The sequence below is a fragment of the Cajanus cajan genome, chromosome 3, assembly GCF_000230855.2.
Source record: "Cajanus cajan strain Asha chromosome 3, NIPB_CcT2T_4, whole genome shotgun sequence".
Classification (NCBI taxonomy): domain Eukaryota; kingdom Viridiplantae; phylum Streptophyta; class Magnoliopsida; order Fabales; family Fabaceae; genus Cajanus; species Cajanus cajan.
In genome coordinates this window covers 61,217,894-61,289,982 of record NC_138519.1, presented here as the reverse complement: position 1 = coordinate 61,289,982, position 72,089 = coordinate 61,217,894, and the positions used below count along the sequence as shown (strand labels likewise).

General features: G+C 36.5%; 2 protein-coding genes across 12 annotated transcripts; both read right to left on the bottom strand.

Moving 5' to 3' along the window:
- Positions 1-20,244: 20,244 nt before the first annotated feature.
- On the bottom strand, positions 20,245-49,727 carry LOC109814815 (ERBB-3 BINDING PROTEIN 1-like). 11 transcript variants are annotated; one of them, XM_083071024.1, is made up of 16 exons: positions 49,426-49,652; positions 49,180-49,299; positions 46,536-46,618; positions 46,364-46,420; positions 45,618-45,768; positions 44,794-44,881; positions 30,108-30,201; positions 29,945-30,017; positions 29,745-29,845; positions 28,885-29,264; positions 28,624-28,757; positions 28,396-28,531; positions 28,082-28,231; positions 27,804-27,957; positions 24,766-24,843; positions 20,245-21,218 (listed from the first exon to the last, which is right to left on the bottom strand). In XM_083071024.1, exons 12-15 carry the CDS (start codon positions 28,428-28,430, stop codon positions 24,826-24,828), a joined length of 357 nt encoding a protein of 118 aa, XP_082927150.1. In that variant the 5' UTR covers positions 28,431-28,531; positions 28,624-28,757; positions 28,885-29,264; positions 29,745-29,845; positions 29,945-30,017; positions 30,108-30,201; positions 44,794-44,881; positions 45,618-45,768; positions 46,364-46,420; positions 46,536-46,618; positions 49,180-49,299; positions 49,426-49,652; the 3' UTR covers positions 20,245-21,218; positions 24,766-24,825. The 11 variants fall into 11 exon arrangements, 5 of the variants coding, with proteins under 5 accessions (XP_082927150.1, XP_082927149.1, XP_082927147.1 ...); XR_014432522.1 differs by lacking the exons at positions 20,245-21,218; positions 24,766-24,843 and adding an exon at positions 45,122-45,155 and having other exon boundaries at positions 27,508-27,957; positions 45,674-45,771; positions 49,426-49,664; XR_014432520.1 differs by lacking the exons at positions 20,245-21,218; positions 24,766-24,843 and adding an exon at positions 45,122-45,155 and having other exon boundaries at positions 27,508-27,957; positions 45,674-45,768; positions 49,426-49,663.
- Positions 21,289-24,756, bottom strand: LOC145955816 (uncharacterized). Its single transcript, XM_083071020.1, has one exon. It carries the CDS (start codon positions 24,526-24,528, stop codon positions 21,346-21,348), a length of 3,183 nt encoding a protein of 1,060 aa, XP_082927146.1. The 5' UTR covers positions 24,529-24,756; the 3' UTR covers positions 21,289-21,345.
- Positions 49,728-72,089: the final 22,362 nt, after the last annotated feature.

Below are 72,089 nucleotides of genomic sequence, written 5' to 3'. Positions count from 1 at the left end.
AACCAATGTTGTAGCAGATGCCTTGATTATGATAACCTCTGGTATATCGTTTATGATGATTTAAGGGTTGGATTTGATTGAAGAATTTAGAGACTTATGCTTTGTGTGTGAGATTATCCTTAGGAGCATTGAATTGATAATGTTGAAAGTGACTAGTGAATTAATGGATGAGATTAGAGAAGCCTAGGAGTTAGAGCCTTTCTTAGAGAACCAAGTGGAAAAGATTGGTAGGAGTGTAGATAATTTTTTGAGTAGAATCGATGTTATTTTGAGGTGCAAGAACAAATTTGGGTGCTTAGTAACCTTCAATTAAGAAAGATGATTTTAGAGGAAGGACATTCATTTAGGAGCTACTGAGATGTATCGGGACCTTAGGAGGATGTATCAGAGTGGTGCAGCGGAAGCATGGTGGCCTAAGGTGAAGAGAGGAGTAGAGAAATTGTATGCTCGTGTTTAGTATGCAAGAAGTCTTTTGGAATTTTGTAGCACTTAGACGTCCCATTTTGGAACTGTAATGGTGAGTGGATAGACCTTAATTGTAGGTTTGTCTGAGATACTTAAGAGATCGATTCTATTTGTGTTTTAGTGGATAGACTCGCCAAGTTTACTTGTTTTACCTTTAGATATCCTTTGGTGAAATTGATAGAGTTGTACATCAATAAGGTAGTGAGGTTGCATAAGGATTAGAAAGTAAGAAGAGAGAAGTCTACCATTACAAAATTTCGGGGACGAAATTTCTTAAAGGAGGGGAGTATTGTAACACCCCAATTTTCAAAAAGGTTATTATTATTATTATTATTATTATTATTAGATGGTATTTGGTCATAATTATTTTAATAATTATAGAGGAATATTATTTTGTACGTTTTAAATAATTATTATTTTGGACAATTATTTTGTACGTATTAAATAAGTATTTTTATTAGCATTTTTAAATAAATATTTATATGTTTTAAGAGAAGGTTGATTTTATATGATATTTTGTTATTGAAATTATATTATTATATTTAGGGTCAGAAATATATTATTATTATAGAGAAAAAATATTTTATAATATACATGTATTTATTTTATTTAATTATTTTGAGGAAAATTAGAAGTGGGTTAGAAGAGAAGGAAAATGGGTTGGGTTGACCCAGTCCAATGAATTAATTTTAAGAAAGGAGTCAGGTGGTGTTAACCCTATCTGCCTCATTTGCGTTCTGAAAGGTTAGGAAAAAAAAGAGGAGAAACAAAGAGCTCTAAGGAAGAGTACTCAGGAACGATCTTAGATCACACCAAGACCATTCATCTTCTACTCATCCAGGTACGGGGGAGATGGGTTTCTTCATATGTGAATATAGGGGTGTTCGGGTAGTGAGGGCAATCCCTAAGTCCCTCTAGGAACTCTATTTAAAATTCTGAACGATTATCTGTGCAATCGATGTTCTAAATTCTTAATTCATTTGGAAGAACTTATTTCTTGAATTGTCTTTGAATTCCATTGGGGCTTTCTTGTTAATTCTTTATCCTTAAATTTGATGACTTGAATTTTATGTGTTAAGAAGAGTTTAGATTTTTTTTGTAAAACCAATGGAAACCAATTTTTGAGGCTTGAGATGTGTATGGATTGATTTGGAACGTATGAAGAATATAAATGGAGTTAAACTGAACCAACGGGGTGTAGAAGTAGTGAAAATTGGTAAAAACCTTGTTAGAACTCGTAAAACGCAGGTTTAATTTCACAGAGGGGAGTCTGGGCAGAGATTTGGGCGCTCAGAGCCAGTTTTGGGCGTCGGGCGTCGGGACCCCGACATACATTTGTAATTTTGCGATATCTTTCTGTGTAGTTATCCAAATCGAGTGCCGTTTGTTTTGTTAGAAACTAGACATCTGGGGCTACCATTTAGACACAATAATCGTGTAAAATATTAATATTTGATCAAGTTATATGAGTTGCAATTTGAGCCTTCCAATCTGTGTGCGAACCACAACATCAATTTTTGTGAGCCCTGAATGGTAACCTAAACGACTTTATTAGGATTTGTGTTCTTCATGAAAGTTGTAGATATTGATGTTAGGATTCTAATGGAGTTGGGATCACTTAGAAAGGATATGTATATCTCGAGTTATGGTTAAATTATTAACTGAACGTCATAGATATTGTGATGTGTGTGAAGAATTATGTGAAATTTGTGATCTATGATGTTGATAACTTAATGATAGGTACCTAGCATGTGAGGATGATATTGCATGGATTGTTATTGACATGTGATGATGTTATATAATGGAGATGCATTAATTATGAGTTACGTGGGATGCATGAGTTGCATGAGACTTATAAGTTGCATGTGGTGCTTGAGAAGCCAGACGTGGCTATATTGCATTGGACCCTGGGCCCGGAGAGGGGTTGAGACAGGGGGAACCATGACGAGAGGCATTCCATGCGTGGGCCGTTGGGTGTTTAACTGCGCAGCTCACTGGCCACAGAGGGTTTAACGGTGGGTAGATTGCCTTTGCACGGGCCGCTGGGTGTTTAACCGTGCAACATACCGGCCCTGGGAGGGTGTGAGAACGGTATGCCCACATTGGCAACAACTAAGGGAATTGACGAGGTACGCCCATTGTGCGGAGTGCCAAGTTGAGACTCTTAGGAGAGGAGATGTGTATGAGCATATAGTGAGCATGTGTATGAAAGCTTGTATGATTGAAAAAAAATGATGTTTGGTAATTATATGAGATGTATTTGTTGTTTATATTTAATGATGATATTTTGGGGCACGGTGTGGGGTGGGAATTGGATAGCTCTATGTTCATATATGATGTTATCTATCTCTCACCGTCCTGTTTTTATGTGGTTTTCTTTTAGGTGAAGATGAAGGCACTCATAGTGTTGAGTTCTAAAGGGAAAGGGTTCTGCTCTGATAGGATGTGACATTGGGGCATGAATTTAGGATGCTTTAGTTATGAATTTTTATTTGTCGTTTGAGGAGACTTATTTTTAGGAGTTTTATATTCACCTTATATTTGTAAATTCTGGATCCCTTTCATTTTTCTTTAGAGACCTTGATAATTTTCTTTTAAGAGTAAAACTTTATTATTATTATTATTATTATTTCTATTTATTTCAAGACTTGTGAACCTATGAGTTTTTATTAAAATATGTGGACCCTTCTTGATGTTATATTTATTGAATTATTCTTATTGTTGTTACTTATCTATTATGGGGTAGAAGGGTGTCACAATTAGTGGTATCAGAGCAGGTCGATCCAATCGGCCGTGAGTTATGAGTCTACTATGCTTGTTTGGTAGATGAATGATGGAATATGTTTTGCTTTATGATGAGGATAATGATGATGATGATGATGTTTCCCTTGTGTTGTTAGTGTTGTGCTTACACTTATATTGTTTTCTCAGAATATGGCTGAAAGACATGATATAGCTTAGTTGAGGCTATTCATGATTGCTTATTTGTTTTGATACTTCTTGCTTACGTAAGAAGTAGTGGTTGAGTGGTATCGCTCGTATTGCAAGCATATGTGCCAGTAGTAGTGGACGAAGCCTTGCTAATCAACTAGAAATTATTGGGACCTTAGATTTGGGTGAGACATTGATTTGTCGAGAGTTTACGGTTAATGGAGTTTCTAGAATCTATAGTTGTAGCGATTGAATCCAAGGAGGTTGTATATGAGAATTGGAGTTTTGGTATCCTTGATGAGAGATTGAAATGTTGGTAATTCCCTTGAGTGTTGGTGTTGGCATGTTTACCGTTTATGGTTTAGGTAGCATGTGAGTTTTATTTTCTAAGTCTGTTGTGCTAAATATGTGAGTTGTTTGGTTTAGGATTGTAGTGGGAAGCTTGAATATGAAGTTGAGGTGTGAGTTTGGAAGGGTTGATGTATTTTTGTGGCCTTAGATATATTGATATACTATTGCTGTTTGGTGTAGAGGATATTTTCGCTGCAGTTTTGTTGTGCCATTATGACTACCATATTGACAGATTTAGATTTTATGATCTTCATAAAAGTTGTAGCCTTAGACGTTATCTTTCCAATGGAATTGGAATCAGGTAAAACGGAGGTCTAGAACTCCAGTTATAGCTACTTTGGTGATCAAAGGTCTAGTTGTAAGCGCCGAATATATCTGCCGCGGTTTTTGAAATTTTTAGCTAAAAAGAGGATCTTTTAGAATTTTATGTCTTCATAAGAGTTTTAACTTATTCTCTTAGCTTTCTTTTGAGATAGGTTTGAGATCATTTGGATGAGTATAACTCTCTAGGTATCATTTTCTTTGATCATTGTTGAAGGGATATGTATGGTGTCATGATATTTTTGATTCGTTAGACAATGCAAGGATAAAAATTGATTTTTGTCATGATTCTAAGATGTTAGGTGGATTGAGAGGTTGTTTAAGATTGTATGATGTTATGTGGTAAAGTTGATTCATGCTTTATGGTGTAAACGATGATTGATTCGTATATGCTTAGGGATAGTATATATGAAGATTTTAAAGTAGGTATTCTAATATGATTTGATATGCATGTATGTATATATGAGGATAGATGACTTTATGGATCAATTAGTGGATGTTTGTGTATTAATGAGATTGATCTTAGGATGTGATATCACCATATTAAGAGTTAAGTGTGAAGATATATCCAAGATAAATTTAGGATAGATTATCTAAGTATGATTTTTGACTGTATGAGATGAGTGTTCTAGGCCATGTAATTTTCTTGCGGAGGTATAACGTAGATCTATCTAAGATAGAAGTTGTGCTTAAGTGAGAGATACATGAGTCTATTAGCGAGGTTATGAGTTTCTTGGATTAGCTCATTGTTGTTGGATATTTATTGAGTAACTTTCTAAGATAGCATTACCTTTGAACATATTGAGTAAGAAGAGTGTTATTTTTGTGTGAGATAGTAAGTGTGATAGTAGTTTCCAAATTCTTAAGGAAAGATCGACTAGTGCGCTTGTGTGAGCATTGGCCGATCTTAGTAAGCCTTTTGTGATATATAGTTATGCTTCTAAAGATATGTTTGGGAGGAGTATTGTGACAAGAAGGAAAGGTAGTAGGTTATGATTTTAGGCAATTGAAAATTCATGAGAGGAATTTTCTTATCTATGACCTTGAGTTAGTAGCTTTAATATTTATACTAAGATTTGGAGACATTTTGTATATGATTCCAAGCTTGAAGTATTTTTTGATCGTTAGAGCCTTAATTATCTGTTGACTGAGTAGTTAATTATGTGACTAAAGAGATAGTTTAATTTCTAGAGGACTAATATTTCAAACTTAGTTGTTAATTGAGTAAAGCTATTGTGGTGACCGATGTTTTGTGTAGGAAACCTTTATATTTGTCTTCCCTTATGATTAGAGAGATGAATCCTTTTGGCTCAAATTAGAGATTTAAGTTTGGCTTATAAGGTTACTCTTAGTAGTGTGAGACTAAGTATAACTTGAGTAACGAATGGATTGTTGAAGGAAATTGGAGAAGCACAATTTTGGTGACAAGATATGAGGCTATAGGATAAGGTGATGGATAAGAGTTTGACTTGGGTGTAGATGGAGTGGTGAAATTAGAGATCTGATATGTATACCTAGTGAACTTACGCTTAGGTGCTTAATCTTTAGAGATGATCATAGAAGTAAAACCAATGTTGTAGCAGATGCCTTGATTATGATAACCTCTGGTATATCGTTTATGATGATTTAAGGGTTGGATTTGATTGAAGAATTTAGAGACTTATGCTTTGTGTGTGAGATTATCCTTAGGAGCATTGAATTGATAATGTTGAAAGTGACTAGTGAATTAATGGATGAGATTAGAGAAGCCTAGGAGTTAGAGCCTTTCTTAGAGAACCAAGTGGAAAAGATTGGTAGGAGTGTAGATAATTTTTTGAGTAGAATCGATGTTATTTTGAGGTGCAAGAACAAATTTGGGTGCTTAGTAACCTTCAATTAAGAAAGATGATTTTAGAGGAAGGACATTCATTTAGGAGCTACTGAGATGTATCGGGACCTTAGGAGGATGTATCAGAGTGGTGCAGCGGAAGCATGGTGGCCTAAGGTGAAGAGAGGAGTAGAGAAATTGTATGCTCGTGTTTAGTATGCAAGAAGTCTTTTGGAATTTTGTAGCACTTAGACGTCCCATTTTGGAACTGTAATGGTGAGTGGATAGACCTTAATTGTAGGTTTGTCTGAGATACTTAAGAGATCGATTCTATTTGTGTTTTAGTGGATAGACTCGCCAAGTTTACTTGTTTTACCTTTAGATATCCTTTGGTGAAATTGATAGAGTTGTACATCAATAAGGTAGTGAGGTTGCATAAGGATTAGAAAGTAAGAAGAGAGAAGTCTACCATTACAAAATTTCGGGGACGAAATTTCTTAAAGGAGGGGAGTATTGTAACACCCCAATTTTCAAAAAGGTTATTATTATTATTATTATTATTATTATTAGATGGTATTTGGTCATAATTATTTTAATAATTATAGAGGAATATTATTTTGTACGTTTTAAATAATTATTATTTTGGACAATTATTTTGTACGTATTAAATAAGTATTTTTATTAGCATTTTTAAATAAATATTTATATGTTTTAAGAGAAGGTTGATTTTATATGATATTTTGTTATTGAAATTATATTATTATATTTAGGGTCAGAAATATATTATTATTATAGAGAAAAAATATTTTATAATATACATGTATTTATTTTATTTAATTATTTTGAGGAAAATTAGAAGTGGGTTAGAAGAGAAGGAAAATGGGTTGGGTTGACCCAGTCCAATGAATTAATTTTAAGAAAGGAGTCAGGTGGTGTTAACCCTATCTGCCTCATTTGCGTTCTGAAAGGTTAGGAAAAAAAAGAGGAGAAACAAAGAGCTCTAAGGAAGAGTACTCAGGAACGATCTTAGATCACACCAAGACCATTCATCTTCTACTCATCCAGGTACGGGGGAGATGGGTTTCTTCATATGTGAATATAGGGGTGTTCGGGTAGTGAGGGCAATCCCTAAGTCCCTCTAGGAACTCTATTTAAAATTCTGAACGATTATCTGTGCAATCGATGTTCTAAATTCTTAATTCATTTGGAAGAACTTATTTCTTGAATTGTCTTTGAATTCCATTGGGGCTTTCTTGTTAATTCTTTATCCTTAAATTTGATGACTTGAATTTTATGTGTTAAGAAGAGTTTAGATTTTTTTTGTAAAACCAATGGAAACCAATTTTTGAGGCTTGAGATGTGTATGGATTGATTTGGAACGTATGAAGAATATAAATGGAGTTAAACTGAACCAACGGGGTGTAGAAGTAGTGAAAATTGGTAAAAACCTTGTTAGAACTCGTAAAACGCAGGTTTAATTTCACAGAGGGGAGTCTGGGCAGAGATTTGGGCGCTCAGAGCCAGTTTTGGGCGTCGGGCGTCGGGACCCCGACATACATTTGTAATTTTGCGATATCTTTCTGTGTAGTTATCCAAATCGAGTGCCGTTTGTTTTGTTAGAAACTAGACATCTGGGGCTACCATTTAGACACAATAATCGTGTAAAATATTAATATTTGATCAAGTTATATGAGTTGCAATTTGAGCCTTCCAATCTGTGTGCGAACCACAACATCAATTTTTGTGAGCCCTGAATGGTAACCTAAACGACTTTATTAGGATTTGTGTTCTTCATGAAAGTTGTAGATATTGATGTTAGGATTCTAATGGAGTTGGGATCACTTAGAAAGGATATGTATATCTCGAGTTATGGTTAAATTATTAACTGAACGTCATAGATATTGTGATGTGTGTGAAGAATTATGTGAAATTTGTGATCTATGATGTTGATAACTTAATGATAGGTACCTAGCATGTGAGGATGATATTGCATGGATTGTTATTGACATGTGATGATGTTATATAATGGAGATGCATTAATTATGAGTTACGTGGGATGCATGAGTTGCATGAGACTTATAAGTTGCATGTGGTGCTTGAGAAGCCAGACGTGGCTATATTGCATTGGACCCTGGGCCCGGAGAGGGGTTGAGACAGGGGGAACCATGACGAGAGGCATTCCATGCGTGGGCCGTTGGGTGTTTAACTGCGCAGCTCACTGGCCACAGAGGGTTTAACGGTGGGTAGATTGCCTTTGCACGGGCCGCTGGGTGTTTAACCGTGCAACATACCGGCCCTGGGAGGGTGTGAGAACGGTATGCCCACATTGGCAACAACTAAGGGAATTGACGAGGTACGCCCATTGTGCGGAGTGCCAAGTTGAGACTCTTAGGAGAGGAGATGTGTATGAGCATATAGTGAGCATGTGTATGAAAGCTTGTATGATTGAAAAAAAATGATGTTTGGTAATTATATGAGATGTATTTGTTGTTTATATTTAATGATGATATTTTGGGGCACGGTGTGGGGTGGGAATTGGATAGCTCTATGTTCATATATGATGTTATCTATCTCTCACCGTCCTGTTTTTATGTGGTTTTCTTTTAGGTGAAGATGAAGGCACTCATAGTGTTGAGTTCTAAAGGGAAAGGGTTCTGCTCTGATAGGATGTGACATTGGGGCATGAATTTAGGATGCTTTAGTTATGAATTTTTATTTGTCGTTTGAGGAGACTTATTTTTAGGAGTTTTATATTCACCTTATATTTGTAAATTCTGGATCCCTTTCATTTTTCTTTAGAGACCTTGATAATTTTCTTTTAAGAGTAAAACTTTATTATTATTATTATTATTATTTCTATTTATTTCAAGACTTGTGAACCTATGAGTTTTTATTAAAATATGTGGACCCTTCTTGATGTTATATTTATTGAATTATTCTTATTGTTGTTACTTATCTATTATGGGGTAGAAGGGTGTCACAATTAGTGGTATCAGAGCAGGTCGATCCAATCGGCCGTGAGTTATGAGTCTACTATGCTTGTTTGGTAGATGAATGATGGAATATGTTTTGCTTTATGATGAGGATAATGATGATGATGATGATGTTTCCCTTGTGTTGTTAGTGTTGTGCTTACACTTATATTGTTTTCTCAGAATATGGCTGAAAGACATGATATAGCTTAGTTGAGGCTATTCATGATTGCTTATTTGTTTTGATACTTCTTGCTTACGTAAGAAGTAGTGGTTGAGTGGTATCGCTCGTATTGCAAGCATATGTGCCAGTAGTAGTGGACGAAGCCTTGCTAATCAACTAGAAATTATTGGGACCTTAGATTTGGGTGAGACATTGATTTGTCGAGAGTTTACGGTTAATGGAGTTTCTAGAATCTATAGTTGTAGCGATTGAATCCAAGGAGGTTGTATATGAGAATTGGAGTTTTGGTATCCTTGATGAGAGATTGAAATGTTGGTAATTCCCTTGAGTGTTGGTGTTGGCATGTTTACCGTTTATGGTTTAGGTAGCATGTGAGTTTTATTTTCTAAGTCTGTTGTGCTAAATATGTGAGTTGTTTGGTTTAGGATTGTAGTGGGAAGCTTGAATATGAAGTTGAGGTGTGAGTTTGGAAGGGTTGATGTATTTTTGTGGCCTTAGATATATTGATATACTATTGCTGTTTGGTGTAGAGGATATTTTCGCTGCAGTTTTGTTGTGCCATTATGACTACCATATTGACAGATTTAGATTTTATGATCTTCATAAAAGTTGTAGCCTTAGACGTTATCTTTCCAATGGAATTGGAATCAGGTAAAACGGAGGTCTAGAACTCCAGTTATAGCTACTTTGGTGATCAAAGGTCTAGTTGTAAGCGCCGAATATATCTGCCGCGGTTTTTGAAATTTTTAGCTAAAAAGAGGATCTTTTAGAATTTTATGTCTTCATAAGAGTTTTAACTTATTCTCTTAGCTTTCTTTTGAGATAGGTTTGAGATCATTTGGATGAGTATAACTCTCTAGGTATCATTTTCTTTGATCATTGTTGAAGGGATATGTATGGTGTCATGATATTTTTGATTCGTTAGACAATGCAAGGATAAAAATTGATTTTTGTCATGATTCTAAGATGTTAGGTGGATTGAGAGGTTGTTTAAGATTGTATGATGTTATGTGGTAAAGTTGATTCATGCTTTATGGTGTAAACGATGATTGATTCGTATATGCTTAGGGATAGTATATATGAAGATTTTAAAGTAGGTATTCTAATATGATTTGATATGCATGTATGTATATATGAGGATAGATGACTTTATGGATCAATTAGTGGATGTTTGTGTATTAATGAGATTGATCTTAGGATGTGATATCACCATATTAAGAGTTAAGTGTGAAGATATATCCAAGATAAATTTAGGATAGATTATCTAAGTATGATTTTTGACTGTATGAGATGAGTGTTCTAGGCCATGTAATTTTCTTGCGGAGGTATAACGTAGATCTATCTAAGATAGAAGTTGTGCTTAAGTGAGAGATACATGAGTCTATTAGCGAGGTTATGAGTTTCTTGGATTAGCTCATTGTTGTTGGATATTATTGAGTAACTTTCTAAGATAGCATTACCTTTGAACATATTGAGTAAGAAGAGTGTTATTTTTGTGTGAGATAGTAAGTGTGATAGTAGTTTCCAAATTCTTAAGGAAAGATCGACTAGTGCGCTTGTGTGAGCATTGGCCGATCTTAGTAAGCCTTTTGTGATATATAGTTATGCTTCTAAAGATATGTTTGGGAGGAGTATTGTGACAAGAAGGAAAGGTAGTAGGTTATGATTTTAGGCAATTGAAAATTCATGAGAGGAATTTTCTTATCTATGACCTTGAGTTAGTAGCTTTAATATTTATACTAAGATTTGGAGACATTTTGTATATGATTCCAAGCTTGAAGTATTTTTTGATCGTTAGAGCCTTAATTATCTGTTGACTGAGTAGTTAATTATGTGACTAAAGAGATAGTTTAATTTCTAGAGGACTAATATTTCAAACTTAGTTGTTAATTGAGTAAAGCTATTGTGGTGACCGATGTTTTGTGTAGGAAACCTTTATATTTGTCTTCCCTTATGATTAGAGAGATGAATCCTTTTGGCTCAAATTAGAGATTTAAGTTTGGCTTATAAGGTTACTCTTAGTAGTGTGAGACTAAGTATAACTTGAGTAACGAATGGATTGTTGAAGGAAATTGGAGAAGCACAATTTTGGTGACAAGATATGAGGCTATAGGATAAGGTGATGGATAAGAGTTTGACTTGGGTGTAGATGGAGTGGTGAAATTAGAGATCTGATATGTATACCTAGTGAACTTACGCTTAGGTGCTTAATCTTTAGAGATGATCATAGAAGTAAAACCAATGTTGTAGCAGATGCCTTGATTATGATAACCTCTGGTATATCGTTTATGATGATTTAAGGGTTGGATTTGATTGAAGAATTTAGAGACTTATGCTTTGTGTGTGAGATTATCCTTAGGAGCATTGAATTGATAATGTTGAAAGTGACTAGTGAATTAATGGATGAGATTAGAGAAGCCTAGGAGTTAGAGCCTTTCTTAGAGAACCAAGTGGAAAAGATTGGTAGGAGTGTAGATAATTTTTTGAGTAGAATCGATGTTATTTTGAGGTGCAAGAACAAATTTGGGTGCTTAGTAACCTTCAATTAAGAAAGATGATTTTAGAGGAAGGACATTCATTTAGGAGCTACTGAGATGTATCGGGACCTTAGGAGGATGTATCAGAGTGGTGCAGCGGAAGCATGGTGGCCTAAGGTGAAGAGAGGAGTAGAGAAATTGTATGCTCGTGTTTAGTATGCAAGAAGTCTTTTGGAATTTTGTAGCACTTAGACGTCCCATTTTGGAACTGTAATGGTGAGTGGATAGACCTTAATTGTAGGTTTGTCTGAGATACTTAAGAGATCGATTCTATTTGTGTTTTAGTGGATAGACTCGCCAAGTTTACTTGTTTTACCTTTAGATATCCTTTGGTGAAATTGATAGAGTTGTACATCAATAAGGTAGTGAGGTTGCATAAGGATTAGAAAGTAAGAAGAGAGAAGTCTACCATTACAAAATTTCGGGGACGAAATTTCTTAAAGGAGGGGAGTATTGTAACACCCCAATTTTCAAAAAGGTTATTATTATTATTATTATTATTATTATTAGATGGTATTTGGTCATAATTATTTTAATAATTATAGAGGAATATTATTTTGTACGTTTTAAATAATTATTATTTTGGACAATTATTTTGTACGTATTAAATAAGTATTTTTATTAGCATTTTTAAATAAATATTTATATGTTTTAAGAGAAGGTTGATTTTATATGATATTTTGTTATTGAAATTATATTATTATATTTAGGGTCAGAAATATATTATTATTATAGAGAAAAAATATTTTATAATATACATGTATTTATTTTATTTAATTATTTTGAGGAAAATTAGAAGTGGGTTAGAAGAGAAGGAAAATGGGTTGGGTTGACCCAGTCCAATGAATTAATTTTAAGAAAGGAGTCAGGTGGTGTTAACCCTATCTGCCTCATTTGCGTTCTGAAAGGTTAGAAAAAAAAAGAGGAGAAACAAAGAGCTCTAAGGAAGAGTACTCAGGAACGATCTTAGATCACACCAAGACCATTCATCTTCTACTCATCCAGGTACGGGGGAGATGGGTTTCTTCATATGTGAATATAGGGGTGTTCGGGTAGTGAGGGCAATCCCTAAGTCCCTCTAGGAACTCTATTTAAAATTCTGAACGATTATCTGTGCAATCGATGTTCTAAATTCTTAATTCATTTGGAAGAACTTATTTCTTGAATTGTCTTTGAATTCCATTGGGGCTTTCTTGTTAATTCTTTGTCCTTAAATTTGATGACTTGAATTTTATGTGTTAAGAAGAGTTTAGATTTTTTTTGTAAAACCAATGGAAACCAATTTTTGAGGCTTGAGATGTGTATGGATTGATTTGGAACGTATGAAGAATATAAATGGAGTTAAACTGAACCAACGGGGTGTAGAAGTAGTGAAAATTGGTAAAAACCTTGTTAGAACTCGTAAAACGCAGGTTTAATTTCACAGAGGGGAGTCTGGGCAGAGATTTGGGCGCTCAGAGCCAGTTTTGGGCGTCGGGCGTCGGGACCCCGACATACGTTTGTAATTTTGCGATATCTTTCTGTGTAGTTATCCAAATCGAGTGCCGTTTGTTTTGTTAGAAACTATACATCTGGGGCTACCATTTAGACACAAGAATCGTGTAAAATATTAATATTTGATCAAGTTATGTGAGTTGCAATTTGAGCCTTCCAATCTGTGTGCGAACCACAACATCAATTTTTGTGAGCCCTGAATGGTAACCTAAACGACTTTATTAGGATTTGTGTTCTTCATGAAAGTTGTAGATATTGATGTTAGGATTCTAATGGAGTTGGGATCACTTAGAAAGGATATGTATATCTCGTGTTATGGTTAAATTATTAACTGAATGTCATAAATATTGTGATGTGTGTGAAGAATTATGTGAAATTTGTGATCTATGATGTTGATAACTTAATGATAGGTACCTAGCATGTGAGGATGATATTGCATGGATTGTTATTGACATGTGATGATGATATATAATGGAGATGCATTAATTATGAGTTACGTGGGATGCATGAGTTGCATGAGACTTATGAGTTGCATGTGGTGCTTGAGAAGCCAGACGTGGCTATATTGCATTGGACCCTGGGCCCGGAGAGGGGTTGAGACAGGGGGAACCATGACGGGAGGCATTCCATGCGTGGGTCGTTGGGTGTTTAACTGCGCAGCTCACTGGCCACAGAGGGTTTAACGGTGGGTAGATTGCCTTTGCACGGGCCGCTGGGTGTTTAACCGTGCAACATACCGGCCCTGGGAGGGTGTGAGAACGGTATACCCACATTGGCAACAACTAAGGGAATTGACGAGGTACGCCCATTGTGCGGAGTGCCAAGTTGAGACTCTTAGGAGAGATGTGTATGAGCATATAGTGAGCATGTGTATGAAAGCTTGTATGATTGAAAAAAAATGATGTTTGGTAATTATATGAGATGTATTTGTTGTTTATATTTAATGATGATATTTTGGGGCACGGTGTGGGGTGGGAATTGGATAGCTCTATGTTCATATATGATGTTATCTATCTCTCACCGTCCTGTTTTTATGTGGTTTTCTTTTAGGTGAAGATGAAGGCACTCATATTGTTGAGTTCTAAAGGGAAAGGGTTCTGCTCTGATAGGATGTGACATTGGGGCATGAATTTAGGATGCTTTAGTTATGAATTGTTATTTGTCGTTTGAGGAGACTTATTTTTAGGAGTTTTATATTCACCTTATATTTGTAAATTCTGGATCCCTTTCATTTTTCTTTAGAGACCTTGATAATTTTCTTTTAAGAGTAAAACTTTATTATTATTATTATTATTATTTCTATTTATTTCAAGACTTGTGAACCTGAGTTTTTATTAAAATATGTGGACCCTTCTTGATGTTATATTTATTGAATTATTCTTATTGTTGTTACTTATCTATTATGGGGTAGAAGGGTGTCACAAAAAGAATTTCTCAGAGGTCGAAATTATGCCTAGACCTTTGTACAATACCTCAAATCCGCGCACAAAGGCCCAACTATTTGGGTGAAGCTGAGTAGGGGCCACATTCAACGAATGAAGCACCCCTTTTTCGCAATCGGTCAAGGGCCACCTCACTTTCAGTTTAGAAATCAAAGTGCCATAGCAAAAGGTGAAACGCTCACTAGGAGCCCCCCTAATACACATAGGCTCGTGGTCTACGCAAGGTTCACAAACAATAATATTATCTTCACCACAAACTACATGTTCCATACAAAAACTATCCAAGGCGGCCCAAGAATTTATAGAAGACTCACAGCGGAGCACGTCGTCCCTAGCCCACTTATAGGTTTCTCCATAATTTATCAACGCCATTTTAGCAAATATTTCTAACTTAAGGGGGAAGCAAAATTTCTCTATAAACAGAAACGGCCAAATGGTTCAGATGGGCGTACCTAAAGCCAAAAAACAACCTTTCCCCACTCAACAAAGGCTACCGGAACGCCGTAGACCGCTGCGAACTGCCGGAGTATATAGACGGACAAAGACGCACCACTGGAACAAGACGCCAAAAGAGAGAAATGGGAGGAAAAAAGCAAACGTCTTACACTCCGGGCATGCCTACATTTATAGGCAACAAGAGGTGTATGCGAGAAGCCACACCAAAACGCTGCGTCTCGAGGGAAAGGGTGCGTCAAAACCCAAGCAGCGCGCCCGTGGAACGTTACGCCTTCTGACATTAAAGGACCCTAGGGTTAACCCCCTCCATACATTAATGACACGTGGAGGAGGGCTCAATTAATGCCCTAACAGGGCGGCGTTGCAATAAATGCCTCCCCCACTTTTTCAAGAAGGGGAAAAGATAACATATCAGGGCGACCCAAAAGAGAGGATTGCTAGGGTTCAGCGGGAACGGTTAGTCAAACGCACTCTCCTAGTCGAAGCGAGCTCGGTAGGAATCCGTCCAGGAATATGTCCGACACTTATCTCGGTCATTTCACGAGATGCCTCAAAGGAGTAGGAGCTTTAGCCCTTTCGCCTTATAGGCTCAGGGCTGAAGGGCATGTGGACCGTCCTAATAGGAACATGTCCCACACATGTCTCGGTCGTTTCCCGAGATACCTCGTAGGAGTAGGTGTCTTAGCCCTTTCGCCTTATAGGCTCAGGGTTGAAGGGCATGTGGACCGTCCTGGTCAGAACATGTCCGACACGAGTCTCGGTCATCTCCCGAGATACTTCATAGGAGTAGGCGCTTTAGCCCTTTCGCCTTATAGGCTCAGGGCTGAAGGGCATGTGGACCGTCCTGGTCGGAATCCGACCCGGCTTTTACCTGAGAAAGGCTGAGTATGACCTCGGTCGACCTCATTATGTTCTAATCGGTCTTTACCCGAATTGGCTCATTCCTGGTCAGAATCCGATCTGACCCCTCTACATGGGTGCACTCGGTCAGAATCCGACTTGTGTGCTCCAACTCGGCCAAAATCCGATCTGACCCTCTCACATAGATACTGATCCGATATCAGGGATAAAATCTCATCTTTAATGACAAAATATTCTCTAGATTAGACGGTTGAAGAAATCCCTACATTCTTGGGGCCCAGGAGGCCCGTAAGCAAGAAACTATAAAGCCAAAAACCCTAGAGTTGAGAAGGCAGATTACACTCTTGAATGCTCTGGCTCTAAGGCACGATCTAGGAAAAAACCCTAGTCCACCCTTTAGCCGGAACAAGATCAAAATAAACAAACCCTTAACATTTTGTACCCTAAAAAAATCATATAAGTTACACACACGCACACACCTCTTCACCGTTAAATGTTTAGGAGACACAACTTACCTTTACATTATTCCTGTGACCATTAACTCTAGGAATGAATATGATGACTAGGTCATGTGTAACTATTTGACTATAATAGGGTAGTTTTTAAAACATATTATTAAAGTTATTTTGACAGGATTCTTCACTTTGAGGAATTAAAGAGAAAAGATCACTAGTGAACCCAAAGAAAATTCTTATCATATCATTTAATTTTTATTTAAATATATTTTAGTCCCTTAAATTTAAGATAATTATTTTTTGTGTCTCAAATTTAAAACTGTTATTTTTAGTTTCTGTAATTTTTAAAAATCTTGCTTTAGTCCCTTAAATCACCAATAATATATCTAAAAGTGACAAATTAAGACGGTTATGTTGTGACAGTGACACCCTCTACCCCAACATACATATACAGTAATTATAAAAAAATAGAATTTTTCATCAATAAAAATCAAATTTCCAACCATGTAAGGGTAAAGAGTTCACATTCATAAACTTAATCCAAATAACATGCCAGTAAAATTACAAAGAAATAAAACTGAATTTTCCAAAATAATTTAATAAGAACATTTTAAACAATCCTATCTATGTCCCGATGTCACATGTCCTATAAGAGCAAAACCCAACATAGAAGCCTAAGCTTCATCCCCAACATCCTCAACCTCACGCTGATGATCACCTGTATATCAAACAAGAGAAACAACACAAAAGAAGGGAGTGAGAAACATCTCACTCTGGCTCACGGTGTAGGAACGCACACCGGATAGCCAAACACAAACAATACAGTTACCTCATAGATCAATCAACAACAATAGTTTATTCAATCATCCAAGTCATACAAATAGTAATTTATCATCATTTAATAATAAGGATGCATATGCATGGACACGGACTTCACATTATCATGCATGTGGCGCCAGTAAAACATCACATGGCATATTGCCGCTAGCAATACACGAAGAGTAGTCTAGGAGTACATGCCGGGTCACACCCTCTGCGCACTCTCACTAGAAGGATATACTACCAGAGTCTCGTCGGGATAGCTAAGCCGCGCAAGATACATCCCATGCACACAATGGGCGAGACTGGGACTTCCAAACCGAGCTATCCCCAAGGACTAATCCCCAAAGCTTTTACACTAGGGGGCCTTCTCTGGTGGTGTATTCCATATCGTACCCTTAACACACTTATGCAAATGATGCATGTCAATCATGACTCTATGCATTCTCATATCACATTATCATTTCCCATGGTCATTTCACATCATCACATTTCGTCATAACATTTCATTATCACATTTCATATTATCTCATCATATTCACAAAGCCTCCACAGAGCACTTTAATTTATATCAAAACTCGTTTATTTATAAAATTAAATACATATTTACATTATACATCACACAAGGAACGTAACAGAACATTCAAAAAGCAAAACAGAAAATATTTATATTTTGCCTATTTTCTCATAGGGTTTCCCGTAGAAACCCACAGAGCACTCTAAATCATATCAAAACTTGTTTATTTAATAAATTAGACACACATTTACGCTCAGCAAATATCAAGAAACACAACAGAAAACTCAAAAGGAAAAACAGAAAACATTTATATTTTGCCTGTTTTCTCGTAGGGTTTCCCGTAGAAACTCACATAGCACTCTAAATCATATCAAAACATATTTATTCTCAAAATTAATCACATACTTACACATTACATTCAACAAGGAATACAATAGAGCAATCAGATAGCAAAACAGAAAATATTCATATTTTGCCTGTTTCTCATAGGGTTTCCCATAAGAACCCATAGAAATCTCAAATCATACAATTAATTGCATATAAGAAAAATAATAAGCAAAACAGATACAATTGGGAGAAATCCCTCATACATGAGCATACAAAAATACAACAAACACAGGATTGGGGGCCAATCCCACTACCCAGCATACAATCCCACACCCAGAGCAAGGTTTCTCACTCTCCCCTTACCTGGATAAGCAGAAGACAAAGGTGTGATCTAAGGTCGTTCCTGAGTACTCTTCCTTAGAGCTCTTTGTTTCTCCTTTTTTTTTTCCTAACCCTTCAGAACGCAAATGAGGTAGATAGGGTTAACGCTACCTGACTCCTTAAAATTAATCCATTGGGCTGGGTTAACCCAACCCATTTTCCTTCTCTTCTAACCCACTTCTCTTTTTCCTCAAAATAATTAAATAAAATAAATACATGTATATTATAAAATATTTTTCCTCTATAATAATAATATTTTTCTGACCCAAAATATAATAATATAATTTCAATAACAAAACATCATATAAAATCAACCTTCTCTTAAAACATATAAATATTTATTTAAATATGCTAATAAAAAATACTTATTTAATACGTACAAAATAATTGTCCAAAACAATAATTATTTAAAACGTAAAAAATAATATCCTTCTATAATTATTAAAATAATTATGACCAAATACCATATAATAATAATAATTATAACAAAATATCATAATTAATAATATTATACAAAATAATTTTCATAAATGATTATTATTAAAAACCTTTAAAAATTCAATCAAACACATTTAATTAATCAAAATAATTATAAGGAAATAATTTTTATAAATACAAAAATAAATAATAATTATTCGTAGTATTAGTAAAAAAATTCGGGGTGTTACAATTCTCCCCTCCTTTTAAAAATTTCGTCCCCGAAATTATCTAAAGAAAATAAAAATGGATATGTCTCTTGCCTTAGACTTTCTAATGTTCCACCTTAGACTTTTGGAATACTACACACAAGTCCACAACTTCCTCTACTCCTCTCTTCATCTTAGACCACCACGTTTTTGCTACGCCACTCTGATACATCCTCCTAAGGTCTTAATCCATCTTAATAGCTCCTAAGTGAATACTAAGAGTACTCTTATTGCCTTTTTCTAAGATCATCTTCCTTAATTCGGGATTATTAGACACATAGATTGTATCCTGAAACCACAAAACACCATCAACTTCCACTCGAAAAGGACTATCTATACCCTTACCAATCCTCTCCACTTGGTTCATTAAGAGAGGATCTAACTCTTAGGCTCCTCTAATCTCATCCATTAATTCACTAGTCACCTTCGACATACTCAATTCAATGCTTCTAAGGGTAAGCTCACAAATCAAGCTTAAATCTCTAAACTCTTCAATCAAATTTAACCTTTAAATCATCAAAATGATAGATGAAAGATCATCCTACTCAAGACATCTGTCACCACATTGCCTTTACCTAGATAGCAATTGAGATTAAAATCCTAGTCCTTAAGAAATTCCAACTATTTCCTTTGGTCAAAAGATATTTATGACTCTAACAATCACTAAATACCTCAAGCCACTACTACAGGAACGCAAATCTACATCGATTCTGGAAGGTGATCTACATCGGTTTTACAACCGATGAGAATAGACCGACGTAGTAATAAAAAATTTCTACATCGATTTTTAAAACCGATGTAGATTTTCGTAAAATCTACATCAGTTGTGAGGAAAACCGATGTAGATTTGAACGAAAATCTACATCGGTTTTAAATAGAACCGATGTAGATTTGCGTTCAAATCTACATCGGTTTTCCTCACAATCGATGTAGATGTGGACTTAAATCTACATTGGTTCTATATAAAACCGATGTAGACTTTATTAAAAAAAAATCAGTTATTTTTTTACATTCTTTGTGGGTTACTTGTATAAACATTTTTATTTATAACACCAAACCAAAACCCAGAAATGCAATCAATTGGATAGGACCATTCTATTGCTGCAGCCATTGTGTATTGAATTTTGATGTTTATGTTCAAATTCTAGCCAGTAGCCACTAATGCAATGAATTCTATCCCTACAATTTTGGAACCTTCCTCCATAAACAGAAATCTCCTATACTAACCAACATAACCAAATTCCATGAATCAAAAACCGGAAGAAATAGAAAAACAAATCAATACAAACATGTAGATTATACCCACTTAAATAACTTATATTTGTTATGAAGGATGATTCAGATAGTTTCTCTCAAGGTTTACTTAGTAGTTTTAGAAAAAAATTTTGTTTCCATCAACAAAAAATAACATTTACTTTAATATGAATAACATTTACTTTAATACAGTTCAATATTTCGCACATAAAATGTTTCTAGTGTAGGTTGAAGATCATAAGTAGTTTATCTGTCAGAAGTCAGAACAACCCATGAGAAAACAACAAAGCTTCTTTCATGCATTGGGGTAATCCTTACCAAAACTACAAAGCAAAGTTATTGAAAATCATAAATGAAATATACCCATTTTACCATATTGTGACTTTTAAGCTTTGTAGTTTGTGGCAATCTTTATGGCTTATGAGAAGCATTATACACCAAACAATAACTACACTCCACTGAAACTAAACAATAACTGCCACGTACACAACTAGACTAAATGCAGTTCCTAAAATAAAATTCAACTTTAGCACTCAGCATTTAAATATAATTATCAAAATGAATGAGGATATAAACATAAAACCCTCAACCTGCCAAGCAAATGAAAAAAAAGTAATAAGCATGACCTATTGTGAAGAACCTGCCAACAAAAGAAAAAAATAAGAATAAAATGAATAAAAAAAAACTAGCTAAATATAAAGATCATAACCTGAGTGTATATACTTCAAGCCTCAAAGAAGCTGATAGAGAAAAAATTGGTAATGCTCTGGAGTTAAATCATCATTTTCTTAATCACAATCAAATTAGAAATAGATCCTCTTGACCAAAACATGATAACCAAATTAAAAAATAAAGCCAGAAAATTGTTTTGGAACCTTGAGGAGCAGCGGAGCCTTGAGGAGTAGTGGAACCTTGAGGAGCAAGGGAGTCTTGTGGATCAAATTGAGTATCCATGTACCTGTTTTGACAAAAATAAAAACCAAGGTCAATTGCAAAATAAGTAATAAAACTAATTAAAAGCATGAAAAAAATGATAAATAGAATATTAAAGTATATATCAAGATATACATAACTTAATGTAGTAATTAGATAATAATGTTTTCCCATATGCCTTCATCATGGTCATTACGAGTGGCATGAACGTCATCTTGTTCAATTTCTTCGTTGTTAGTTGGCATACGTGTTGAGAAAGAAAGACTCTCCCCAAACTCAACTGTTGAATCGTCAAGATTGTGTACACTTTTACCTTGTAGAACCACAAACCACCTTTCATCAATAGGATCTTTGACATAAAATACTTGTGTTGCTTGGTTTGCCATGATGAAAGGTTCATCCTTATGACCCACCTTGCTAAGGTCTACCATTGTAAATCCCATTTCATCGGTTCGCACACCAGTGTTAATATCAACCCACTTGCACTTAAAAATAGGAACTTTAAATGTACCATAACTGATCTCCCAAATGTCTTCAATGACTCCATAGTAACTTGTGGATGCCACAACAGGATTTTTATCATTTCTACTAGAAAAATGCATAGATTGAGCCTGAAGAGTAACCCCACTATTCTGCATGGTACTGTTATCATCTTGTGACTTTGTGTAAAATGAAAAATTATTGATATCATATCCAGTATAAGTAAAGACATTATATTTAGGCTCATTTGCAAGACATTTTAATGTGTCAGAAGCACTGTCATCACTAAAGACTTTTTCTTTAAACCATTTTAAGAATGTCTTGTTATGCTCATTGACCAATGATTTTTCATTCATTCTAGGGTTATTTTTCTTCAAAAAGGCTTGGTGCTCAGATATGTATGGGAGAACCTCCTCAGTGTTGTTCAATATATACAAATGTGCCTGAAGTAATTCCTTTCGAAGAATAAATTTAACTTTTAGGCCTTTTGTACCCTTGCCTTCAATTCTATCCTCATAACGAGACTTAGGAATCCCTACTGGTTTTGCTTTAGACATGTAATCTAAACAAAATTCAATAGCTTCTTCTGTAATGTACCTTTCAACAATAGATGCTTCTGGACGGTATGGATTCTTGCTATACCCTTTTAAAATCTTCATGTAACGCTCAACTGGGTACATCCATCGTAAATAAATAGGGCCACACAATCTGATCTCCCTAACTAGATGAACAATCAAGTGAATCATGATGTCAAAAAAACTCGGAGGAAAATACATCTCCAATTGACATAGGATAATAATAGACTCATTTTCCAACTCATCCAACTTGTTAGGGTCAATGACTTTAGCACATATAGCATTGAAAAAGAAGCACAAACGAGTTAACACACTTCTAACATTATTAGGAAAAATGCCACGTATAGCCACAGGTAAAAGTTGTTGCATCAAAACGTGACAATCATGAGATTTTAAGCCAACCAGTTTAAGATCATTCCATGATACAAGGCTCTTAACATTTGAAGAGTACCCCTGTGGAACTTTCACACCTCGTAGGCATTGACAAAAACTTATTTTCTCTTTTCTTGACAAAGTATGACATGCTGAAGGCAAATATGTACGCTTACCTTCTAACTTTGGATGTAACTGTTCACGTATACCTATCTCTAACAAATCTTGACGAGCATTGAGTCCATCCTTTGTCTTGCCTTTAATGTTTAAAAGTGTGCCTATTACACTATCACATACATTTTTCTCCACATGCATAACATCTATGCAATGTCTAACATCTAGATGGCGCCAATATGGAAGATCAAAAAATATGGACCTCTTCTTCCACAACTTCTTCTCAATTGACTTCTTTTGGGTCTTTCCAAATATAATATTTATGTCCTTCACCTGATCATAGACTTGGTCACCAGTTAAGGGTGTGGGTGCTATTTCATGTTCTTGACATCCATTAAAAGCTTTTTTCAATCTTCGATATGGGTGATTAGGTTTGAGAAATTTTCGATGGCTAGTGTAGACAGTTTTCTTTCCATGCTTCAATTGTAGGTAGCTTGTTTGTTTTTCACAGATAGGGCATGCGTGATGTCCTTTAACACTATATCCACTCAAGTTCCCATATGCCGGAAAATCATTAATAGTACAAAATATCATTGCTTGTAGCTTGAAACTCTGTTGACGATACCCATCAAACACATCAACCCCTTCTTCCCACAAAATTCTCAAGTCCTCGATCAAAGGACTTAGATAAACATCTATATCATTTCCTGATTGTTTTGGACCTGCAATCATCATACACAATATTACATATTTTCTCTTCATGCACAACCAAGGAGGAAAATTGTAAATTGAAAGGAGAACAGGCCATGAACTATGGTTAGTGCTTAAATTTCCAAAAGGATTCATTCCATCTGAAGCAAGGCCGAGCCTAAGGTTTCTTGCCTCACTACCAAAATGTGGAAACAAACCATCGATTTTTTTCCATTGTGGGGAATCAGCTGGATGGCGAAGCATGCCATCACATTTTCTATTGTCTGCATGCCATGTAAGGTTCATTGCATCAGTTGCATTAGCAAACAATCGCTTGAACCTTGGAATAATTGGAAGATACCATAACACCTTCGCTGGAGGCCCCTTGTCAACTACATCTTCATGACTACTACGACCATCATCCTTCACTTTGTACCGTGACAACCCACAACGAGGACATTTGTGCAATGATTCAAACTCTTTTCTATACAATATGCAATCATTAGGGCATGCATGTATTTTCTTATACTGTAAACCCATCGGACACAAAACCTTTTTGGCCTCATAATGACGATCTGGCAATGTGTTGTCTTTTGGAAGCATTAACTTCAACAACTCAAGCAACTCTGTAAAACTTTTATCACTCCACCCATATTTTGCCTTCAAGTTCATTAATCTCAACACTGCTGATAATCGTGTGAAGGTTGTACAATCAGGAAACAAAGGTGTCTCTGAGTCACTTTTTAAAGTATCATACACATGTGATTGTGCTTGCTGGAAAAACTCTTGTCCCACATCACGAATCATGTGTTCTATTTGATCTTCCATTTCTACATCACCTTGCTCAGTTTGGGCCACAATTTCAGTTTCTTTATCTTCACCATGCCATATCCATGCTGTATAGCTCGTTAAAAACCCATCACAAATAAGATGGTCTCGTATTTCGTCAATTGTACGTCGTCTCCCATTTAAACAATTAACGCAAGGACAATAAAATTTTCCATTCAAATCTGCTCGATTTTGTTGAGCGAATTCCAAAAACTGTTCAACTCCACTTTGATACTCATCAGTGATTCTTCTTGCATTTATCCAACTACGATCCATTTTTCTTCTTCTGTGAGACAATTTTATTTACACAATTGAGTATTTAAGGTCTCTCTATATAGTAGAAGAGCAAACCATACACTAATTCAATGTTATTTGAACCTATTATTTCATTTATCTAAGTAGGTAGCAGATCCAAATATAAGTCATCTTATTTCATCAACTACATAAATAAAATTCATCTCATTTCTTCAACTAGATAAATAAACTACATAAATATAATTGTGTTTAACGTACCTTACTAAGAAGATATCACAAACTAGATGTGTTGACTAATGGATGTCAAGAAGAGAAGTATCACCCTCTGCACACTTCCTGCCAAATCAAAATCAAGTTTAAGATTTATGTGACTACATACGTGCCTTCTCATTATGAAGTTTAGATAATCCTTGGTTAAACAAAAATGCACCAATGAGATGTGAAAAGTAGATGTGAAAAATTTTGCATATGTTATAGTCTTGTAGAATGTAGAGTTCTAAAATATGATTTATTCAATTCCAGCATATACTATGATGTTATAGAAATAGAGCTAAGTCATAATATTATCATGTGTCTGATTTTGATATGATATGATAAAAACAACTCTACTTCAACAACTTTTTTCTTCTAAATAATCCTATTTTAGTAATTTGTTTCTAATTTTATTTTACACCAATTTTATCAATTGGCCAAGAAAAGGCTAGGTGGGAGGATATAATAATGGAAGATTGCATAGGTGCCTTTTAGTATGCTTTCCAGTGATGCAGAATTATTTGGGCTCACATAGGATCTCTAATTGGGAAATAATCACAATTCTTTGAGTCCTATTTCTTATTTAATCACAATATATTGGAAATCACAAAAATTTGTAGGTCCAATAAATTTTAAGCAATAATAGAGTGTTGCTAGCACTCCTCTTGGTTAGTATTAGGAAAGAAACTTTTTTGGTAGGCTGGGGGCGTGGGGGCCGGGGATAATGTTCTTCAAAACTAGCAACTTTGAATGCAGGTCATTCAACAGTTCACAGGAGTACTTCAAGTTGCGAGCCACAAGGCATTTAATGAAAATAAAAAAGATAAAGATTGAACAGAGCATATCAAAATAAAAAAGATATGTGTGAGAGAGATGCTTAAATAGGCCACTTTGAACAGAGCATGAAAGTTAAAGAAAATAAAAAAGATAGGATTGTTCTAACTTTTCAACTGGTCCAGGTTGACAAGTTTTCTCGGTTAAAGATTGATTTACCAATTTTTGACCAGATTCTTACCATAGCAAAGAAAGAATTTCTATGGATGAACCCTGGATCCAAATTGTTTTGCCCATGTGGTAGCAGCCTTAGTCAAGGGTAGAAGATAAAAAATGAGTGATTTCCCTATATATTCGAGAGATTAGGACTCTCCCCACCCTCCAAGAGTATAAACCTTTCTCAAATATGAGATGATTTCTCTTCCAACTCAACCACCCCTTTATTTATAGGCAGTGGAATGCCTTATTTCTTCTAATATCTCAGCCCACCTAACTAACAGACACCTAACCAACTACTAATAGATATCAATCAAGCAGTTCATATAAGGGGACTGGTTTTTGGTTCAACTAGCTGATCTAGTATGTTTTCAAAACTATGATTCTAAAACACCACTGTTACCATTCAAAATTAAGAGGGGCCCTTGTTCAATTAAACTTCAGATGATTTCTTTTCAATCTTCAGAAACCAAGTTATCCCTTGCTAAAAGGCAGAGACTTTGGGCACAGGAATCATGATTGTAGGATTCAAATGCTATACCTAAAGTAATTAATCCTAGATAGCTAACTAAGAGCAACCTAACCCAAAACTGATAATGTAGTATAGCAAATAGTGGGATTGGCTACTACATCAAAGATGGTACATACAATGTAAATAATTTGCAATACAAAATACCAAACACTCAAACCTGAAAACAAAAATACACAAAACTTGAGGCATATTTACTATTAATACACAAAAGTCATAGCTTACTTAAAGACACAATCATCATTAATTTAATACACAAAACTTTAGGCATATTTGGCATGGGTCATATTTTGAGACAAAAATCATTAGCTTTATACACTACTAGAAAAATTAAAATTAGAGAGGGAAAAAATCCGTCACTAAACTTCATAAAATCCGTCACAAATAAGTTAGTGATGGAATTTGTGACGGAAATGATTCCGTCACAAAATTTGGCGTCACAAAATATTTAGTGACGGATTATTTTCTCCGTCACAATTAGTGACGGAATTAAGGCGTCACAAACAATATAATTTCCGTCACTAATTTGTAACAATAAATGTTTAGAAATTAATAAAAATCCGTCGCAATTTGTGAGGGATTAAATCCCTCGCAATTTGTGAGGGATTAAATCCCTCGCTATTTGAGAGGGATTGAGAGGTATGTGAGTCCGTCACAAATTGTGATGACACAAAATCCCTCATAAATTGTGATGAAAGAATCCCTCGCTATTTGAGAGGGATTAAATCCCTCGCTATTTGAGAGGGATTAAATCCCTCGCTATTTGAGGGACTGAGAGGTATGTGAGTCTGTCACAATTTGTGATGACACAAAATTCGTCACAAACTGTGATGCCTATAATTGACTAAAATCCGTCACAATTTGCGACGGATTTTATCCGTCACTAACTGAGATGAATCCCTCGCTAACTGTTTGATGACTAAATTTGAGGAAACTATTGTTTTAAGAGTCTGGTAATCGATTACCTATACATGTAATCGATTACCAGACAATGAAAATCATATGTTCGAAATTTACTTATTAAAAGGTTCTCTCTGGTAATCGATTACCCATTTATTGTAATCGATTACCAGAGCCTATTATTGAAACAATTTCAATCAAAACAAAAATATCAAGTCTTTTTTTATGAAAATGCATGATATCATTTAAAATGAAGATAAAAGAACAATACAGACATCAAGAGGAGTTCCCAAGTTTAATGATGTGCTTAATTGGCAAGACAACACATGAAAAATAATGAATGACCTCTATCAGTGTAACTATGACAATAAAGCTTCATTGGAGTATATCCATAGCCATGATACTTTTCATCATTTAGAGATCAAAATCCACAAGGCACACATTTAGGCAAAGAAACCCCTTCAAACAATACACATGAAGCAACCTAATTTTACTAAGCTAGATTGCTTATATAGTGATGACCTTATACCTATCTACCAAACATACAATTAATAGAGGCAACATGTTCCAAATCAAATCATACAAAAATTCAAATACAGGGGAAAAAATTCTTAAAATTGATTACCTTTTTTCCCGGCCTAACAAGCCTCAAGGCCACCTCAGCAGCAGTATTTGCAGTAGCAATAACATCAGTTGCCCTTCCTGTGACAGGACCTTCCTGAAGAACATGAGTGTGAGCCACAGCCGCGATGAAACCATTTATATGACAAGTCAAATCACTACAAACAACCAAAGAAACTACCATCAACTTCCCAGTAATAGCGAAAAACACAAATTTCATTCCCCCATCACTCATAACAAAATTCCTACTGAGAAAAAAAAAACCATGCTCAAAAATCTTACATTTTCAATATATCACCTTCTTCCAACACTGTCTCGTCACTAGCTAGTGGAGAGAAATGGCAGACCACATTGTTTACAGATAAGCAAGTTGGGAAAGTAACACCTCTCTCAATCTTCCTCTTCACGTTCTTGTACACATTTCCAGTTTGTCTGTACACACACATAAAACAAACTCTATAAGCTATAATCCAAAAATATTAAAAATAAATAAATAAACAAAACAGCAATTCCGTATGCATATATGAACATGTATGTTAAAAAAGTATCACAATTCACAAATAATGCTCCTTCATATATAAATAATAAAACCTTACTCTCTAATATAGGAATCGTGTATGTTTACAGACATTCACGATTATTTTCTCTTGCTTGCCATGGTTTTTTGGGTGACAGGGGAGATCTTGGTGATGATGGTTGGTCTTCGAAGATTAAAGGACCCGGTTCACTATCCTGGCCATGGAGCAAAATGAAAAACATCAAAAAATCAACTGAAGTCGTCAAACAGTTTATAACAGAGCAGGATATTATAAAGGATTTCAAACCTTTCCACTACAATCACCAACAGCAAGCTTGACCTTCTCACACACATTAGATTTACAAGTGAAATAACCTCCATGTTCTTCCTCATTTCCATCATATAAAAAGACAATCCCTCTATAAATGTGCTTGACAATTCCTTGTTTACCATGCAAAACAATTCCTTGTTTACCATGCAAAATGACATAATAGATAAGATATCATGTGAAGCATGAAGATTCCAAATATACCACAAAGAAAAACCTGCTCATTCAGAGATAACAGACCTTAGATGGACCCTCCAGAACCTTGACAGTATCATTAACCAATATAGTCTTACAGTTGATCTAGGGCAGTAAGTTTCAAATCAAATAGCCCACTCTTTACATGATATAATGATTCCAGAGAAGTGGAGACAAAAAAATTACAAAAACGAGTAAATAATTGAGAAATCAGGGGAGAGAGAGAATTAGCATACAACTTGTAGATACGAGACTATGACAAAATCAGTATCTGGAGATAAGTCGGCAAAAATATCCTCCATGGAACGAACCATGATACCACGATCAGAGGCATCACCATCCCCTAGTCGTCCAAGGGTAAAAGTTTTCCCAGTTCCAGTTTGACCATAAGCCATCACGGTCCCATTGTAACCATCAAGAACACTCTACAAACCAGACATCAAACACGTATTAAGCTATAGAGCATTGAGGAAATGTGATATGACAATGTCTTGATGAATATAATGTATAAAGTAGGTATAATGATAGCTAAGTAAAGGAATGATGATTATCAAATCATAAACAACACCGATATAAAGCAGAGTTAGATAAGAATAGCTCAGTAAAGGATGTTAACGAAAAATTAGGATATGCACCATTATAACAGACCTCCACAACTGGCTTAGCCACAACTTCATAGATGCATTTCTGTGAAGCAAATTCAGTAAGCACCTCATCAAACTCATAAGTGTCCGAATCCTAATTGTTTCTACGAAGTTTCAGTCTTTTAAGCTAAAGGATATTTAAACACAAATCGATAAACATTAAACAAGGCTTATGCATAAAACAATCCAACAATATACTACAAAGCAAAGAAAAACCAAAAACCAACACAGTTAGTTATTAATCAAATAAAATGAATGTACCTCTAGTTGTACTTCAACATATTCAGCAAAATCAGCATCCACCATCATTTCTTCAGCATTTCGTGGTCTCAATCTTACAGCCACTTGAACTCTTCGAGGCACTGTACACAAAAATGATAATATAACAAGTGTATAATCTAAACTAATCTAATTATAATAGTTCTTTGTAAAGAACTTCAGCATTATAAATATATATATACCTCAATGCAAGCCAACACAATCCTCAAAGCCATTTCATGGCAATATTTCCCTCTCAATGGGTATGATCCATATCTAGTATGAATAACAAATGTTAGAAATTCAGTCCATCAACCAAACAAAAGGCAAATGAATGTTTGTAGCCAATAAGAGTATAAACATTACTTTGAATAGAAAACCTCCCCATTTCCCCCACATAGCACAGCCATGTCTGTTCCAGTACACATCAGCATACCTCCATCAACAACAAATTGAACTGCTGAATTCAGAAACACGGAAGGTGAACCATAAGGATCAAGATCAACCTGAAAAAACAGCATGCTTGAACCTAATATTCAACAATAAAAATCCTGGCCATTTCAACTAAATTTTCAACAGATTGCTTGAAACCTGACTCCTTTGGGAAATTATTGTAGACCCCTAAAATTGTCCGGGTCGGAAATAAAGCTAGAAGGCTCTCAAAGACTGAAGGAAGATCAGCCAGAAGGACTCCTGGAAGGCCCTAGGAGGGTTCTCTGTAGGTCTAGAGGTCTTAGGATAGCAAAAATAAGAAAAGTGGGAGGAATGAAGCTCAATACGGCCTCCCAGAGGATCACTACGGCCGTATTGAGTATTTTGAACTGCAATACGGCCGCGGCGAACTCAGTACGCCCGTATTGAAGTCTTTGAACTTCAATACGGCCGTACTGAATTCAATACGGCCGTATTGAAGTTCAAAAACTTCAATACGCCCGTATTGACCCCAGGGGCCGTACTGCGCCTCATTCCTATAAATATGACGTCAATTTGACGTCATTTGACACTTTCACACTGAGTTTTGACTCCCTCCTTGAGTATTCTGGGGTTTTTGAGCAGTGTTCTGCCCTAGAAATCTCTCTGGGAGTCGATCCGACGAAGTTCTGGAATTCCGAGCATTTAGCTTGGAGATTCGAACTTAGTCGAAGGGAAATCCTCCGGATTTCCATAGTCAAAAATTATTTTTAGGAAGGAGTGAGCGGGCTTGTAGAGCGAGGGAACGCCAAAAAGCTTCCCAGTTTTACTTGATATATAAAAAGCACGCTTCAAGAGGTTTCTTTTCTAAAAATCCCTTCTTTTACTGCTTTCTGTGTGCATATTAAACTGTCATCATGTAGATAGTTAATTTATAATTGCTTAGAATAAATAGGGGTAATTTAGTAATTTTGCACTATTATTTTTAGAAATAATCTGTCATAGGGAACCCGAAAGGGGCGTTGTGGGGTGCTAACACCTTCCCCACACGTAACCGACTCCCTTACCCGACTCTGGTTGTAATGGCCGAAGTCGATTTTTGAATCGATTGCCTTAAGCTTCTTTTCCAATGTTTTGAGTAAAACATTGGTGGCGACTCCATGAACCCTTCCTTTTTATGAAAACCACTAATCCATGGAGGGTCCCGCTTGGGATTAACATGGATTGGTGAGCCTTTTAATAAAATTGCTCGTTTGACAAGGTCTCAGTTTGAGAATAAGTCATTCTAGCAATCCATATTTTTAAACAAATAAAAGAGTCCAACCATCCTTCGCGAATACACAAGAGCCCGTTTGGGCCGGTGGCGACAGATGGCGACTCCACTGGGGAAGCCTCGAGAGTCAGTCCCATTTAGTGACAGATTATTTTTAACAAATAATAGTTAAAATTACTTTATTACCCCTTGCTTGTATAATAACACGTTTTACCTATTTGGCTTTAAATAACTGTTGTATGTTTAATTTTACGCAATTGTTTGAAATAAAAACTGCACACAAACCTTTGCACACAACAGTTCCCTCTATACCCGGGGGCATGAGTGGTAAGCCATAGGGAGTGGATGTTAGTACGGCCGGTTGTCGAATGGGTCTATAGGTGCCCGTAGACCGTTGTCGGAAAGCATCACTCAAGGTGATAACCATGAACTCGAGTCCGACAGTGCGTTGGAGCTTTCCATCGGCTTACGACGAGAGGAATTGGGTCCCTATAATGGGGGCACCTTGGGGGCCTCAGACCGGTGAGAACAGTTAGATCCACCTTGAATATGCACTTTTCTGCAGGATACCCCTACCTCGTGATTCGCTCGTGACTGTTCGTGGATGAGTGAATTGTTTGTGCATTGTTTATGTGAAATTGTTTGAGCATACATTGCATTTCTTTAAACATACAACATTCCTATTCTTTTAAAATAAAAATAAATAGGAATAAGAATCTTCCATTGCATGGTGTTAACATCTACCTTCATCACATTCATGTAGGTAGTTTCCCTTTTCACCCAAAAAAATACAAAAAAACAAAATACCCAAAAAAAAGGAAAAAAGGGTTATTTATCCAAACCAAGCAATATCATGCATCATCTTAGGGACATCCTAAAAACATGATAATGCTTAGTTGAATAAACACAATGCATGCATATTCATCGTCATCATCTCATATCATGCATTCTTATCAAAGATCATGGAGGCATCTAGGTTTGCATTTCATACATCCCTCCCAATAAATCATTAATAAACATTAATAAAAAGAAAGAAATAATCGATGCGTATGATCAAGATGGATCGCACGCCATTTGTTATTAAGTGTAAGCCAACAACCGCGCCAAGCGAGCGCACACCAACTCCGTTGTTGGCAATCAAGACGAATAAAGGGGAAGGTCCAACACCATTAAGGATCATTGCTCCAAGGCCTTTTCCCTACGAATCAAATAAGGCTGTGCCGTGGATATACGACATCCATTCTTCTGCCGACAGCGATATTTCCAACATCGCTGGACTTGGGGGCATGACTAGGAGTGGCAGGATCTACACTCCCGAAGATCTTCACGATAAAGCTCCCAAGAATAAAGGAAAAGAAAAGGAGAAAACCGAGGAAAAAGAATCCGAGGAGGAGACTGATGAGCTGTTAAAGTTTATCCGACAAAGCGAGTACTCCATCATGGATCAACTTCATAAGACGCCAGCAAAGATTACTCTGTTGTCGTTGATCCTATGCTCCGAACCGCATCGACAAGCTCTGTTGAAAGTCTTGAACGAGGCATATGTGTCGCATACCATCTCCCAAGACAAGTTTGAGGGGATTGTTAGTCACATCACGGCTAATGATCACCTCACTTTCACCGATGAAGAGATCCCCGCCGAGGGATCAAATCACAACAAGCCCTTGCACATCTCTGTAAAGTGCAAGGAGTATCACATCGCAAAAGTCTTGGTAGACAACGGATCTTCCTTGAATGTGATGCCCAAAAGAACGCTTGATCAAGTGGCAATCAAGGGAGTCCAAATGCGCCCGAGCAACATGATCGTTCGAGCTTTCGACGGCTCTAAAAGAGAAGTGGTGGGAGAGATCAATCTTCCAATCCAAATTGGACCCACTATCTTTAATGTCGAATTCCAAGTGATGGACATTACTCCCGCATACAGCTGTCTCCTCGGCCGACCTTGGATTCATGATGCGAAAGCTATTCCTTCTACGCTCCACCAGAAAGTCAAGTTCATAGTGGATGACAAACTGGTGACTGTACAAGCTGAAGATGACATACTCATCAGCAAGCCATCCAACATACCTTATGTGGATGCAGCAGAGGAAGCTTTGGAAACCGCCTTCCAAGCATTGGAAATTGCCAATGTTGAGACGTTTCCCCGAGAAATGAAGAAGGTAGCCCATATGCTCACTAAGAACGGATACTTGCCAGGACAAGGATTAGGCAAGGACTCCCAAGGAATCCCGGAGCTACCCATTATCAAGGATAATCCGGGGAAACAAGGGTTAGGATACAACCCCGTTAAAGATCAAAGAACGAAGAGGAATCAAGATCCTTCTCGACGTTCTTTAAGCCAGATCTTTAGGAAGGCCGGTTCACAAATATCAAGGCCGGCTGTCGTCATCAAGTGTTTTTCTTCTTCCGATAGGGATGTATAAACTCGATGACTATTAGAGATTACTCCTCGGGGACAGCCCGACCCCCGAGCCTCGATAGGGCACATGTTTCCACTATGATTATAATAAAATCATTCTTCATTATTTCTTATTGCTTCTTTTCTTGCTTGCAATAAAATTCTAAACCACATTATTTAACCCTGTTTGAATGAACATAAGTGAGGTTAAAATCGTCTTAATAATCAATAAACCCACATCATTTTGTGTGGAAGTGTGCACGACAACTTGGAGCACCTTTCCTTGGCCTCAATAAGTGCCGTCATTGATAAAAAGAAATCCATTCAGGACAAAAATCCTAAAAAACAAAAAGCTCGGCAGGAAACCCAAAAAGGGGACTGCGCAAAAATAAGAGCAAAAGACCCGCTAGGAATCCCACAAAAGGGTGACCTAGGCAAAAAATTAGGGTTACAAAATAATGAACAAAAACAAAAGCCCGCTAAAACTCCACAAATGGGTGTTTTAGGCAAAAGTTAGGGCAATCGAAAAACAGAATAAATCCATGATGGTACCACCAACTGAATTCAACAAAGGGGCTCAAGAAAAGCTATCCAAGTTGTCAAATCACAAATGTTAATAACCAAGACGTGCTTAACTTCATAAGTGTTTAATCAAACAAGCCTAAACACTTAAGCCTACCATTGGCCAAGCCATTCTTACAAAATCCATTTTTCAAAAAATAAATAATCCCCTCTAAAACACAAACTTTCGAAAAAAATATCCTTTCCTTCTTTTCTCTCTTGTCCCAAACGATTTTTGAATAATCTAGTGGAAACATGGAGATATAGTAGTCAATAGGAGGGTTGACACATCTTCTAAAGGAAAGGAAAATCATTTGGTTGATGACGCCAAATCTCAATATAACATGCATTATTCCTCGGTTACAGAAATCGGCAGCGCACAGCCCGTCTAGAAGAATGGCAAAAATCCAAACAGAAAAACGCATCGGTTAATTCTTTTGAAAAGTGAATCAAATAGAATTAGGTGCATCATACTGCATACATGCATACAGATGATAGGTGTAATGGAAGATCACTTATTCTCTGTTTATTGAAAAAAAAAATATATATATATATATATAAACTTCAGAAAAACAATACGCCCGTATCATGTTCAGTACGCCCGTACCAAAATTAGGGTTATGAACAAATTTTCAATTCAATACGGGCATACTGAAATGGATACGGCCGTATTGGCCATAAAGAAATTTTCAAAGACCTCTTCATGAGGCAATTGCATAAAATAGAAAAAAATAGGAAAATTGCTTGTGTATGACAGCAGTCAACAAAAGCCGAAAACGAAAAAAGGCAAGGATACAAACAATACTCCTCAGTTTGTACAGAATAATTGAGCCTGGAGAGGCTTGCTGAAAAAATACTTCCTCAGAATAATTAAGCCTGAAGAGGCTTGCAGAAACAATACTCTCTCACCATACAGAATAACCGAGCCTGGAGAGGCTTGCCGAAATAATACTCTCTCAGAATAATTGAGCCTGGAGAGGCTCGCCGAAATAATACTCTCTCAGAATAATTGAGCCTGGAGAGGCTCGCCAAAATAATACTCCTCAGAGACATTTCTGTACAGAAAAAGCCAAAACCAACAAAAAAAGGCAAAAACACAGAAAAAGCCAAAATCAAAAGGCAAAAACACAAAAAAAGCCAAAATCAACAAAAAGGCAAAATACAGAAAATCCAACAAATTATACAGAATAACTAAGCCTGGAGAGGCTTGCCAAAATAATACTCTCCAAAAGACATCTCAGCTTGCATTCTTGGGCTGAACAAAAAAACCAATTCATCTCAGAATAACTAAGCCTGGAGAGGCTCGCCGAAATAATACTCATACAGAATAATTGAGCCTGGAGAGGCTTGCCGAAATAATACTCCCACAGAATAATTGAGCCTGGAGAGGCTCGCCGAAATAATACTCGTACAGAATAACTGAGCCTGGAGAGGCTTGTCGAAATAATACTCCCCAAGAGACATCTCAGCTTGCACTCTTGGGCTGAACAAAAAATCAATAAATCATACAGAATAATTGAGCCTGGAGAGGCTTGCCGAAATAATACTCTCTCAGAATAATTGAGCCTGGGGAGGCTCGCCGAAATAATACTCCCCAGAGATATCTCAGCTTCCACTCACGGGCCAAATTCCCCAGTGAAAGCTATCAAAGCGAGATCAGCAAAATTCCCCAAGGGAGGCTTGATCATCTAAACAGAATATCCAAGTCGAAAGGACTTAAACTTCCTCAGTGGAAGGTAGCTTTCCAACTCAAGCAATGAGTGAAGCTAAGCCTGAAGAGGCTTTCTAAATAATACTCTGGGATAAATAAACTTTAAATCCCCACTCGCCTACTCAGAGGCACCCCCTCAAGAAAAATCACAAAAGACAAATAATCATTCCCCAAGCAGAATCCGGCACTCAGCCGAACACCAAACATCAAGATAATTCGCCTACTCAGAGGCACTCTTTCAAAAAAGAAAAAAAAAAAAAAAAAAAAAATCCAAAAGATCAATAACAATTCCCCAAGCGAAATTTGGCTTTTCAGCCAATCATTGAACATCAAGATGATATGCCTAACAGAAGAGGCTAATCAAAATCAACATCCAGAATCCCCAGCGGATAACAGCCTACACAGAGGCTACAAAAATCAGAAAATCAAAAGAGATACCCGAATAAGGATAACCGGGATACTCCACCAACGTCGAAAGGACGTCAGCCAATCATAAGGCATCGCTCACATCAGAAAGAGCATCTTTGTGTCTGCACCCTAAGGAATCAGAAATTCCCCAATGGGTACCAACTACGCAATGGAAAGTTGGGACACAGGAACCTATGAGTAACTGCACATCCCCTAGACGGATCCCTGCGTTATCTAGCCCTCAGCGGCATCAAAATAAAAAACAACCGTCGAAGCAGCATCGTGGACTGTGGAGACAAAATCAATGACAAAATCCCCAGCGGATAATAGCCTACACAGAGGCAACAAAACCAGAAAAGCAAAAAGAGTCGCCCGAATAAGGATAACCGGGATACTCCACCACCGTCAAAAGGACGTCAACCAATCATAAGGCACCGCTCACATCAGAAAGAGCATCTTCGTGTCTACACCCCAAGGAAACAGAAATTCCTCAATGGGTACTAACTACACAATGGAAAGTTGGGACACAAGAACCTATGAGTAACTGCACATCCCCTAGAAGGATCCCTGCGTTATCCAGCCCTCAGTGGCACCAAAATCAAAATCAAACCGTCGAAGCAGCATCGTGGACTGTGGAGACAAAATCATCTCAAAGCCTAAGAGGCAATACTTAGCTACCCAGTTGTCGAGAGCACCGAGGTATGCAAAGCCTGGAGAGGCAATACTCAGCTACCCAGTTGTCGAGAGCACCGAGGTATGCACAAGCCTGGAGAGGCGGTACTCAGCTACCCAGTTGTCGAGAGCACCGAGGTATGCACAAGCCTGGAGAGGCGGTACTCAGCTACCCAGTTGTCGAGAGCACCGAGGTATGCACAAGCCTGGAGAGGCAATACTCAGCTACCCAGTTGTCGAGAGCACCGAGGTATGCACAAGCCTAAGAGGCGCTACTCAGCTACCCAGTTGTCGAGAGCACCGAGGTATGCACAAGCCTGGAGAGGCAATACTCAGCTACCCAGTTGTCGAGAGCACCGAGGTATGCACAAGCCTGGAGAGGCAGTACTCAGCTACCCAGTTGTCGAGAGCACCGAGGTATGCACAAACCTGGAGAGGCAATACTCAGCTACCCAGTTGTCGAGAGCACCGAGGTATGCACAAGCCTGGAGAGGCAATACTCAGCTACCCAGTTGTCGAGAGCACCGAGGTATGCACAAGCCTAAGAGGCGCTACTCAGCTACCCAGTTGTCGAGAGCACCGAGGTATGCACAAGCCTGGAGAGGCAATACTCAGCTACCCAGTTGTCGAGAGCACCGAGGTATGCACAAGCCTGGAGAGGCAATACTCAGCTACCCAGTTGTCGAGAGCACCGAGGTATGCACAAGCCTGGAGAGGCGGTACTCAGCTACCCAGTTGTCGAGAGCACCGAGGTATGCATGAGCCTGGAGAGGCGACGACTAATACTCGACCTGGAGAGGCTACTCAACAATTTTCCACCGGAAGACACTACAAGTCGGAAGGATGGCTTATCACCCGGACAATTGGGTCAACTCCTTTACTTGTCAGCCGGTACACCAAAAGGCCGTCCAACTAAGTAAAGGGGGGGCAGCTGTAGACCCCTAAAATTGTCCGGGTCGAAAATAAAGCTAGAAGGCTCTCAAAGACTGAAGGAAGATCAGCCAGAAGGACTCCTGGAAGGCCCTAGGAGGGTTCTCTGTAGGTCTAGAGGTCTTAGGATAGCAAAAATAAGAAAAGTGGGAGGAATGAAGCTCAATACGGCCTCCCAGAGGATCACTACGGCCGTATTGAGTATTTTGAACTGCAATACGGCCGCGGCGAACTCAGTACGCCCGTATTGAAGTCTTTGAACTTCAATACGGCCGTACTGAATTCAATACGGCCGTATTGAAGTTCAAAAACTTCAATACGCCCGTATTGACCCCAGGGGCCGTACTGCGCCTCATTCCTATAAATATGACGTCAATTTGACGTCATTTGACACTTTCACACTGAGTTTTGACTCCCTCCTTGAGTATTCTGGGGTTTTTGAGCAGTGTTCTGCCCTAGAAATCTCTCTGGGAGTCGATCCGACGAAGTTCTGGAATTCCGAGCATTTAGCTTGGAGATTCAAACTTAGTCGAAGGGAAATCCACCGGATTTCCATAGTCAAAAATTATTTTTAGGAAGGAGTGAGCGGGCTTGTAGAGCGAGGGAACGCCAAAAAGCTTCCCAGTTTTACTTGATATATAAAAAGCACGCTTCAAGAGGTTTCTTTTCTAAAAATCCCTTCTTTTACTGCTTTCTGTGTGCATATTAAACTGTCATCATGTAGATAGTTAATTTATAATTGCTTAGAATAAATAGGGGTAATTTAGTAATTTTGCACTATTATTTTTAGAAATAATCTGTCATAGGGAACCCGAAAGGGGCGTTGTGGGGTGCTAACACCTTCCCCACACGTAACCGACTCCCTTACCCGACTCTGGTTGTAATGGCCGAAGTCGATTTTTGAATCGATTGCCTTAAGCTTCTTTTTCCAATGTTTTGAGTAAAACATTGGTGGCGACTCCATGAACCCTTCCTTTTTATGAAAACTACTAATCCATGGAGGGTCCCGCTTGGGATTAACATGGATTGGTGAGCCTTTTAATAAAATTGCTCGTTTGACAAGGTCTCAGTTTGAGAATAAGTCATTCTAGCAATCCATATTTTTAAACAAATAAAAGAGTCCAACCATCCTTCGCGAATACACAAGAGCCCGTTTGGGCCGGTGGCGACAATTATGAATCAAAACATGTACTGTAATTTTACAATTCACTGATTCAAAGTCCCAAAATTAAAACAGATTACATTACCTGATGTCCTTTGATTTCTATACAGCTCCTCTTGCCAAGACAATCACAAAATAAGATACACAAACAACTAAAGAAACTATAGCCTTCCATGGGCAATAGGGTGAAGAACAACAATGTACACAAAACACAACACATAATTTTTCCCAGCGAACCACATAGCTGTGAGAAGGAACGAGCGGTGAGCGTCACTCCAAAGTCGACAAACCCATGCGCCTGAGACTGTAGTTGAACCTAAGCCGAGCGGTGAGCGTCACTCCAAAGTCGACAAACCCATGAAGGCGGCGCTGCACGGCCCATGCCACTGCGGAAAAGGGTGCGAACCAGCAGGAACCGGGCTTGGAGCGCGGTGTCAATCTCGGGTCCAGTGGAGAACGACAAGGGCTCGATGAGTGCGGAGGAGATGGCACGGTGGTCGAACCATAGCACGATGTGGAGGCTCTCGTAATGGACCGAGAGGAGGATGTTAGGGTTACGCAGGGTGAGGTTCGCGCCGAGGCTTAACTTCTCGCCTTTCTTGAGGATCTTGACTTGGCCCATGACGAGGTTTGCGCCGGGGCCCTTCACCACCATCCCGGAGTGATCGCCGTCGTAAACCTTCTGCCGACGAGCGTGAGAAGGATTGGGGTTAGGGTTAGGGTTTCTTTGTGATCTAATGGAAGATGAATAGAGGGGAAGTCGTTGCCGATGACGACGGAGAAACGCAAGAACGCACGGGGTTTTGGGTTTTCTCATTTCTTTGAGAAAGGGATTCTAATTTTTCTTCACTCTTCAGACAAATGGGAGGCGCGCGCGGGTAGGTTTAGCGGAAAAAAATTTTATTTTAGAAAAAAATTAAAATTTAAGAGAGAAAATATTATTTAATTAGAAGAGGTTATAAACCTCCGTAAATAAAATAAAAAACTGCAGTGTTTTCACATAATTTAATAACTTCAAGAGATTTTTAAAACCTCCGCAAAATAACCTCCACTATTTATCAATAATTAAATCAAAAGATTATAAAAATCATAACTCAAATCTAGGTAAATATTTTGATATTAAATTTATTATATTAAAATTAATTAAATATTTTTATCAAACAAACTCATTCAGATTTTAAATTTTATTTACTATCTTTCATAATCAAAAGAAATCCAATATTAATTCAAAAGATAATAAAAATTATAACTAAAATATTTATAAATTTTCTAATATTAAATTTAGTATATATTAAAATTAATTAATTAAATATTTGTATTTAAGAAATTGTTAAAGATTTTAGATATTTATTTTAAAGTTTTTATTTTATTAAATTAATTAAATTTTATCACTTTTTAATAAAGTGAGTGAATGATAATGAATTAACTAAAATTCAAAAATATATTTTAATTAAAAATAATTTTTTAGTTAATACGGTAACTAAAAAAGTATTATAATAAATAATTAAACTAAAAAAAATAAATTTTATAATGGTTATTTTTTTAATGATGTTAAATTAAATATTTTAAATATTTTACAATAAATTAAATAATAATAATAATAAAATATGTTAATTGATATTTTAAATAAAATATATTAAAATATCATAACCAAAAGAAATCAAGTATTATATCGAAAGATGAATAATTGATTTAGTATGTATATACCTAATTTTATTTAAATTATATATTGAATTTAATTTTTACGTATGAATTTTTTATTACCGAAACAATTAAATTCTTTGTTTAAATATATTTATATTATAAACAATATAAATTGTTAAGATAATTCTATAAGATATAGTTTAGATATACTAGTTTATACTCCCTTAATTTATTGTTTAGTTTCCTTAGTCAGTTTTATCTAAATTCCTAAACTTTAGGGATTGATTATGTTTTATGCCTATTTATTTTATTGTATCCATCAATTCAATAACATGAAAATCATTCACATTCAAGTACTAAGGAAACTAAACTAGAAATTAGGAGAGGATAAACTAGTATATCTAAACTATATCTTATAGAATTATCTTAACATAAATATATAACAAAAAACACAATATTTTTTAAAAATAATGTAATTTACTCTGCTCACATACAAAAATTAATAAACGTACAAAGTAATCAAATATATTTAAAATTAAATAGGTCAAACTAAAGTTTTTACTATAATATGTATTTAGTTTAAAAGCATAGGCTACAAGTTATTTAAAAAAAAAACTTATATTACACTTAAAAGATTGATCTACCTGAATAAAAATGAATAATAATATTAGTTATTATTATTATTATATTAAATTTAATGACTATATATAATATATTAAAATTATATATACTATAATATATTAAAAGATTGATCTATTTCAATAAAAATGAATAATAATAATAATTATTATTATTATTATTATTATATTAAATTTACAATAATATATTGAAATTATATATACTTTTATTTATCTTTTTAAATATTAAACTTGTTGATTTATATAATAAAGTGAAATTTATAAGTCTAAAAATTTGTATACTTTATAATGAGTGTGCATGCTTTGTAAATTATCACTTGAGAGTACAAACGAGAGGTTAGAGTTGTTTGAGGCTAATTTGATGGTGTTTCATTCTACCGTTGACTGTGGATAGTTATTACAATGTCAATTAATTCATATGTTATTTCCCTTCCTTTTTCTTTGAGATACATATGAATATATAGTTCTAATATTTATTCATTTGAATCAATTCTAACTCATATTTTTCACAATATTAGGATACTTGAAAACACAAGATCGAGTAATACCTGTCATATTAATAACTTTCATGCAAAATAAAATATCTCCATTTTTTAGGTTGTGCTTATTTCTTTCATAAATCTAAATTAGATTAATTTATAAGTTTGTTTTTAAGCATAAAAAATAAGAAATTAAAGGATATTATTTTATTAAAAAAAATAAGAAATTTTTAATTTTTAACTAAAAATTTAAATTTTAAAATTAAAAATTATGAAATTAGAAAGATATTTTTCAATAAATAACTAAATTAGTTAATTATTATTTATTTTATATTTGTTGACATTATCTTCTTATAGTTAATGACTTTTATAGAGTGTTTTAAAGGTTTTTAATAATTATTAGTATTTTAATAATGAATATTTATGAAAATTAATTTTTATAATATTTTGATTTTTAAGTAGCCCAGAACGGGCCGTTCTCACACTGGAACATTTGTGAAATTCCTTAAAATAGTATAATTTCAAATTCTCGCAAAAATAGGAGAATTTGAAATTTCTCATATTTGTTTTTCTTATTTCACCTATATATTTTATTTTTTCTTTTCATTATTTTAATTATTAGATATTCAAAAATATTTTTAAAATTATTAAATATTATCTTATATTAATTTTTAAAATTATTAAATATTTAAAAATTAGCTAATATTTATTTTTATAAAATTTATTTTAAAAATCTCAACATATAAATATATTTTTAAAATTAATTTTATCATGATGGAATCAAATTATCATATCTAACCTAATAATTTAAAATTTGAGATATTTGAATTGACTTAATTATCCAAACAAAATATTTTAAGAATGATAGAAATTGAAATCAAAGTAATTCAAATACCAAGAATTTAAAATTCCTTGAATTTGTAAAATTCCTCATCCAAACACACCATAAGGGAATGCAATTGTAAGAGACAATTATATGAGTAAGATGTTTATTGTATGGATTAGAGTACTAGGTAGGTTCTTAAGAGAACCCTGAGAGAAACAAACAAACTATGCAAGTTTATATTTTGCTTTTTGATTGTTTTGTTGTATTCCTTGTTGCATGACATGTATGAATATGTATTTAATTCCACAAATACATGAGTTTTGATTTGAATTAAACATGTTTGGTATTTCAATTATGAAAAATTGTTATGTGTTATGGTATGTGGGGTAGAGGGTGTCACACAAATGATATATATTTATTCTTAATAAATACATAAAATATATATATATATATATATAATATTTTTATAATATTATTCATAAATTAATATCAACAATATTATTAGTATATTTATACATAAACTAATAATTTGATAAATATAACTTATTATATATTAATATACTTTTATAAAAATATAAATATATATATCTTATCTACTATATTTATATTTTTGTAAAAGTATATTAATATATACTAAGTTATATTTATCAAATTATCAATTTATCTATAAATATACTAAAAATATTATTGATATTAATTTATTAGCAATATTAAATTATTAATAATATATAAATTTTATTTATTTAGTAATAATAAATATATATCATTTGTTACATTAATAAAAATTATAGTATATGTTAACTTAAATAAGCAAATAATTGTATAATTTTAAATTATTATTATTATATATATATATATATTAAAATTTTAAAATTATTAAATTTTTAATGGGAGAGATTCAAATTGCACAATTATGATTTTTGAGGGACTATAATTGTTCAATTAAAAATTAAACGACTAAAATTGCACAATTACAATCCTTTAGGGACTAAAATTATCCAATTAAAATCTTAGGGATCAAAATTGCACAATTACAATACTTAAGGGATCAAAAATGTAATTAAGCCAAAATTAAATTAATATTCTTTTTTTTTTTTTAATTTCACAAGTTTTTTTTTAAATATTTTTAATGAATGTCTTAGTTTCTTATGTTAAAAATTGACAATTTTTTATTTAATTGAATGAATTTCATAATTTTTTCAGTCCTTTAATGAAATAAAATATTTTTAATTTTATTATTTTTTTAAAAAATATTTAACATATTTTCTTTAATTATGCATAATTCTTAAATATAAAATTTTCATAAATAAAATTTAATATTTTGAGAGGGAACAATTTGTCACAAAATTTTCACAAAATATTTTAACCTATTTGTGACGGAATTTTGAGAGGGAACAATCCGTCACTAAATTTTTTCATTTTAGTGACGAAATTTGTGACGGATTTTTTAGAGACGAAGTTCATTCCGTCACAAAATCCGTCACAAACATTTTTTTTTATTTAGCGATGAAATTTGTGACGGTTTTTTAGAGACGAAAATTTTTCCGTCACAAAATCCGTCACAAATTTTTTTTTTTTTGATTCAGTGACGAAATTTGTGACGGATTTTTAGAGACGGAATATATTCCGTCACAAAATCCGTCACAAAAGTCAATAAATTCTAGCCCGTCACAAAACTTAAAATTCCCTCACAAAATGCGTCACTATTAGCGATGCTATTTTTTCCGTCACAAAATTCGTCACAAATATTAATTTTTCTAATAGTGATACTGCATGAAAATTCATGTTTTCAACTGTCTGATAATTGCCTGGGCAGAACAAGTAAACCATAAATACCTGATAGGCTTTTGTGAAATAGATATAAAATACTATGTATAAATAGATTGCAAAAATCATTAAGTAGCAATGTAGAAACAAATAGAACTAGAGGAAACTTCACCAGAATATGGGTCTTCCTTCAAATACTCCTGCACCAGCTTTTACCCAGTAATTTCTACGCCTGTATATGGGTCTTCCTTCAAATACTCCTGCACCAAAAAGAAAGGTTTTAAAACCAGGAAAGGCTTCAGAATTTTATGAACACAGAGATAAAGATTAATTCAAATGCTAGCTCTGATTAAATTTAAGTATATTTGAATGTGATGTTTTTCTTATTTTAGAACATTACACACGAATTATTTACTTTTCAAGCATCAAGCATCACAATGACATTTACTTAAACAGTTTCTCTTTTCAACTAAAGCCTTTCAATATCAATTTGTATTTACCTTGCTGTCAAAATCTACTGCAGTGATGCCTTGCCTGATAACGAACATATGTAAGCTATTTGTAGAGAGAAAATACTAATTTCATGAAAAGCAACACACCACATATGGAACATTACAAGTCTAGCAATTCACCATTGCTAACTACTAATTCAATTCTTTTCCAAGAAAGCATTTAAAAACTTCAATTGCAACAATAATAACAAGAATTACCAAGGAAAAAAAAAAAGAATTACCAACAAAAAAATAAACAGATAAATAAAAAATCAAAGCGGCTTGTACTCATAAAAAGTAAAGTAAAACATCTTACTGTGGATACCAAACTAAGATAAAATGACCTAGACAAGTTTTCAAAACTGAAATTTCATAAAAATTTGACACGACCATATGTTTTGCATTAATCATTATAATCATTCAATATTTCCAACCATAACAAACATACTTTAAAATAATTCAGAAGTAGAAAGAATCAGTAGAGCTTCATGATGAAAAGTTATACCCCAGTGAGAGCAACATAGGATGGATGCAACATGCTGAGAAGAATGCGAAACTCACGTTATTACTGCTGGTAAGTTCAGACACACAGTCTCTATACCATCATCAACCTCTCTGTCCACCGTGGCTACCTGTTTCTCTTTATCAAGGACAACCTACTAGAAGCAAAAGTTAGTCATAAAATAATTTGACATTTTAGCCTAAAATTATATGTACGTATTAGAAGAAAGTAGAGATCATAGTACAGTTCTTTGACTTGTTGCTTTCAACTTATTTTTGGTGGAGATTGTTTAGCCATGCAACTCTTCCCACTCGCAGTCTCCCACCCATTTTATTTTTTCTAGTATCTTTCATGCCAACTAAAATAGACTTACTAGAATGGCCAAATTTTAAGATTAATGCATAAAAGTTTAATTTTGTTCTGCTATATTTGTCATTGTGGGTTTTAATTTTGCATCACTTTCACACTCATACAAGAACATACATGTGTCACTTTCACATCAAAAAATTAGTTTTCCATCTAAACATTAACAATAACTTAACCATATACATCGGATGAAATTAGCTTTTTATTGATAAAGATCCAATATAATAGCAGTGACAGGAAGTTGCTCACAAACCTTTACAAAATGATAAAACTCATGAAAAGAAAATACATGTAACTATAACATAAAGTAATCATGCAATCATAGATGATTTTATTAAATATGATGAGATTGATAGACAAGACATTAAAACCAGAAATATTACCTATGTTACTCCATTATTTGCACAAAATTATATTTTGGTAGCAGGGGCACCTATTTGCTAGTAGCATTCCAAAGAAAAATAATTAGGTAAGCAAATCAAAGAAAAAGGACACATTCAATCAGCGTGAAGTTATTAAAAAAAAGGGAAATATCATCCAAATAAAGCAGCATACCTCCTTCCAACATTATTTTCCAATTCCAATAGGAGCTTCAGAAGCATATGCAGTACAAACAGAGAGCTATAGACAATAACAACCTATGCAAAAGGCAGAAATTGTCAGTAATGGTTTATAGATTATAAAATATGAAGAAAGAGAACATTCGATAAAATTACTTTTACAAACCCTAGAAACCAACATGGTAACTTTCAACTTTCAAGCATGTGGGCATTTCAATTTTAGAATATCATCAAAGCATACAATAACATGAGCCAATAATGACTCAATAAGCCCTAACTCAACAGAAAATTCTTTTACAAAAATCATAACTCACAAGTAGTTAGGTACAGGAAGCCAATGGCATTGATGTTCATGATATTATTTCATATAAATTAATATAGTAACATTGTTTTAGAAATCAGATATATCAGAACTTAAAAAATGCTGCATATATAGACTCTAGTTGGAGTACAATGCTCAAATTGCTGACTTTTACCAACACAGGAAAGAGAATTTGATAGAAACAATAAAAAAGGAAATGAACTGAGAAAATGAGAGAAATCATTCTCATCCTAGGGCTTTAGTTTACTTTTACAAACACAGGAAAGAGAAATTGATAGAAACCATAAAAGAAAAAGGAAATGAACAGAGAAAACGAGAAAGTTGAATATCATGTTTCAAATATCAATGTAAGCATTGTAGTCCCGAACTACATAAAATTAACTTAGTCTAAACCTTGCAATTACAAAGCATGAAATTTAGTACACCAAGAATAAATTCTAATATACATTATTTATAATCTGATGTGGCTGTCCAATTATGAGGATATAAGACATTGTGTTAAATTTCACAGATTGTACATAGACATCTAATTCCGAGGACTAAATTACAAAAATATAAAAAGATGAATGACCCAATTACAAATTTTTTAGTTTAGGGACATAGTTAAAAATTCTCAAAGTGACATGAACTGTGTACTCATACTGCATACTTCGTAATATGGGGAAAGGCTATCTAGTTAAAACTTTTTTAGTTTCTCTTCACAGGCACAGCCCACAAATTTCTCAAAAATAAAAAAAGTATTGCTAATTCAAACCTACTGCAACTACCAGTGTATTCTGTTACACGGTGCAACTTTATAACATTTCTTTTTGTTTGAAGTTAAAAGGGTAACAAAAATTTTCCTAATTGAACAACCCGAGAAAAAACAACAACAAATAGAAAAGGAGGCCTTAACAGCAGCAAGAGCAGTTGCTTTAAAGCAGAAAGGGGGAAAACACGGGTTAACCAACACACAACACAAAACAAAACGATCATGGCTAAAAAGTGAAGACCCAGATTAAGATTTTTCAAAAACATCAAAACTTAGAGACAATTGAAGACCCCCACAAACGAAAAATAATCCAACAACAATGACATTTAAAGAACCCATTTTCATGGAGATGCCCAAAACAGTGGAGGGAACATTAGAAGCATTGATAGAAAAGATGCCAAGATTTATCCAAGGGAAGCCAGAAATGCCATTTTAGACAGCAAGGTTGAGAACTTGGAAAACAAGATAAAGATGCTTGAAGGAGAGTTAAGAGAAGCTGCTGCTATTGAGGCTGCTTTATACTCAGTAGTGGCCGAGCATGGAAGCTCCATGAGTAAGGTTCATGCTCTAGCAAGGCGCCTTTCCAGGATGTATCTCCATGCTTGTAAAGAAAATCTACAAGCAAGAAGGGATGGGGCAGCTAAAAGTGCTGTTTCAGGATTAACCCTTGTTGCTAAGGCATGTGGAAATGATGTCCCAAGGTAAAGCTTGAATTATTTTGGCTACTGCCTCTTTTTGGATATAATGGTTACTTCATTTTATTCCTAGTATATTTCCCATTGTTCTATTACTAGTCAACATAATATTTTACAGAAGTCCATGAACATTAACCATCACAAGTTGCTTCATCATGTGAAGTTTGGAATTTATTTCTAATTAAGAAAAGTTTATTTGTCTTTGATTAATTAACTCAGAAAACAGGAGGCTTGTGTGGCATGAAGAGAACTTTACAGGGGTGGAACTTGCCATGCACTTCTCTGTTTAAAATGAGAACAAACTTACTCTAGTCTCAATATAAAAACCAAAAGAAAAAAATATGATAATACAAATGGAAGATAAAGTGGATATCCTACATGAAATCTCAGCTAAATGGATCAAATTAGATATTAGAGAGGTAGCTGATTATTCATTACTGCATAAATTGGAACCTGCAGTTTCATCATAAACTGTGCTAACTTGCTGGGTGATTAACCTCTTCTTGCATTTGGATACAGGTTGACATTTTGGTTGTCTAATTCTATTGTGCTGAGAACAATTATAAGAAAAACTACCAAAGAGATGACAGCATCTAATCCTGCTGGGACTAGTACAAGAAGGAAGAATGGAGAAGGGAATGGCAAGATGACACAACCATTAATATGGAGGGGGTTCTCTCCTAGGAAAAGCGAAAATACAGCTTTTGAATATGGAGGCATAAGTAACTGGGATGACCTAAATGTGTTCACATCAACATAATGAAAATAATCACAGATTTACACTAAAATAAATAAAACAGAGTTACACTAAAACAAGATCAGATTTAAAGAAACGTCAAAATGCAGGGTAAATAAACTTCTTTTTACGAACCTTTGGCCTTTTTAATTAGGAGGAATCCCAGAATGCTACGACAATGTGAATCAAACCCTAATCACAGATTCAACCTTCGTGCAGGGACTCCAATATGATCGTTCGCAAGTAGAACAAAACCTTTCATAATTTCAAAACACAGAGTAAGAATCCGAAAACCAAACAATGACATTTTTGAAGCTTTAGTAGAATTATAGATTAGAAATCTAAACTTCAAAACCAAAAGAGAAGAACGACGATGCTTACCATTACTGTCCGGAAACGAAACAGAAGTTTCAAGCTTGCATCCAAAGTAGGTGTGTTCTTTCTTTGCAAATCAATGACAATGCTTAGAGAGTTCACGGTTCTTTGTGAGAAAGGCTTGGTTCGAGACTTCAAGTTCACCAGTGGAAATGCTTCCAGATTTTAGGGTTTATCAGGGGAGAGGGTTCATGAGGGGAAAAGGCGCGCATATGCTTTAGATTGGAGGGTTCATGAGGAATATTACATCGGTCACCAAGTGGACCGATGTAGATCTCAAAACTATTTAGGATTATTTACGACAATGCCACCGCCTTTTGAAATACTACATTTCCATAAAAAATGATGTAGAATACTACATATTTACATCGGTCCCATGTATAACCGATGTAAATATGCAATCTATTATGCTATTTATTACGAGAATGCCACCGCGATTTATTTCTACATCGGTTTTACTAAAACCGATGTAAAATTGGTGACGTAAAACAGCCTCTTTCTAGTAGTGAGCTTAGAATCATATAGGTAGTGTCTCCAAATCTTAATGTACTATCATAACCACTAACTCATAGATAAGGTAGTTCCTCTCATGAATTTTCAATTGCCTAGAAACATAAGCTACTACCTTTCCTTCTCACATCAACAATGCATCCAAATTCATCTTATAAGTACTACTATATACCACAAAAGGCTTACTAAAATCCAATAATATTAACACTAGTCAATCTTGCCTTAAGAGTTGGAACTACTCTCATACTTACTATCCCACATAAAGAGAATACTCCTCCTAGTGAATGTAGTTAAGGGCAATGCTATCTTAGAAATTCCTTCAATAAATCTCCAATAATAATAAGCTAACCTCATAAAACTTTTATCTTCACTAACTGGCTTAGATATCTCCCCACTTAAACACAACTTCTACCTGAGACAGATCCATGTTTACCTCAACTGGAATTTATAGGAACTAGAAAACTTATCTCATACAATAAAATAATAATAATAATAAAATAAAATAAGATAAAATAAAATAGTAATACTTAGATAACTTAACATACAACCGTCTTGAATATATCTCCACCCTCAACTACAATATGATCATATCACACCCTAAGATCAATCTTACTAACCACACGACATTCACCAATTGATCCCTAAGATCATCTATCCACATATCAACATACATGCATATTAAATCATATTAGAATACCTACTTTAAACCTTCAAATATACCATCCATAAGCATGTACATAAACAACCCTTACCACATAGCATCATACAATCTTAAACAACCTCTCAATCCACATGAAAACACCTCAAAACATCTTAACAAAATCAATTCTTATCCTTGCTTTGCCTACTAACCCAAAAACATTATTACAACCTACTTCTCCTTTCAACAACTATCAAAGAAAATAACACACAGAGAGTTCTACTCATCCAAATGATCTCAAACCTATCTCAAACGAAAGATAAGAGAGTAAGCTACAACTCCTATGAAGACATAAGATTCTAAAAAGATCATCTTCTTAGCTAAAAATCTCAAAAACCGCAGCAGATATACTCAGCGCTTACAACTAGACCTTTGATCACCAAAGTAGCTATAACTAGAGTTCTAGACCTCCGTTTGACCTGATTCCAGTTCCATTGGAAAGATAACGTCCAAGGCTACAACTTTTGTGAAGACCATAAAATCTAAATCTGTAAATATGGTACTCATACTGGCACAACAAAACTGCAGCGAAAATATCCTCTACACCAAACAGCAATAGTATATCAATATATCTAAGCCCACAAAAATACCTCAACCCTTCCAAACTCACACCTCAACTTCATATTCAAGCTTCCCACTACAATCCTAAACCAAAACAACTCACATATTCAGTATAAAAGGCTTAGAAAATAAAATTCACATGCTACCTAAACCATAAAAGGTCAACATGCAACCATCAAACTCTAGAAATCATCAACACTTCAATCACTCCTTAAGAATACCAAAACTCCAATTCTCAACATACATCATCCTTAGATTCAATCGCTACAACTATAGCTTTAAAAAATTCCACCAATCGTAAACTCTTAATACACTAAAAACAATCAATGTCTTACTCAAGTCTAAGGCCTCAATAGTTCCTATAATATTAGCACAATATCTCGTATACCACTACTCGCACATATGCTTGCAACACAAGCGATATCACTCAACCACTACTTCTTCCGTAAGCAAGAAGTATCAAACAAATAAGCAATCATAAGAATGAAGAAGAGCGGTCATAATGGTATTAGCTAACACTATCATGACTATCATTCCTCTAATTACAAAATAACTTAACAAGAAGAACATCATCATCATCAAAGAAAAACATCATCAAAGTACACAACAAATAAGACACAATCAGAGTACACAACAGAATCACGATAAGTACATAACTCACGGCCGATTGGATCGACCTGCTCTGATACCACTTAATGTGACACCCTCTACCCCAACATACATATACAGTAATTATAAAAAAAATAGAATTTTTCATCAATAAAAATCAAATTTCCAACCACGTAAGGGTAAAGAGTTCACATTCATAAACTTAATCCAAATAACATGCCAGTAAAATTACAAAGAAATAAAACTGAATTTTCCAAAATAATTTAATAAAAACATTTTAAACTAATCCTATCTATGTCCCGATGTCACATGTCCTATCAGAGCAAAACCCAACATAGAAGCCTAAGCTTTATCACCAACATCCTCAGCCTTACGCTGATGATCACCTGTATATCAAACAAGAGAAACAACACAAAAGAAGGGAGTGAGAAACATCTCACTCTGGCTCACGGTGTAGGAATGCACACCGGATAGCCAAACACAAACAATACAGTTACCTCATAGATCAATCAACAACAATAGTTTATTCAATCATCCAAGTCATACAAATAGTAATTTATCATCATTTAATAATAAGTATGCACATGCATGGACACGAACTTCACATTATCATGCATGTGGCGCCAGTAAAACATCACATGGCATATTGCCGCTAGCAATACACGAAGAGTAGTCTAGGAGTACATGTCGGGTCACACCCTCTGCGCACTCTCACTAGAAGGATATACTACCAGAGTCTTGTCAGGATAGCTAAGCTGCACAAGATACATCCCATGCACACAATGGGCGAGACTAGGACTTCCAAACCGAGCTATCCCCAAGGACTAATCCCCAAAGCTTTTACACTAGGGAGCCTTCTCTGGCGGTGTATTCCATATCGTACCCTTAAAACACTTATGCAAATAATTCATGTCAATCAAGACTATATGCATTCTCATATCACATTATCATTTCCCATGGTCATATCACATCATCGCATTTCGTCATCATATTTCATTATCACATTTCATATCCCATGTCTCAATCACATTTCACTTTACATCATCATATTCACAAAGCCTCCACAGAGCACTTTAATTTATATCAAAACTAGTTTATTTATAAAATTAAATACATATTTTTACATCTCATCAAACAAGGAATATAACAAAAAATCAGAAATCAAAACAGAAAATATTTCATATTTTGCCTATTTCTCATAGGGTTTCCCGCAGGAACCCATAGAGCACTCTAGATCATATTAAAACATATTTATTTTCAAAATTAACCACGTACTCATGCATCACATCCAACAAGGAACACAACAAAGTAATCAGAAGGCAAAATAGAAAACATTCATATTTTGCCCGTTTTCTCATAGGGTTTCCCATAGGAACCCATAGAGATCTCAAGTCATACAATTAATTGCATATAAGAAAAATAATAAGCAAAACAGATACAATTGGGAGAAACCCCTCATACACGAGCATACATAAAAATACAGCAAACACAGGATTGGGGGCCAATCCCACTACCCAACATACAATCCCACACCCAGAGCGAGGTTTCTCACTCCCCCCTTACCTGGATGAGCAGAAGACAAAGGTGTGATCTAAGGTCGTTCCTGAGTACTCTTCCTTAGAGCTCTTTGTTTCTCCTTTTTTTTCCTAACCCTTCAGAACGCAAATGAGGTAGATAGGGTTAACGCTACCTGACTCCTTAAAATTAATCCATTGGGCTGGGTCAACCCAACCCATTTTCCTTCTCTTCTAACCCACTTCTCTTTTTCCTCAAAATAATTAAATAAAATAAATACATGTATATTATAAAATATTTTTCCTCTATAATAATAATATATTTCTGACCCAAAATATAATAATATAATTTCAATAACAAAATATCATATAAAATCAATCTTCTCTTAAAACATATAAATATTTATTTAAATATGCTAATAAAAAATACTTATTTAATACGTACAAAATAATTGTCCAAAACAACAATTATTTAAAACGTACAAAATAATATTCTTCTATAATTATTAAAATAATTATGACCAAATACCATATAATAATAATATTATTATTATAATAATAATAATAACTTTATTGAAAACTGGGGTGTTACACTCTATGCATTAACACATCATCATATTTCATGTAACATTTCGTTATTCTCGCTTCTCATATTTCATATTCACGTTTCGCATCATGGTTACGTAATTTTCGAAATTTCAAGGTATTCATAAGCATTTTAATTCACAACAACACTCAACCATTTGCAAAACCAAACACATATTCACACATCTCTTTTAATAGGGAATATAACGGAACAGACAGAAGGCAAAATAGAAATATTCCTATTTTGCCTGCTACTCATAGGGTTCTCTCAAAAACCCATAGAGCGTTCCAATTTATGCAATAAACATTTAAAATAAGACAATTCACATATATAATTATTATCACAATTAATTTACTCATACAAGCACCAATGCACTCCCTTAGGGTTTCCCGTAAGAACCCATAGGAGCACCAAATTCCACAATCATAGCCTAAACAAAGTTTCTATTCATACACGCATATTAATTAAGTAATTGGAACATACAAGAAAAATATGACATGCCACAATCACAGGATTGGGGGTCAATCCCACTACCCAACATACAATCCCACACCTAGAGCAAGGTTTCTCACTCCCCTCTTACCTCGATAAACAGGGGTTGAAACTGAAGCAGGATCTCCTCCTCTTGGTTCCTCTTGGTCTCTAGAAAGTGTAGAAGAAAAAGGTCAAAAGTGAAAAAATTCATTTTTTATAGTGCCGGAACGCATTTATAGGCATCAGGATTTGGCCATAACGGCCCGTTCTGGGCACATAGAACATGTACAAAAGCCTCTCCCAGAATGGCCCATTCCAAAACCGGAACAGCCCGTTCTGAGTCAATACTTTGGTCTTTAAAACCACATCCAGAAAGGCCCGTTTCCAAAGCGGAACGGCCCATTCTCATACTAACGTATGATCATCGCAGTCCAAACTACATGGAAACACGCAAGGGTAAGCTAGAGACAATAAACAACTGATAAATATGAAATATGAAACACAACTATATAATCATCTTCACATCCGACACAAAAGATAAACAACACATATATTATACATCTTAACATCATTTCAACTTGATTCCACGTATCAACGATGTATCAACACCTCAACGCAACTACTGTACAACCATTGGAATAGTTATCATATTCATCATAACAACAACCAACACATGTGTTACACACCTCTCAACAACACATGTTTAAAACAACTTACAACACAGGTAATCTTGCAACACTAGCATCATCATCAACTTGTATACAATTAAGAAACTTACAACATAACAACACTATCGTCATCCTCAACAAGATCAACATACAACACAATCACAACTTAACAACATAACAACATAGATACAACTCTTATCATTTACAAATCAACTAATCAACAACATATGCGTCGTCACGCATTTCAACTCGGATCTCCAATAACTGAGGTTGAGCAGTCTAGGTGGCATAAACCCTACCAAATCCAGCGTTTGACCTATGTCAACCAGGTCAGGTATAGAACACCATTAGGAACTTCGAAGAAAACTAGGTATAGACAACAATAGGCAATTGCTCAAGTGTGCCACTTAGACTCGGAGGTCTAGTACTACTGTCAGGATAGATGGGTTTGGGTATGAGCCTACCACGGCTTTGGCTAGCATCACCAATCCATATATGGAGTTATCCCACCCACTGTCCTCCAAGTACCACACACCCTCCAGTACCTAGTCAAAGACTACATCTCTAACTAGATACCTTACTCAAATTGGTCATTCAACCATGACATGGATCGACTACTTCCATGTCGCCCACACAGTACTAAGGGATTCAACTTTAAAACAACTTTCAACTTATCTCCTTAGTACTATGTATCTCAACATAGGACATATATCTTCCTCATATGTCCCTAACTTTTCAACTTTACAATAATAGACACCATAACAACTTTACAATAATAAACATCTGGCCGCTTGTAACCAGTATAGCTCGGCCTGGCCCCTATACCGTGGTCGCTTTGTACACGTGTGCCTCGACCTTGCCACACACGAGATCATCTATGTCCTAGAGGAGAACAGCACAACGTCCACTCCAAGGGACAACTTCCCAAGGAGGGTTTTTCAAGAAATTGGGCTCTCAGAGCACCACAACTATCTCAATCCACACAATGGGATGAGCAACTTTGAAAACATCTCCCCTAGTCCTAGTGATCAACAACTAATCATCACAGCTTAATTAACTTAACAACTTAAACAGCATACAACTTTTCAACTCATCATCTCAATCAACATTCAACTTGAACAACATAGTTTATCAACACAACAACTCATAAACATTCTTTAACAACACATTTTAACAACACAACATATCATTTCAACTTTAAACAACACATTCAACTCAACAACTTATTAGCTCAACTCATAATTTACAACTCAATCATCATAAAATAATATCTTTTCAACACATGGCACAACATACAACTTTATAGCAACATATAACTCTTCTCTAACAATTTAACAACATGGTCTACTAATAAATTTTGTATAAATCTCAACACGTTTACACATTTCACATCATGCTTCTCACAACTCACAACATTATCATTTCATCATATTCTACAACATATAAATAATCCACACATAAATATAGCAACTTTAGCAACATACCATGTATTCAACGCATTTTCTATTTGGCACAACTACTCATTTAGATTACAACACTATACTCAACATGCATCTCTTCATTTCACTTTCTGCTCATCATATATCTCAATGTAATTATATAACTCCATATGAGTTCCTAAACTCACATACAACCAAACAACATACAATCTAGCTTCCCTTACCTGAAGATTGGCTCAGAATAGCCAAGAACTGAGAAGAAGTGGAATTTCCTTTCCAAAGCTCAACCCGGGACTTCAATCCACCCAAAGCAAGCTTCCTAGTCCAGAGTCCTTCTCTTTAAAACTTCTCTCTAAAAATCTTTCCTTCTCATCAACTGCACAACCTCTATTTATAGAAATTTGAAGTGGCCAGAACGACCCGATTCAAAATTAGAACGACCCGTTCTGGGCTCCTTCATCATGTGTAAAATTCACATCCAGAACGGCCCATTCTGAAATCAAAACGGCCCGTTCTGGCACGTCTAGAATGGCCCATTCCAGTCCAAGATTCACAGGCCTATTTAGTAGTTTGGAACGGCCTGTTCCAGTTTAGGAATGACCCATTCTAGGCTACTAAATCACCCTTATTTTAGTAGTTTGGAATGGCCCGTTCCAGTTTGGGAACGCCCCGTTCCAGTCCACTAACTACGTTACAATACCCCACAACAAATAGGAATTTTTGTCCCCGAAAATAGACTTACTTGGAAATAAAGAAGGATACTGCTCTCTACACTGCTGTTCAATTTTCCCAAGTAGCCTTACCAGTAGCTGCATCGCAAAGAACCTTTACCAATCTAGTTGACTTGCCCTTCAACTCCTTCAACCTGTAATCAATCACAGCTACCGGTCTCTTCTCATAAGTCAGGTTCTCTTTGACCTGAATCTCACCCATCTAAACTAAATGAGTCGGGTCATGGACATACTTCCTCAACTGTGAAACGTGAAACACATGTTCTCCCTCAGCAAACTCCAAAGCCTTTTGCCTTTTATCAGCGTATCACTTCTGTCTACTCTGGGCAGTCTTCATACTCTTTAGAATCAACTTTACTTTCTTAGTAGTCTGTAGGACTAACTCCAGTCCCATAACCACTGATTCACTATCTTGTTACCAACACAAAGGAGTCCTACACCTCTTACCATACAGGGCTTCAAACGGTACCATCCCGATACTAGCATGAAAGCTATTGTTATACATGAACTCTACCAGTAGTAAGACTTCCTCCCAACTCTCCAAGTGGTCTAGCACACAAGCTCTCAGCAAAATCTCCAAGTCGACTTAAACAACATCACTATTCGTAGTCGACTTAGGCAACTCATCAATAAAATCCATAGTGATATTATCCACTTCCACTACAGAATCTCCATCATCTACAACAAACCACCAGACTTTTAGTGCCCAACCTTAGCCCTCTAACAAATCAGACAGGTCGTAATATATTCAACAGTGTCTCTGTCACTCAGAATCGTGAGGTAGGCAAATTCTGCCCTTAAACCTCAAATCCCATCTTCACCCATCTCAAAGCCAACTACTTTCTCTATATCCAACAAATTAAGAACCTTCATAACTTTCGAATCTTTCAACTACTTCATACCAACTTGCTACAAGAACTCACTAGCAATGGTAGTCATGCCATAGCTAATGTGGTCTTGAGCCAACTCCACATACAGATTCAAATCTTTGAATTTCTCAACCAGCTCCAACTCCTTCACCATCAAACTAGACATGTGGATGGACTTCCTACTTGTAGACCCCTAAAATTGTCCGGATCGGAAATAAAGCTTGAAGACTCTCGAAGACTGAAGGAAGATCAGCCAGAAGGACTCCTGGAAGGCCCTAGGAGGGTTCTCTGTAGGTCTAGAGGTCTTAGAATAGCTCAAAATAAGGAAGTGGAGGGAATGAAGCCCAATACGGCCGTACTGAACTTAATACGGCCGTATTGAAGCTTCAATACGGCCGCAGAGAACTCAATACGGCGTATTGAAGTTTCTGAAACTTCAATACGGCCGTACTGAAATCAATACGGCCGTATTGAAGCTTCAATACAGCCGTATTGAACTCAATACGGCCGTATTGAAATTTCTGAATTTCAATACGGCCGTATTGAACTCAATACGGCCGTATTGAAGTTCAAAAATTTCAATACGGCCGTATTGCTTCTGTAGGCCGTATTGCGCCTATTCCCTATAAATATGACGTCAATTGGACGTCATTGGACACTTTCACACTCAGTTTTGACTCCCTCCTTGAGTATTCTGGGGTTTTTGAGCAGTGTTCTGCCCTAGAAATCTCTTTGGGAGTCGATCCGACGAAGTTCTGGAATTCCGAGCACTTAGCTTGGAGATTCGAACCTAGTCGAAGGGAAATCCTCCGGATTTCCATAGTCAAAAGTTTTTAGGAAGGAGCGAGCGAGCTTGTAGAGCGAGGGAACGCCAAAAAGCTTCCCAGTTTTACTCAATATATAAAAGCACGCTTCAAGAGGTTTCTTCTTAAATCCTTCCTTTTACTGCTTTCTGTGTGCATATTTAAACTGTCATCATGTAGATAGTTAATTTATAATCGCTTATAATAAATAGGGGTAATTTAGTAATTTTACGCTATTATTTTAGAAATAATCTGTCATAGGGAACCCGAAAGGGGCGCTGTGGGGTGCTAACACCTTCCCCACGCGTAACCGACTCCCTTACTCGACTCTGGTTGTAATGGCCAAAGTTGATTTATAAAATCAATTGCCTTATCCCTTTTTCCAATGTTTTGAGTAAAACATTGGTGGCGACTCCACGAACCCTCCTTTTGCGAAAACCACTAATCCATGGAGGGTCCCGCTTGGGATTAATATGGATTAGTGAAACTTTTAATAAATAAATTGGATAAGATCGACAAGGTCTCAGTTTGAGAACAAGTCGTTCTAATAATCCAATACATTTTCAAAACCAAAATAATAAGCGAGCTCGACCGTCTTCGCGACCGCCGAGGCCCGTTCGGGCGGGTGGCGACAGATGGCGACTCCACTGGGGAAGCCTCGAGAGTCAGTCCCATTTAGTGACAGATTATTTTTAACAAATAATAGTTAAAAATTACTTTATTACCCCTCACTTGTATGATAACATGATTTATTTTTGTGGCTTTAAATAACTGTTGTATTTTAAAATTACGCAATTGTTTGAAATAAAAACTGCACACAAACCTTTGCACACAACAGTTCCCTCTATACCCGGGGGCATGAGTGATTAACCATAGGGAGTGGATGTTAGTACGGCCGGTTGTCGAATGGGTCTATAGGTGCCCGTAGACCGTTGTCGGAAAACATCACTCAAGGTGATAACCATGAACTTGAGTCCGACGGTGCGTTGGAGCTTTCCATCGACCTACGATGAGAGGAATTGGGTCCCTATAATGGGGGCACCTTGGGGGCCTTTGACCAAGTGAGAACAGTTAGATCCTCCTTGAATATGCACTTTTCTGCAGGAGACCCCTACCTCGTGATTCGCTCGTGACTGTTCGTGGATGAGTGAATTGTTTGTGTAAATGCTTATGTGCAATTGTTTGTGCATTAATAAATAACCTCGTGATAAGGTCTAAAGAATAATCCCCATGCATGAAAATGTCATGACATGAGAGGAAAGACCATGTGTGAAAATATAATAAAAGTAAGGAGCATAGGCATCATTATCAATAATACCTCATGCATCCTCATCATCATTTAAAGGTTCACTAATACCCTCTCGATGTGAGTGAAAGAGACCCGTGACTATTGAGATTCTCTGTTGTGGAGAGATAATAGCCTAGGGAGGGTGATAAACTTTCATCTTAAAAAGGCAGCGCCTCAAAGATGAAAGATTATCAAGCTCACATCAAGAGTGTATTCATATCATAAATAAGCTAATTAGAATAAACATTCATTTTAGAAAGTGGCTGGTCACCTCTCTGTCCTCACACGCGCAAAGAAAATCAAGAAAATGGAAGCGCTAGAGGAACAAAACAAGAAGCTCACGACCGAGCTTTCACAGCTCAAAGAGCAGATGGCGCAAATGTTGGAACTCATGCGTCACCATAACATTCATGAATCTCATCACAGTGACCATGGGTCCCATCATGAGGGAGAGGAGGAAGAGCATGAAGAAGATCCTCCACATGCCATACCTCTTGGGGCTGGAATTATGATCAAAGAGCCCGAGGTTTCAAAAGAACAATTCCACGCCCTAGAGGATCGGTTGAGGGCTATGGAGGGGCATGATTTTGATGTCAAAGATGCCGCCGATATGTGCTTAGTGAGGGACATTCAATTCCCTCCTAAATTTAAAGTGCCAGATTTCCCGAAATATGTGGGATCGACTTGCCCCAAGAGTCATCTCACCATGTACTGTCGCAAGATGGCTGCATATGCCACCAATGAAAAGCTCTTAATTCATTGCTTTCAAGAGAGCTTGGCTGAAACTGCACTCAACTGGTATATGCAGCTAGATGGAAATCTAGTACACACATGGAGGCAGTTGGCCGACGCCTTTCTCAAGCGCTACAAATACAACATCGACCTAACACCCGATAGGTCAGATCTTCAAGCCTTGAGCAAGAATAATGATGAATCTTTCAAGGCGTACGCCCAACGTTGGAGGGAGTTGGCGGCACAGATAGAGCCCCCGCTGTCGGACAAGGAGACGGTGTCCATATTCATCAATTCGTTGACTGGTCCCTATTATGACAAGATGATAGGAAACACAACGACACTCTTCTCGGACATCATCACTATTGGGGAAAGGGTGGAACAAGGATTGAAAAGTGGGAAGCTAGCTAAGTCTTCCCAATCATTCGAGGCTAAGAAGATCTTCGGGAAGAAGAAAGAGGGAGGAGTCAACGCTGTAACCATTTCTCCATCTTCTTCCACTTCGAAGTCGGGAAAGTCGCAATACAAGCCTGTGAGGAAGTTTGATAAACTTCCGACCACATATAGCGACCTCCTGCCGAAGCTAGTGGAAGCAAGTCTTCTAGCTTATGTTCCACCGAGGAAATTTGATCCACCATACCCCGACTGGTACAAACCACAAGACAATTGTCTATACCATTCGGGGGCATCGGGGCATTCAACGGAGGACTGTAAAGTTCTCAAATATAAGGTCCAAGACCTTATTGATGCTGGGTGGGTCACTTTCGATTCGACAGCACCCGACGTGAGCAAGAATCCTCTACCAAAGCAGGAGTAGAGAATGGCAAGCCATAATAGGGCCCCTCCATATTTTTCTTTTCTCTTAGGGACTCGTGATCAGTACCCGAGATCATGAGGACCTTTTCATGTAAATAAGGGTTTTGTACAGTTTTACATACATATATCAATAAAGAGACATTTTTCACATATTACTCTCTTTTTTGTTCTTTTCTCTCTTTCCCCATTAACATTAATAAATTCTAAACCTAAACAGAACCAATAAAATAATTATGTCTGTAATTGTTCGCTCTGACCGGGATCCAAAAGTGAATGGGTTGAGTTGGAGAGTGATGAGGAGACCATCTCTCCGGATCTGCAAAGACTGCTAAAACGAGAAGCTCGCTTACTCCAACTCGTCAAGAGAAATTGGAGACTGTGAATTTGGGGCAGGGCCGAGAAATAAAAGAGGTCAATATTGAGACCCATATCAGTGATGAAATAAGGACACATGTTTCCGCTATGATTATAATAAAATCATTCTTCATTGCTTCTTTTCTTGCTTATAATAAAATTCTAAACCACATCATTTTTAACCCTGTTTGAATAAACATGAATGAGGTTAAAATCATCTTAATAATAATAAACCCACATCATTTTCATGTGGAGGTGTGTGTGACGACTTGGAGCACCTTCCCTTGGCCTTGACAAGTGCCATCATGGATAAAAATAAATCCTTCAAAATAAAAGAAGCTCGGCAGGAAACCCAAAAAGGGGACTGCGCAAAAATAAGAGCAAAGAACCCGCTAGGAATCCCACGAAGGGGTGACCTAGGCAAAAATTAGGGTTACAAAATAATGAACAAAAACAAAAGTCCGCTAAAACACCACAAAAGGGTGTTTTAGGCAAAAATAAGGACAATCAAAAAACAAAAGAAATCCATGATGGTACCACGAGCCGAATTCAAGAAAGGTTCAAGGGAAGCTATCCAAGTTGTCGAATCACAACACGACTTTTTAACTTCATAAGTGTTTAATCAAACAAGCCTAAACACATAAGCCTACCTTGGCCATCCATTCTTACAAAAACTATTTTTGAAAAATAAATCCCCTCTAAAACACAAACTTTAGAACAAAATATCTTTCCTTTCTCTTCTCTCTTGTGCCAAAAGATTTTAGAATAATCTAGTGGAAGCATGGAGAAATAAATCATCACTGAAAATGGATCTAATCTGAATAATAAAATGGTGGAAGAACTGTGCCAAGAGTTCAAGATCCAACACCGCAACTCTTCCCCATATCGGCCAAAGATGAATGGGGCAGTCGAGGCAACCAAAAAGAACAAAAGATGGTTGTCTCATTTAAAGACTGACACGAGATATTACCCTTTGCTCTTCATGGTTATAGGACTTCAGGAGGCAGTTCTACCCGTCGAAGTCGAAAAACCTTATATAAGGGTGATCATGGAAGCAAAACTTTCCGAGGCAGAAAGGGTTCAAAGTCGATACGACCGGTTGAACCTTATCCAAGAGAAACGGCTGAACGCCATATGCCATGGTCAAGCCTATCAAAGGAAGATCAAAAAGGCTCTTGACAAGAAAGTCCACCCTCGAGTCTACCATGAGGGAGAGTTGGTAATGAAGAAATTACTACCAACTCAAAAGGACAAAATCGGAAAGTGTGCCCCAAATCACGGAGGACCATAAGTGATAAAACGAGTCTTCTCAGCAGGAGCATTAATCCTCGCAGACACGAATGGAGAAGAACTTCGATACCCAGTCAACACTGACGTGGTAAAGAAGTATTATGCTTGAAGACGTTGCTTGCATAAGCCCGCTAGGATGAAAACCCGAAAAGGGCGTCCTAGGCAAAAATTAGGGAGAAATAAAAGCCCGCCAGTACAAGGGTACTAGGCAAAACAAAGGCAAAATTATCCCCGCTAGGATACGTCCTAGGCAAAAGTTAGGGGCAAAAGAATAAGATGTAAAAGCAAAGCAAGCAACGATCGCTTAAATCGAAAACCGAAAGGCGGTTCAAGTGATTATCTTCTAGAAGCAGGCGTCTTGCAGCATCTACACTCCTGGCTCAGGCCGAAGCAATTAGGGGAACGTAAAGAGCAACAATTACAGATATAATTGTTAAGCCCAATGTATATAGCCTACCCTGGCCAGCCATTCTTCAGAAACTTCCTTCTGTATATCTTTCTGTAAAAACACTTGTGAATATCAATAAAATATCCATTTGTTTCTTTTCTCTCTTGACCATGTGATTATGCCTCTAAATTGATGTTTCAAAAATTGTACGAAACTCTCTTAATAATCGGTCAAATAAAGAAAATTGGAGGGGTTCCTATAAAATCCGTAATCTCCTGCATAAAAGGCTCACAAAAATATTCCCTCACGTCGATTCCTCCAAGAAAAAGAGGATAGGGAGAGCCACTCACTTTTCTAAATAAATGAGCAAAAATAAAAACTTGCATTTGTGCATCACACACACATTAGTTGCACATTCAAAGACCTTATCATGAGGCAATTGCATAAAATAAAAAAATAGAAAAAATTGCTTGTGTATGACAGCAGCAAACAAAATGCAAAGATTCAGAAAATCAACAGCGTCATACAGAATAACGGAGCCTGGAGAGGCTTGCCGAAACAATACTCATACAGAATAATTGAGCCTGGAGAGGCTCGCCGAAATAATACTCTCAGAATAATTGAGCCTGGAGAGGCTTCCTAAATAATACTCTCTCATAATAACTGAGACATTTCTGTACAGAAAAAGCCGAAAAACAACAGAAAAGGCAAAAATACAGAAAAAGCCAAAAAATGACAAAAAAGGCAAAAATACAGAAAAAGCCAAAAAACAACAGAAAAGGCAAAAATACAGAAAAAGTCAAAAGTCGACAAAAAAAGACAAAGATTTCACATCTTTCAGAATAATTGAGCCTGGAGAGGCTCGCCGAAATAATACTCTTTCAGAATAACTAAGCCTGGAGAGACTTGCAGAAATAATACTCCCCAACTGTACAGAATAAATGAGCCTGGAGAGGCTCGCAGAAATAATACTCCCCAGAGAAACCTCAGCTCGCGCTCAGAACAAATCCCCAGCGAGAGCTATCAAAGCAAGATCGAAAAAATTCCCAATGGAAGTACGATCTCCCAAGCAGAATATCCAAGTCAAAGGACTTAAACTTCCTCAGTGAAGATAGCTCTCCAACTCAAGTGTTGAGTGAGGCTAAGCTTGCAGAGGCTTCCTAAATAATACTCTGGGATACATAAGATCCCTCATTCCCCAATCGCCTACTCAGAGGCATCCCTGCAAAAAGAGAAAAATCAAAAATATCAATAAGTATTCCCCAAGCGGAATCTGGCACTCAGCCGAACACTGAACTTCAAATCCCCAGTCGCCTACACAAGAGGCACTCCTTCAAAAAGGAAAACCCAAAGAAAAAATCAATAACAATTCCCCAAAGCGGAATTTGGCTTTTTAGCCAATCATTGAACGTCAAGCTGATACGCCTAACAGAAGAGGCTAATCAAAATCAACGACAGAATCCCCAGCGGATAACAGCCTACACAGAGGCGACAAAAATCAGAAAACCCAAAAGAGATACCCGAATAAAGATAACCGGGATACTCCACCAACGTCAAAGGACGTCAGCCAAACATAAGGCATCGCTCAGTTCAAGAAGAGCATCTGTGTCTACACCCCAAGGAAACAGAAATTCCCCATGGGTACCAACTAAGCAATGCAAGTTGGGACATAAGAACCTATGAATGACTGCACATCCCCTAGACGGATCCCTGCGTTATCCAGCCCTCAGCGGCACAAAATCAGAAAAAACGTCGAAGCAGCATCGTGGACTGTGGAGACAAAAATCATCTCAAAGCCTGAGAGGCAATACCCAGCTACCCAGTTGTCTAGAGCACCGAGGTATGCACCAGCCTGGAGAGGCAATACTCAGCTGCCCAGTTGTCGAGAGCACCGAGGTATGCACAAGCCTGAGAGGCAATACTCTGCTACCCAGTTGTCGAGAGCACCGAGGTATGCACAAGCCTGAGAGGCAATACTCTACTACCCAGTTGTCGAGAGCACCGAGGTATGCACCAGCCTGGAGAGGCAATACTCAGCTGCCCAGTTGTCGAGAGCACCGAGGTATGCACAAGCCTGGAGAGGCAATACTCAGCTGCCCAGTTGTCGAGAGCACCGAGGTATGCACAGGCCTGGAGAGGCAGTACTCAGCTACCCAGTTGTCGAGAGCACCGAGGTATGCATGAGCCTGGAGAGGCGACGACTAATACTCAACCTGGAGAGGCTACTCAACAATTTTCCCACCTGAAGACACTACAAGTCGGAAGGATGGCTTATTCCCCGGACAATTAGGTCAACTCCTTTACTTGTCAGCCGGTACACCAAAAGACCGTTTGACTAAGTAAAGGGGGGGCAGCTGTAGACCCCTAAAATTGTCCGGATCGGAAATAAAGCTTGAAGACTCTCGAAGACTGAAGGAAGATCAGCCAGAAGGACTCCTGGAAGGCCCTAGGAGGGTTCTCTGTAGGTCTAGAGGTCTTAGAATAGCTCAAAATAAGGAAGTGGAGGGAATGAAGCCCAATACGGCCGTACTGAACTTAATACGGCCGTATTGAAGCTTCAATACGGCCGCAGAGAACTCAATACGGCGTATTGAAGTTTCTGAAACTTCAATACGGCCGTACTGAAATCAATACGGCCGTATTGAAGCTTCAATACAGCCGTATTGAACTCAATACGGCCGTATTGAAATTTCTGAATTTCAATACGGCCGTATTGAACTCAATACGGCCGTATTGAAGTTCAAAAATTTCAATACGACCGTATTGCTTCTGTAGGCCGTATTGCGCCTATTCCCTATAAATATGACGTCAATTGGACGTCATTGGACACTTTCACACTCAGTTTTGACTCCCTCCTTGAGTATTCTGGGGTTTTTGAGCAGTGTTCTGCCCTAGAAATCTCTTTGGGAGTCGATCCGACGAAGTTCTGGAATTCCGAGCACTTAGCTTGGAGATTCGAACCTAGTCGAAGGGAAATCCTCCGGATTTCCATAGTCAAAAGTTTTTAGGAAGGAGCGAGCGAGCTTGTAGAGCGAGGGAACGCCAAAAAGCTTCCCAGTTTTACTCAATATATAAAAGCACGCTTCAAGAGGTTTCTTCTTAAATCCTTCCTTTTACTGCTTTCTGTGTGCATATTTAAACTGTCATCATGTAGATAGTTAATTTATAATCGCTTATAATAAATAGGGGTAATTTAGTAATTTTACGCTATTATTTTAGAAATAATCTGTCATAGGGAACCCGAAAGGGGCGCTGTGGGGTGCTAACACCTTCCCCACGCGTAACCGACTCCCTTACCCGACTCTGGTTGTAATGGCCAAAGTTGATTTATAAAATCAATTGCCTTATCCCTTTTTCCAATGTTTTGAGTAAAACATTGGTGGCGACTCCACGAACCCTCCTTTTGCGAAAACCACTAATCCATGGAGGGTCCCGCTTGGGATTAATATGGATTAGTGAAACTTTTAATAAATAAATTGGATAAGATCGACAAGGTCTCAGTTTGAGAACAAGTCGTTCTAATAATCCAATACATTTTCAAAACCAAAATAATAAGCGAGCTCAACCGTCTTCGCGACCGCCGAGGCCCGTTCGGGCCGGTGGCGACACTACTCAAAGCGTCTGCCACTGCATTGGCCTTCCTAGGGTGATACATAAACTAAAATTCATAGTCTTTTAAAATATTCCATCTACTGTCTTTATCTCATGTTCAACTCCTTCTAATCAAGCAAGTACTTCAGAGTCTTGTAATCACCAATGACATTAAATCCTGCACTATGAAAATAGTGCATCCATACCTTTAAGGAAAAAACAACTATTGCCAACTCTAAGTCATGAGTAGGGTAATTCCTCTCATGATTCTTCAATTTCCTTAAAGCATATGTAACTGCTCTCTTATTCTACATCAACACACACCCCAACCCTTGGTGAGAAACATCACAACACACTTCAAATGACTCACTAGGATTAGGCAACACCAACATAGGAGAAGTAGTCAATCTTTCTCTTCAACTTTTCCACCTAACATTTCAATTCAACTAACTCTGTTGGGGCCATCCTAAAAGGAGCAACCAACAATGGCCCTACACCAGGGACCAGATCAATGCTAATCTCAACCAACACACTACTGGGAAATATATACTAGAATAGTATAAAAAAATATTTACAACACAAGTTGTTAATCAAGCAACCAACAACAACTAGTTATATACAACAAAATATGCTAATATAAGGTAGCCTACCAAAAAAAAATATCCATCTTCAGGCACCTCCTGTGGCCTCTAGTAACTATCTCCCAGCTTATCCCTTCCCAACTCTCATACCAACGTATGATCATCACAGTCCAAACCACATGGAAACACGCAAGGGTAAGCTAGAGATAATAAACAACTCATAAATATCAAATATGAAACATAACTATATAATCATCTTCACATTCGACACAAAAGATAAACAACACATATATTATACATCTTAACATCATTTCAACTTGATTCCACATATCAACGTTATATCAACACCTCAACGCAACTACTGTACAACCATTGGAATAGTTATCATATTCATCATAACAACAACCAAATCATGTGTTACACACCTCTCAACAACACATGTTTAAAACAACTTACAACACAGGTAATCTAGCGACACTAGCATCATCATCAACTTGTATATACAATTAAGCAACTTACAATATAACAACACTATCATCATCCTCAATAGGATCAACATACAACACAATCACAGCTTAACAACATAACAACATAGATACAACTCTTATCAACAACAAATCAACTCATCAACAACTTATGCGTCGTGATGGAGGACCATCCTTGGTACTTCACTTCATGTGAGACCCATCACATGGTTCATGGCTATGGCCAATTTGAGTAGTATAGAATTTATTGCTTTATTCCAATTTTACCCTTGTATTTTCGGGTATTTTAGTCATAGGATTTATTTTCTTTGTATTTCCCATTTTACCCTTGAATTATGGGGTGCTTTAGATGATTAGGTTTTTAATTTGGGCTAGGGTATTACACTAGAAGGGTGATGCATTTTTGGTGAGTTTTGGATCTATTTTTGGCGATAGAAAGGCTTAGGCCCAAGTGGAGGGCAAAGGTTGCATGATCATATCATACACCTTGATGTAGCCAATCTAGACCCATAGATTCCAAACTTGGTCACCAAGTAGCATCTAGGGTTCATTTGGCATGTCATTTGGAGTGCATTTTCCTTGTGAATTTCGGCCATGCACACTCCAAATGCAACCCTAGATGCCTCCCCTCCTATAAATACCCAACACCCCACCACTTGTAAATACTTTGGAATATATGAATTTGAGTGAGCCTTTTTGTGCCTCAAATCTTCTCCTTAGTCATTAGGTTAACTTTGGCTAACCTTCTCCTATCTCCACCCTTGGAGAGTGAGAACCCTAGAGTGGCCTCCATTTACCTTTGGAGTGAGCCAACCTTGTGAGCACCAAACACCTTAACCCTAAACACTTCCGCCAACCATCTATACCTCACGCCTATCTTCCTTTCCCATCAAAGTCATCCTTTTTCTCTACCCTTTGGTGAGCCTAGATCAAGGGCAAGGTCTTCCCCTTCATACTCTACATCAACCATGGTAGGAGGAAGCCATCAAGTGGTATCAAGAGCCAAGGTTCATCAAGGGTAAACGTTATTTTTCCTTGTCTCCTTTGTCTTCTTTCCATTCGGTCTTTGTCTCTCTTTTGCTTTCTTTGTATGACCGAATTTTTGGGTTCATATTCTTGCTTCTTGTGAACCTTCCTTGAACATTTTAGGTTTCCATTGTTAGGTTTTTGCCATGCTTTTCAAATTTTTAGGTTGAGTCTCACATAAACATGCTATGAACATGCTTTTTGATTTTTGAATCCACCTAATGTTTTGTCATTTTTGTTTCCTATATTTTGTCTACATAAATTCCATGTATGTGCCAAACACTTTGCATGAAACACATGAACAAAATATGCCATATTGCATTACATAGTGGGCGTGACATATAGCTTTCTTTTTAGGAGTCATTCATGCATGCTACCTAGTCCTAGCATGTTCTATGTGATTTTTGATTTCCATGTGTAAACATTTCCTTGCACATGCATAACCGCCCACTCTCCTTGCATTCTCACTTGATTTGGTCATCTTTCTATGCCTAAAGAAACCCTAAAAGAATCTAAGAGGTGTGCTGAAAAATTTTGTGCAAACAACTTGTACTAGATAGTACAAGTCATTTTCCACTCAAAAGATACCCTAAAAACCTCTAAAATCACGCCACTTGTCTTCATCTCTTCTCCTAAAATTTGACCTAATTTTCACCACCCACAAGTGCAAAACCTAAGCAACAATGGGCTGAACATTAAAGAAAAGAAATTGGACCCAAGAAGCCTAAAAGAAATTGACGTGAAAAATAGAACAAAAGAAGAAAAAGTATCAAAAAAAATTGGACCAAAAAGGACTTGTTGCTAGACTTGTGGACTTGGACCCTTTACCTAAGCATTTGGAGTTGGACTTGTGACATTTTTGGTGTTGAGACCTTAATATTGGCTGGACCGAATCACTAAAAGACTTAATCAAGTGAGCATAAACACTAATCCACTCTAGTGCCTTTCTAGGATTAATCTTTTGTGTGCTTCCTTTTTTTGATTGAGTCTTAATTTTTAGTTTGTCTTTCTTTGGCCTCTTTTGTTTTGTCTCCATCAATTCTCCTTGAGTTTAGCCTTCCTAATTGTGCTTTTTCAGTTTTATTTCTTGGACTCTTGCTCTTTGGGTTGGTTTCACTTTACTTGTAGGTGAAGAACTTCTCTAGCAAACTATCACACCCTTTGGTGGATTTGAGTGGAGGAGTGAACCGAATCCAAACCTAGCCTTTGGAGGGATTTCACTACACTAAAAGGAGTAATCAAACACTTGGAGAGGACTAACAAGTTTGCTCTTTGTGAAGGAACCCAAGTGGAGGAGTTTGAAGACTTAGACTTGTGTTTTTCATAATTTTGCTTAATTTTTCTTCTTCTCGGCCTAGTGTGTTTTTGGGCCTTGGTTTCATTCTTTTGGTTTGTAATTTGGCCATTTCTAAACCTCTTCAAGTTGATTTTAATTTCGTGTAGTTTGAAGGTGATTTGAAAGCCTTCACCTAGGACCTCGACTAGAATATGTTTTAAGTGCTTTTCTTTTGCATGCTTTATAGTTTTTGGTAGTATAATTGTTAGGACTTTTATCTTTGCTCCAATTTACGTTTAGAAGGCCTTTGCCTACTAGGGGTAACGTGCACACACTCACCTTATTGATTGTGCCAAGTTGTTTTTGTAAGAAAAGTGGAAAAAGGCTTAGTGATTTTTACTAGATAAGGCTTGGTTATTAAGTGATTCTTTGTAGTCCACCTCCCTTTGAAAGTTCACTTTGTACACTTAGGCCTTTTCCTACCTATCTTGCACTTTGAAAACCTTTTGTGAAAATCTTTCATCACTCACTCTTTGTGAAAATCTTTTTCAAAACCTTTTAACAAACATTTGTGAAAACCTTTTCCTTGATCAAAGATGAGTGATCATTCTAGTGTCCATGGTCATAATTCTCGTAGTACTAGTTCTAGTGTTAGGGATGAGCTTAGGCAACTCAAGGAGTACCTAAGAAAAAAAGAAGAAGAAAATATAAAAAGAGAGGAAGAATTAAGACGAAAAGAAAAGGAGTTTGAAAGAAATAATGAAGAAATAAAAAGATTGCTTGAAAGACTAGTTGTGGGAGGAGAGGCTAGTGGTTCAAGACCAAGAGTCACTTCTCCTCAACCCTCAAGAGGAAAGGGGCATATGCATGCAAGTGTTCATGAGGAGGAAGGGCATCATACCCAACCTCCAAGTGATATCTTCTTTAGTAGTCATCACAATGATGATTACTATCAAAGACCCCCAAGGTATCATAGAAATAGGGAGTCTTCCAATAGGGAACCTAACATCACTCTTCCCCCATTTCATGGCAAAGATAATGTTGAAAGTTATTTAGATTGGGAAATGAAAGTTGAACAACTTTTCTCTTGCCATGGAATAAGTGCAGATAGGAAGGTTTCTTTAGCAACCCTTAGCTTCCAAGGGCATGCTATGTATTGGTGGACCTCCTTAGAAAAAGAAAGGAGAATAAATCATGAGCCCCCAATCCAATATTGGAATGAGCTCCGTAGTGCCTTAAGAAGGAGGCATATTCCTCCATACTATGACCGAGAGCTTATGGACAAGCTACAAAGATTGAAACAAGGGTCCTCTAGTGTGGAAGAATATAGGCAATCTATGGAGTTGCTAATGATGAGGGCTGGGATTAGGGAGGAAGAG

Bases quoted from the DNA above. Each gene is read 5' to 3' on its own strand.
- LOC145955816 (XM_083071020.1), bottom strand. From the start codon at position 24,528: ATGGATCGTAGTTGGATAAATGCAAGAAGAATCACTGATGAGTATCAA.
- LOC109814815 (XM_083071023.1), bottom strand. From the start codon at position 28,430: ATGTCTGTAAACATACACGATTCCTATATTAGAGA. The intron at 28,232-28,395 runs GTAAGGTTTTAT...GTGTGTGTACAG, and splicing joins CACGATTCCTATATTAGAGA to ACAAACTGGAAATGTGTACA. The intron at 27,958-28,081 runs GTAAGATTTTTG...GGTTGTTTGTAG, and splicing joins GAAGGTGATATATTGAAAAT to TGATTTGACTTGTCATATAA.